At 41.4% G+C, this 72,089-nt stretch overlaps 4 protein-coding genes and 1 long non-coding RNA gene across 5 annotated transcripts in view; all 5 read right to left on the bottom strand.

Moving 5' to 3' along the window:
- Nucleotides 1–6,280, bottom strand: part of LOC115178674 (uncharacterized) — a 6,330-nt gene extending 50 nt beyond the window's left edge. Inside the window, exons 1-2 of the long non-coding RNA XR_003872659.1 lie at nucleotides 6,241–6,280; nucleotides 1–1,447 (exon numbers count right to left, since the gene is read on the bottom strand). The exon at nucleotides 1–1,447 is cut by the window's left edge and continues 50 nt beyond it. This is a non-coding gene — a long non-coding RNA (uncharacterized LOC115178674). The remainder of the gene's footprint in view (nucleotides 1,448–6,240) is intronic.
- Nucleotides 6,281–14,408: 8,128 nt separating this feature from the next.
- On the bottom strand, nucleotides 14,409–27,172 carry LOC115178605 (gastrula zinc finger protein XlCGF26.1-like). The gene is made up of 3 exons (XM_029739859.1): nucleotides 27,163–27,172; nucleotides 23,180–23,296; nucleotides 14,409–15,735 (listed from the first exon to the last, which is right to left on the bottom strand). The coding sequence occupies exons 1-3, from the start codon at nucleotides 27,170–27,172 to the stop codon at nucleotides 14,483–14,485; spliced, it is 1,380 nt and encodes a 459-aa protein (XP_029595719.1). The 3' UTR covers nucleotides 14,409–14,482.
- LOC115178152 (gastrula zinc finger protein XlCGF17.1-like) lies at nucleotides 25,327–36,400 on the bottom strand. The gene is made up of 2 exons (XM_029739192.1): nucleotides 35,809–36,400; nucleotides 25,327–28,372 (listed from the first exon to the last, which is right to left on the bottom strand). Exons 1-2 carry the CDS (start codon nucleotides 36,185–36,187, stop codon nucleotides 27,651–27,653), a joined length of 1,101 nt encoding a protein of 366 aa, XP_029595052.1. The 5' UTR covers nucleotides 36,188–36,400; the 3' UTR covers nucleotides 25,327–27,650.
- Nucleotides 36,401–51,768: 15,368 nt separating this feature from the next.
- On the bottom strand, nucleotides 51,769–52,878 carry LOC115178153 (zinc finger protein 239-like; the record flags this gene model as incomplete). Its single annotated transcript, XM_029739194.1, has 1 exon — nucleotides 51,769–52,878. A coding segment is annotated over one exon (858 nt), but the record flags the coding sequence as incomplete, so codon positions are not given.
- Nucleotides 52,879–64,252: 11,374 nt separating this feature from the next.
- On the bottom strand, nucleotides 64,253–65,679 carry LOC115178603 (zinc finger protein 2 homolog; the record flags this gene model as incomplete). The annotated part of the gene is made up of 3 exons (XM_029739858.1): nucleotides 65,674–65,679; nucleotides 64,866–65,191; nucleotides 64,253–64,697 (listed from the first exon to the last, which is right to left on the bottom strand). Coding segments are annotated over exons 1-3 (777 nt in total), but the record flags the coding sequence as incomplete, so codon positions are not given.
- Nucleotides 65,680–72,089: the final 6,410 nt, after the last annotated feature.

Raw genomic sequence — 72,089 nt, 5'->3', positions numbered from 1 at the left:
CCCGCCCTCCGGCCCCACTTGTGCAAAGTTACGTAAAACAATTATTAAAACAATTATCTTATACCTTCTCAAATCACACCCCTCTCTAAACAAAAACACTTTAATAATTTTTCATGCACAGATGGACACTTCACACATATAGTGGGTATACTTTCCAAGTTACAGTATTTCCTTTATAACATTTTTAATGACATCACAAAATAACAATTACATTAGTTTTCTTTAGATCGCCTCTGACCATTCCCCACGTTCTATGTCATAAATATTGTTCCCATATTCACTTTTTAACATGTTAGAGAATCGGCGGGAAAAGCCTGTTGAAACAAAGGACATTCCTTTGGTGAATCTGGGAGAGGGAGACCTGAATCTTCTCCCCTTGATTTACAACAGGATGTGAGTTGTTGATCCCCAATAGCTCTTTCCTATCCCCTTTCTGCGGGTCAAAGGGGGTCTGATTGAAGTTATTAATTGCAAACCTGATCTGACCTATTTGGATTCTCGTGGACAGTCATGACACTCTTCAGAAAGTTGCAGGAAATATGATTTACTGAAGCATTCTGTTCATCTCATGATGAACGTGGGCAAATTAATACATTCTCAATACATTTAGTTGATTCCCTACTAAGCTCAAAACATTTTAGAATATTGTTGAATTCCGTTTTATTTTCTGGATTCTGTGATTTCATCCGTTTTCTCTGTATCGCAGATTTTATAGGCCCCTATCTGTGTGTCCACTCATGTGAATCCAGACTCCCTAACCAGGTAAAAGTCTTTCCACATTGGGAGCAGTGGAAAGGCTTTTCTCCAGAGTGTATTCTTTTATGTATTTTCAGGTTAACTAACATGGTAAAACACTCTCCACTGTAGGGAGATAAGGCTTTGTTCTCAACTATCTTCATACCATCTATTTGAGAGAACCCTTCACCACACTAAGAACATTGGAAAAGCTTTTCTCCTGTGTGTATTCTCTTATGCTCTTTTAGGTACCGTAACTTAACATAACTCTTTCCACATTGGGAGCATTGGAAAGGTTTTTCTCCTGTGTGTGTTCTCTCGTGAGCTTTAAGGTCCCCTGATCGTGAAAATCTCTTTTCACATTGGGAGCAGTGATAAGGCTTTTCTCCCGTGTGTGTCCACTCATGCTCTTTTAAGTTCCCTAACCGGGTAAAACTCTTTCCACAGTGGGAACAGTGATAAGGCTTTTCTCCAGAGTGTAGTTTCTCATGACTCTTCAGGTTAACTAACCAGCTAAAACTCTTTCCACACTGAGAACATTGGAAAGGCTTTTCTCCTGTGTGTGTCCTCTCGTGCCGTTTTAGGTACCCTAACCAGCTAAAACTCTTTCCACAGTGGGAGCAGTGATGTCGTTTGGCTGGTTTGGGCGTCTCTGGTTCTGGTTTCGCTGAAGAACTCTTCCCGCAGACGGAGTGAGAATCTGGTCTCTCTCCTGCCAAAGACAGAGTATTTAGTTAAATACTAAAACAGAAACCTGAATGAAACCTCCACATGATAAAATGGTCTTCTTATGAGGTTTAATCCAGACTAGATCCCTCAATAAAAGAGCAGATGGTATACATCCAAAAGTCAAGTGCAGTTGAGTTTTGTTAGCCCCCTGCGTAAATACATGTCAGAATCACCTTTGGTAGTGATTACAGTTGTGAGTCTCTAAGAGCTTTCCACACCTGGATTGTACAACATTTGCCCATTATTATTTTCGAAATTCTTCAAGCTCTGTCAAATTGGTTGTTGATCATTGCTAGACAACCACTTTCAGGTCTTGCTATAGATTTTCAAGCAGATTTAAGTCAAAACTGTAACTTGGCCACTTGGGAATATTCACTGTCTTTCTTGGTAAGAAACTCCATTGTAGATTTGGCCTTGTGTTGTAGGTTATTGTCCTGCTGAAAGGTGAATTCATCTCCCAGTGTCTGGTGGAAACCAGGTTTTCCTCGAAGATATTTATCCTGAAAAATTCCCCAGTCCTTAAGGATGACAAGCATACCCACAACATTATACAGCCACTACTATGCTTGAAAATATGGACAGTTGTACTCAGTAATGTGTTGTATTGGATTTGAACTAAACATAACACTTTGTATTCAGGATAAAAAAGTGAATTGCTTTGCCAAATGTTTTGCATTTTTACTTTAGTGCATTGTTGCAAACAGGATGATTGTTTTGGAATATTTTTCTTTTCACTCTGTCAATTAGTTTAGTATTGTAGAGTAACTACAATGTTGTTGATCCATCCTCAGTTCTTCTATCAGAGTCATTAAACTCTGGAACTGTTTGAAAGTCACCATTGGCCTCATGGTGAAATCCCTGAGCGGTTTCCTTCCTCTCTGGCAACTGAGTTAGGAAGGACGCCTGTGTCTTTGTAGTGGCTGGGTGTATTGATACGCCATCCAAAGTGTAATTAATAACTTCACCATGCTCAAAAGGGTATTCAATGTCATTTCTTTTGTAATTGTTTTAGGGGCTGTAGGGCTGTCCGACTAAAAGAAAATATCTTGGTCGACCGAAAGTCCTCTGTTCTTTCGCCCAATCGTAAAACTTGTATATCTAAAAACATCTGTTTTTGCTTTGTCATTAAGGGGTTATTGTGTTTAGATTGATTAACCTCTCTGTGGTATGTGGGACGCTACCGTCCCACCTGCGGGACACACTATTCAACAGCCAGTGAAATTGCAGGGCGCCAAATTCAAAACAACAAAAATCTCATAATTCAAATTTCTCAAACAGACAACTATTATATCCCATTTTAAAGATACACTTCTTGTTAATCCAACCACATTGTCCGATTTCAAAAAGGCTTTACGGCGAAAGCATAGCATTACAGGCATCCTCTATTTGAAGGATTTAATCATTTGCAATTATGTCTACTTATGATAAGGTAAAATGTTTATGTTTCTGTCTCCATATATGGTAAATATCCAACGCAAAAAACATCTACATTTAAATGGTATTAATATTAATTTGCATATATTTCCATTAATTCCCATATATTCACGTTAATTCCCACGGAAAGTTTCCACCTCTGAATATTCCCAAAAATGTGCAACTCTAGTAGCAACACAACATAACAACAACACAACACAACATGGTAGCAGCACAAAACATGGTACAAACATTATTGGACACAGACAACAGCACAAAGGGCAAGAAGGTAGAGACAACAATACATCACTGACTTACTGGTGTTCTTCCATGCCGTCCATGGGAGGGGTGCGTCACTTGAGTAGGTTGAGCCACTGACGTGGTCTTCCTGTCTGGGTTGGCGCCCCCCCCTTGGGTTGTGCCGTGGCGGACATCTTTGTGGGCTATACTCGGCCTTGTCTTCGGACGGTAAGTTGGTGGTTGTAGATATCCCTCTAGTGGTGTGGGGGCTGTGCTTTGGCAAAGTGGGTGGGGTTATATCCTGCCTGTTTGGCCCTGTCCGGGGGTATCATCGGATGGGGCCACAGTGTCTTCTGATCCCTCCTGTCTCAGCCTCCAGTATTTATGCTGCAGTAGTTTATGTGTCGGGGGGCTAGGGTCAGTCTGTTACATCTGGAGTATTCTCTTGTCTTATCCGGTGTCCTGTGTGAATGTAAATATGCTCTCTCTAATTCTCTCTTTCTTTCTTTCTTTCTTTCTCTCGGAGGACCTGAGCCCTAGGACTACCTGGCATGATGACTCCTTGCTGTCCCCAGTCCACCTGGCCATGCTGCTGCTCCAGTTTCAACTGTTCTGCCTGCGGCTACGGAACCCTGACCTGTTCACCGGACGTGCTTGTTGCACCCTCGACAATTACTATGATTATTATTATTTGACCATGCTGGTCATTTACGAACATTTTAACATCTTGACCATGTTCTGTTATAATATCCACCCGGCACAGCCAGAAGAGGACTGGCCACCCCTCATAGCCTGGTTCCTCTCTAGGTTTCTTCCTAGGTTTTTGGCCTTTCTCAGGAGTTTTTCCTAGGGAGTTTTTCCCAGCCACCGTGCTTCTTTCACATGCATTGCTTGCTGTTTGGGGTTTTAGGCTGGGTTTCTGTACAGCACTTTGAGATTTCAGCTGATGTACGAAGGGCTATATAAATACATTTGATTTGATTTGATTTGATTTGATTTGATCTCGCAAAGCAGCCACAACTGTCAGTAAGAGTGTCCATGTAGCTTAACGGTGAGTTTCAAAAGCATGATACTGTTTTGATGATACGGTTTTGATGTGATTTTCGATTGCATTTTCATTCAGTGGTTAGAGGGACAATAGAGCCCTGAGTACCAGGCCATTAGGACCTGATGGAGGGTCAATAGAGCCCAGAGTACCAGGCCATTAGGACCTGATGGAGGGACAATAGAGCCCTGAGTACCAGACCATTAGGACCTGATGGAAGGACAATAGAGCCCTGAGTACTAGGCCATTAGGACCTGATGGAGGGACAATAGAGCCCTGAGTACCAGGCCATTAGTACCTGATGGAGGGACAATAGAGCCCTGAGTACCAGGCCATTAGGACCTGATGGAGGGACAATAGAGCCCTGAGTACCCAGCCATTAGGACCTGATGGAGGGAAAATAGAGCCCTGATTACCTGACCATTAGCGACCTGATGGAGGGATAATAGAGCCCTGAGTAACAGACCATTAGCGACCTGATGGAGGGATAATAGAGCCCTGAGTACCAGACCATTTGCGACCTGATGGAGGGGCAATAAAGCCCTGAGTACCAGGCCATTAGGACCTGATGGAAGGACAATAGAGCCCTGAGTTCCAGACTATTAGCGACCTGATGGAGGGACAATAGAGCCCTGAGTACCAGGCCATTAGGACCTGATGGAGGGACAATAGAGCCCTGATTACCTGACCATTAGCGACCTGATGGAGGGATAATAGAGCCCTGAGTACCAGGCCATTAGGACCTGATGGAGGGACAATAGAGCCCTGAGTGCCAGTCCATTAGGACCTGATGGAGGGACAATACAGCACTGAGTACCAGACCATTAGCGACCTGATGGAGGGACAATAGAGCCCTGAGTGCCAGTCCATTAGGACCTGATGGAGGGACAATACAGCACTGAGTACCAGACCATTAGCGACCTGATGGAGGGACAAGAGACCTGATGGTAGTTAGCAAGTTGAATACTACCAATGCATGTCCAGAGTGCATAAGAGGTGTTTACCAGTGACTCAGCAGTCATGTGGAATTTGACTATGGTCATGACTCATAACTGCCGGTGTGGTGGCAATACGGTCACCACAACAACAGCCCTGCTCACAAGACTGATTTGTCCAAATTCTTATGACACCTTCAAAATGGGCGGGACTAGATACATAAAAGGACTTTCATTTCTAAACAGTTAAACAGATATGAAAATCCCCCCCCCCCCAAAAAAAACATTCTGTACTGTCACCTCATAAAACATTTCAGCTCAAATCCAAAATGCTGGAGTATAGAGCCAAATTAAACGGTTTAGCTTCACTGTCATAATAGATAGGGTATTGTCACTGAAGGATGGGTTTGAAGAAATGGAACGACTCAAATTCATAGACAGAGCGATGAAGCCAAGAACTGACCATCCATGATATAAACATTATAGTTTTAACCATCTTTTTGACAATTACATCGTTTACACACAATGGAGTAAAACAAGCTTATATTTTTGGTTCCTGGTGGAGGTAGGACAGTTGAACTAAACTCATTCGAGATTTATAAGTTATTTTCTCCAATAAATGATGGCTAAGGCTCTATATCATTAATTCAAAAGTCCCAAAATGTATGTACAAATCGCAGATTGCCCCTTTAACAATTCTTACAGCACTGAACAACATATTTTTTAAAAAGGGATACTTTGCCCTTTATCTCCCCCCAGAGTCAGAGGAATTTAAGGATAACTTTTTAATCTCTGTGTGCAGTTTGAAAAAAAAGTTGCTAACTAGAATTAGCTCAATGACTGGAGGTCTATAGAAAGTCATGCTAACAGATACCCATAGACTTCCAGTTATTGCGCTAATGCTAATTATCATTGGCTAACAAAAACTACATCTAACGTCCTTCATACTGGACACAGAGACATAAAAACAGTATCCATGAGCTCATCGGACTCTGGGGTTAGTAAACAAAGGGCCTCGTTGCCAAAATCCCAAAGTATCCATTTGAGTCTAGAAATTCAGTGGAATGGCCCCTTTGGCTTTAAAACCACACATAAGTTCAACAACTGCAGAGTTTGTGCCCCTGTTATAAAGATAATACTCACTGGTGTTAATCAGATCTTCAGGCTCCTCCTCCTCTCCTAAAACGTCTTCCTCCTTCTCTTTCAATGTGATAGCCTCCTCTTCCTCCTTTTTCATTCTGAAAGCATCTACCTCCTCTTCTTCCACTGTGACAGCCTCTATCTCCTCTTCCACTCCAAAAGGTTATTTCACTGTAACATCCTCCTCTTCTTTCAATGTGATAGCCTCCTCTTCCTCCCTTTTCATTCTGAAAGCTTCTTCCTCTCCTTTCACTGTAATAGGCTTCTCTTCTTCTTCTTCTTCTTTTACGACAATGTTCAGCCCCTCAGAGTCTTTCTCCATCCAGCAGACCTCCTGTTCTTTAGAAGCGGGGGAGGATATTTGTGAGCTCATGGTCGGGATGTTAGCATTAGCCTAGTGCTAGGTTAGGTTCAGTATTATCAATCTTAACAAATGTGTATATTGAACGAGCAAATTACGTTAAAGTTAACTAGTAGATACAAGATTGTGTTTAAAAACACTGAGATCAATATACATAAAAATGGTCTAAAGAGCTTAATTGTTTCAGTTTTATGTTGGTTATTTTGGAGTCTGAAGCAGTCTTGTTGTTGAAGCTTTTTGTGGCGTGCAAGAAGCCCATCTAAACGACGCATATCGCCATCTGCTGACTGGAGTGGGTAACGCAGTATAGAAAAATATTCACTATATTGTTTATTAAAGATGCACTTATGCTCTTCCATTAACTGGTTGCTAAAATTAAAATATGTTGCCTTATCAGTTTGTAACAAAACAAACAAGTACACTTGTAGATAATAATTGTACCATCTTAACCACTGTGAAATATATTTTCCATAACCAAACATGTTGTATTTTCATGTTGTATTTTTCTCTTGAGGGAGCTGTGTGCCTCAATACAGGACGTCGCCACTAGAGGTATCAGTGAACGCTATTACCATCAAATAGGCTTGGGTTTTGCTAGGACATAATCTGAGAGCTCTGGCTCAGAGGGTCACATTTTCAATCCCAGTGGTAGGCACTTGTTTTTATTTTTTTGCAACTTCAAAATGTTACATTTCATCCCAAACGCATCAAAATGTGACATTTCGAGAAAAGTGGGAAAAGGTCTAATTCTACAGTGAGACTGAGAGCTTGTTGCAGACAGAGCTCCAGATGCCTAATCTAACCCCTCCCCGTGTTATTTCGGATAAAGGTGTTGTAATTACAACCAACAGCTGTGGTTTCTATGGTTTCTGACACATCCAGGTCTATGTCCAAATCCCAAATGGAACCCCATTTCCTGTCTGAACTGAAATCTTTACAACTAGAGAAACAGTTTTACAACGGGTGTTTCAGTCAGATAAAGAGCAAAATGGATTGAAGAAATTGGGGGAAAAGAAACCCTTTGAAAAGAGAAACTACAAAAAGAAAATCTATAAACGGCACTCAAAATGAACGATGTATTATGCAAAGATCCCATAGAAATATCAACGTTTGTCAACTCCTTTTATGGAAAACGTTTAAAACTCACAATTTTAGGAAGACGGTTGCAAAAAAGCTACATTTGCCACATTCAGAACTACATTCAGAACTACAGTCCCTGTAATTGAGGGTGAATTCTACTCTGTTTTGTAAATCACTAAAGAGGTTCTCGCATTAGACTTAGGGTGTGTTCAGACCAGGGTGTGTTCAGAATTTGACGTAGTCTGGACGCAATCAGGCCACCGAAAATGCATAAGCAATGTAAAGAGACGGGGTGAATGAGTGGGGAAAGTACATTCTACACTGAAGAAAAATGTAAACGTAACATGTAAGGTGCTGGTCCCATATTTCATGAGCTGAAATAAAAGATACCAGAAATGTTCCATATGCACAAAAACCTTATTTTTCTCACATTTTGTGCACAAATTTGTTTACATCCGTTATTATCTGACCCTGCTGGTCATCTATGAACATCTTGGCCATGTTCTGTTATAATCTCCACCCAGCACAGCCAGAAGAGAACTGGCCACCCCTCATAGCCTGGTTCCTCTCTAGGTTTCTTCTTAGGTTCCGGCCTTTCTAGAGAGTTTTTCCTAGCCACCGTGCTTCTACATCTGCATTGCTTGCTGTTTGGGGTTTTAGGCTGGGTTTCTGTACAGCACTTTGTGACATCAGCTGATGTAAGAAGGGCTTTATAAATAAATTATATTGAAATTTGAATTCCACTCAGGTTTGTAAATCACTAAAGAGGCTTTGAATTCAATGAAACAAAGGAAATCACCTGGCCCTGACGGCCTGTAAGTTGAATTTTATAGGCAGTTCTGGGAGTGACTAGAAGAGCCTATTTGTTTCCGTCTAATCACGGACTAATTCAGACCTGGGACACCAGGTGAGTGCAATTAACTACCAGGTAGAAACATAAAAGCAGGATGTGTTTCGGCCCTCCAAGGACTAATATTGGGCATCCCTGGTCTACCATTAATTTTGTCCGTGTGTGGTTTAATTATTTAAAAAATAAATAAAAACATTTTCAGAAACATATTTTAGGAGGAGGGAGGGATGTAAACAAAAGACAGAAATATTATAATTGCTGCCAGCTACTGGAAGAATCCTAGATGTTCTGTGATTTACGACGCATTACATTATGATGTCATTTATGACCATCAGCTCCTGGAATCTATATAATCCAATCATACTAGCACTGGTTATAGGGGGAAGAGAGATTGAATATATCCCTGTGTTATTGCTTAACACAATATACATTTGGTTTTTATTACCAGTGTGTTATCCAATTACCACAAGTGTAATAATAATCAATACAGATATTTAATCAAAATGATATATTAGCTATTGCTTCCTTAATATTATTGCCTGTAGGTAGTGGTTAACCTCCGTGAGCTGTAATGTTCAGCTCTAACACGCAGGACAAGACTGACCACAGCTCTCTTTGCTGTAACATTACATAACCTGCAAAATTGGCAGTGTTTCCTACTTACAAAGCATGTAGAGGTCTGTAATTTTTATCATAGGTACACTTCAACTGTGAGAGACGGAATCTAAAACAAAAATACAGAAAATCACATTGTATGATTTTTAAGTAATTAATTAGCATTTTATTGCATGACATAAGTATTTGATACATCAGAAAAGCAGAACTTAATATTTGGTACAGAAACCTTTGTTTGCAATTACAGAGATCATACGTTTCCTGTAGTTCTTGACCAGGTTTGCACACACTGCAGCAGGGATTTTGGCCCACTCCTCCATACCTTCTCCAGATCCTTCAGGTTTCGGGGCTGTCGCTGGGCAATATGGACTTTCAGCTCCCTCCAAAGATTTTCTATTGGGTTCAGGTCTGGAGACTGGCTAGGCCACTCCAGGACCTTGAGATGCTTCTTACGGAGCCACTCCTTAGTTGCCCTGGCTGTGTGTTTCGGGTCGTTGTCATGCTGGAAGACTCAGCCACGACCCATCTTCAATGCTCTTACTGAGGGAAGGAGGTTGTTGGCCAAGATCTCGCGATACATGGCCCCATCCATCCTCCCCTCAATACGGAGCAGTCGTCCTGTCCCCTTTGCAGAAAAGCATCCCCAAAGAATGTTTCCACCTCCATGCTTCACGGTTGGGATGGTGTTCTTGGGGTTGTACTCATCCTTCTTCTTCCTCCAAACACGGCGAGTGGAGTTTAGACCAAAAAGCTCTATTTTTGTCTCATCAGACCACATGACCTTCTCCCATTCCTCCTCTGGATCATCCAGATGGTCATTGGCAAACTTCAGACGGGCCTGCACATGCGCTGGCTTGTGCAGGGGGACCTTGCGTGCGCTGCAGGATTTTAATCCATGACGGCGTAGTGTGTTACTAATGGTTTTCTTTGAGACTGTGCTCCCAGCTCTCTTCAGATCATTGACCAGGTCCTGCCGTGTAGTTCTGGGCTGATCCCTCACATTCCTCATGATCATTGATGCCCCACGAGGTGAGATCTTGCATGGAGCCCCAGACCGAGGGTGATTGACCGTCATCTTGAAATTCTTCCCTTTTCTAATAATTGCGCCAACAGTTGTTGCCTTCTCACCAAGCTGCTTGCCTATTGTCCTGTATCCCATCCCAGCCCTGTGCAGGTCTAAAATGTTATCCCTGATGTCCTTACACAGCTCTCTGGTCTTGGCCATTGTGGAGAGGTTGGAGTCTGTTTGATTGAGTGTGTGGACAGGTGTCTTTTATACAGGTAACGAGTTCAAACAGGTGTAGTTAATACAGGTAATGAGTGGAGAACAGGAGGGCTTCTTAAAGAAAAACTAACAGGTCTGTGAGAGCCGGAATTCTTACTGGTTGGTAGGTGATCAAATACTTATGTCATGCAATAAAATGCTAATTAATTACTTAAAAATCATACAATGTGATTTTCTGGATTTTTGTTTTAGATTCCGTCTCTCACAGTTGAAGTGTACCTATAATAAAAATGACAGACCTCTACATGCTTTGTAAGTAGGAAAACCTGCAAAATCGCCAGTGTAGCAAATACTTGTTCTCCTCACTGTATATAATTTAAAGCATTCATTCACACAAAGTACCAGTCCAAAGTTTGGACACACCCACTCACTCATTCACACCTACTCATTCAAGGGTTTTCTTTATTAAAAAAAACAACTATTTTCTACATTGTAGAATAATAGTGAAGACATCAAAACTATGTAATAACACATATGGAATCATGTAGTAATCAAAAAAAGTGTTAAACAAATCAAAATATATTTTATATTTGAGATTCTTCAAAGTAGCCACCCTTTGTCTTGATGACAACTTTGCACACTCTTGGCATTCTCTCAACCAGCTTCAGGAGGTAGTCACCTGGACTGCATTTCAATTAACAGGTGTGCCTTGATAAAAGTTAATTTGTTGAATAGCTTTCCTTCTTAAATCAAATCAAATTGTATTGGTCACATACACATGGTTAGCAGATGTTAATGCGAGTGGAGCAAAATTCTTGTAAATGCATAAAAAAACAAAATACTGCATAGTTTCCTAAGGACTCGAAGCGAGGCGACCATCCCTGTCGGCGCCAGTAAGTGGTTTCCAATCAGTTGTGTTGCGACAAGGTAGTACACAAGGGGTGGTATACAGAAGATAGCCCTATTTGGTAAAAGACCAAATCAAATCAAAGTTTATTTGTCACGTGCGCCGAATACAACAGGTGTAGACCTTACAGTGAAATGTTTACTTACAGGCTCTAACCAATAGTGCAAAAAATGTATTATGTGAACAATACAGTGGGGGAAAAAGTATTTGACCCCCTGCTGATTTTGTACGTTTGCCCACTTACAAGGAAATGATCAGTCTATAATTTTAATGGTAGGTTTATTTGAACAGTGAGAGACAGAATAACAACAAAAAAATCCAGAAAAACGCATGTCAAAAATGTTATAAAATGATTTGCATTTTAATGATGGAAATAAGTATTTGACCCCTCTGCAAAACATGACTTAGTACTTGGTGGCAAAACCCTTGTTGGCAATCACAGAGGTCAGACGTTTCTTGTAGTTGGCCACTAGGTTTGCACACATCTCAAGAGGGATTTTGTCCCACTCCTCTTTGCAGATCTTCTCCACGTCATTAAGGTTTCGAGGCTGACTTTTGGCAACTCGAACCTTCAGCTCCCTCCACAGATTTTCTATGGGATTAAGGTCTGGAGACCGGCAAGGCCACTCCAGGACCTTAATGTGCTTCTTCTTGAGCCACTCCTTTGTTGCCTCGGCCATGTGTTTTGGGTCATTGTCATGCTGGAATACCCATCCACGACCCATTTTCAATGCCCTGGCTGAGGGAAGGATGTTCTCACCCAAGATTTGACGGTACATGGCCCCGTCCATCGTCCCTTTGATGCGGTGAAGTTGTCCTGTCCCCTTAGCAGAAAAACACCCCCAAGCATAATGTTTCCACCTCCATGTTTGACGGTGGAGATGGTGTTCTTGGGGGTCATAGGCAGCATTCCTCCTCTTCCAAACACGGCGAGTTGAGTTGATGTCAAAGAGCTCCATTTTGGTCTCATCTGACCACAACACTTTCACCAGTTGTCCTCTGAGTCATTCAGATGTTCATTGGCAAACTTCAGACGGGCATGTATATGTATTCTTGAGCAGGGGGACCTTGCGGGCTCTGCAGGATTTCAGTCCTTCACGGCGAAGTGTGTTACAAATTGTTTTCTTGGTGACTATGGTCCCAGCTGCCTTGAGATCATTGAAAAGATCCTCCCGTGTAGTTCTGGGCTGATTCCTCACCGTTCTCATGATCATTGCAACTCCACGAGGTGAGATCTTGCATGGAGCCCCCGGCCGAGGGATATTGATAGTTCTTTTGTGTTTCTTCCATTTGCGAATAATCGCACCAAATGTTGTCACCTTCTCTCCAAGCTGCTTGGCGATGGTCTTGTAGCCCATTCCAGCCTTGTGTAGGTCTACAATCCTGTCCCTGACATCCTTGGAGAGCTCTTTGGTCTTGGCCATGGTGGAGAGTTTGGAATCTGATTGATTGATTGATTGCTTCTGTGGACAGGTGTCTTTTTTACAGGTAACAAGCTGCGGTTAGGAGCACTCCCTTTAAGAGTGTGCTCTAATCTCACCTCGTTACCTGTATTAAAGACACCTGGGAGCCAGAAATCTTTCTGATTGAGAGTGGGTCAAATACTTATTTCCCTCATTAAAATGCAAATCAATTTATAACATTTCTGACATGTGTTTTTCTGGAAATTTCTGTTGTTATTCTGTCTCTCACTGTTCAAATAAACTTACCATTAAAATTATAGACTGATAATTTCTTTGTCAGTGGGCAAACGTACAAAATCAGCAGGGGATCAAATACTTTTTTCCCCCACTGTAGGTAAGTAAAGAAATAAAACAACAGTAAAAAGACAGTGAAAAATAACTGTAGCGAGGATATATACAGTAGTGAGGCTATAAAAGTAGCGAGGCTACATACAGACACCGGTTAGTCAGGCTGATTGAGGTAGTATGTACATGTAGATATGGTTAAAGTGACTATGCATATATGATGAACAGAGTAGCAGTAGCGTAAAGGAGGGGTTGGCGGGTGGTGGGACACAATGCAGATAGCCCGGTTAGCGAATGTGCAGAAGCACTGGTTGGTTGGGCCAATTATTATGGTCCATATTATAGCAAGAACAGCTCAAATAAGCAAAGAGAAATGACAGTCCATCATTACTTTAAAACACGAAGGTCAGTCAATACGGAAACTTTCAAGAACTTCTAAAGTTTCTTCATGTGCAGTCACAAAAAAAACAGGCTCTCATGAGGACCACCACAGGAAAGGAAGACCCAGAGTTACCTCTGCTGCAGAGGATAAGTTGATTAGAGTTAACTGCACCTCAGATTGCAGCCCAAATAAATGCTTCACAGGGTTCAAGTTACAGACACATCTCAAAATCAACTGTTCATAGGAGACTGTGTGAAGCCACTACTAAAGGACACCAATAAGAATAAGAGATTTGCTTGGGTCAAGAAACAAGAGCAATGGACATTAGGCCGGTGGAAATCTGTCCTTTGGTCTGATGATCCACATGTGGGATTTTTGGTTCCAAGCGCCATGTCTTTGTGAGACGCAGAGTAGGTGAACGGATGATCTCCGTATGTGTCGTTCCCACCGTGAAGCATGGAGGTGGTGGTGTGATGGTGCTTTGCTGGTGACATTGTCTATGATTTATTTAGAATTTAAGGCACACTTAACCAGCAAGGCTACCACAGCATTCTGCAGCGATACGCCATCCCATCTGATTTGCGCCTAGTGGGACTATCATTTGTTTTTCAACAGGAGAATAATCCAAAACACACCTCCAGGCTGTGTAAAGGCTATTTTACCAAGAAGGAGAGTGATGGAGTGCCTCATCAGATGACCTGACCTCCACAATCACCCGACCTCAACCCAATTGAGATGGTTTGGGATGAGTTGGACCGCAGAGTGAAGAAAAAGCAACCAACAAGTACTCAGCAAATATGGGAACTCCTTCAAGACTGTTGGAAAAGCATTCCAGGTGAAGCTGGTTGAGAGAATGGCAAGAGTGTGTATAGTTTTGATGTCTTCACTATTATTCTACAATATAGAAAAGAGTCCAAATAAAGAAAAACCCTGGCAAGAGTAGGTGTGTCCAAACCTTTGACTGGAGCTGTATATTGCTACAGACATGTTTAAAACTGGTCTCATGTGAATCACCCACATATACAATTTTATTTAATGTGGCATAAACCAAAAAGACAAATTCTCAGTCGAAAAAAATCAGGCAGAACATAGCTCCTCAATTCTCCCATGTCTTGTCAGGTCCCCTGACTGTGAAAATGTCTTTCTACAATGAGAGCAGTGGTATGTCTTCTCCTCCTGTGTACGTATTCTTTCATCCTTATTCAGATGCCTTAACCAGTTAAATCTCTTTCCACACTGGGAGCAGTGGTAGGGCTTATCCCCTACAGTGTGTGTCCTGTTATGCCTATTCAGGGCCCCTAACTTTGTAAAACTCTTTCCACACTGGGAGCAGAGGTGAGGCTTCTCTCCTGTGTGTGTTCTCTCATGCTCTTTTAAGTTCCCTAACCGAGTAAAATTCTTGCCACACTGGGAACATTGGAAAGGCTTTTCTCCTGTGTGTGTCCTCTCATGCCTTTTCAGGTCCCCTAACTGGGTAAAACTATTTCCACACTGGGAGCAGAGATGAGGCTTCTCTCCTGTGTGTGTTTTCTCATGTTTTTTCAGATACCGTATGTGGGTAAAACTCTTTCCACACTGGGAGCAGTGGAAAGGCTTCTCTCTTGTGTGTATTCTCTCATGATCTTTTAGGTTCCCTAACGTGGTAAAACTCTTTCCACACTGGGAGCATTGGAAAGGCTTCTCTCCTGTGTGTATTCTCTCGTGATCTTTAAGGCTCCCTATCTGGGTAAAACACTTTCCACACTGAGAGCATTGGAAAGGCTTCTCTCCTGTGTGTATTCTCTCATGCGTTTTCAGGCTCCCTAACCTGGTAAAAGTCATTCCACAGTGGGAGCAGTGGTAAGGCTTATCTCCAGAGTGTATTCTCTGATGGATTTTCAGGCTCCCTAACTGGGTAAAACTCTTTCCACATTGGGAGCAGTGGTAAGCTTTCTCTCCAGAGTGTATTTTCAGGCTCCCTAATGGAGTAAAAACCTTTCCACTCTGAGAGCAGTGGCAGGGATTCTCTCCAGGGTGTATTTTCTTATGTATTTTCAGGCTCCCTAACCTGGTAAAACCCTTTCCACAGTGAGAGCAGTGGTATGGCTTCCTTCCTTTTTTGTGTATACCTTGATGCCTTTTCAAGGTCCTTAACCGGGTAAAACTCTTTCCACACTGGGAACATTGGAAAGGCTTTTCTCCTGTGTGTGTCCTCTCATGCTCTTTTAGGTTCCGTAACTTAGTAAAAAAAATTCCACAGTGGGAGCAGTGGCGTCGTCTCGCTGGTTTGGACGTCTCTGTGCCTGGCTCCTCTGAGGGACTCTTCTCGCTGTCAGAATCTGGTCTCTCTCCTGCCAAAGACAAACAGGGTATTTAGTTAAATAAAGACCTGAATAAAACCTCCACATACATTTTACTTTGACATGTTAGTCATTTATAAGATCATTTTATTCAGAGTGCATCCATCAACATTTAAGCTGACATTCCCTGAAATCAACAACTAGAATTATAAATGTTATCGTTTATTACTGTTTTTTTAATATATTTTTCCAGACGGTTCAGATGCCTCTCTGTGGAATAAACGTCGTAACCCTAACCCATTCCAATGGACGGCAGTGTCCTAACCAAAACTCACTTCGATGGCGGCAGGGTCCTAACCCACTCCAATGGATGGCAGTGTCCTAACCCTAACCCACTACGATGGACGGCAGGGTCCGAACTCTCTCCAATGGACGGCAGTGTCCTAAACCTAACTCACTTGGATGGCGGCAGTGTCCTAACCCACTCCAATGGACGGCAGTGTCCTAACCCTAACTCACTTCGATGGCTGCGGGGTCCTAACTCACTACAATGGGCAGCAGTGTCCTAACCCTAACTCACTTCGATGGCGGCAGTGTCCTAACCCACTCCGATGGACGGCAATGTCCTAACACCTAACCCACTCCAATGGACGGCAGTGTCCTAACACCTAACCCACTCCAATGGACGGCAGTGTCCTAACCCTAACTCACTCCGATGGACGGCAGTGTCCTAACCCACTCCAATGGATGGCAGTGTCCTAACCCACTCCGATGGACGGCAGTGTCCTAACCCTAACCCACTCCGATGGACGGCAGTGTCCTAACCCTAACTCACATCGATGGCGGCAGTGTCCTAACCCTAACCCACTCCAATGGACGGCAGTGTCCTAACACCTAACCCACTCCAATGGACGGCAGTGTCCTAACACCTAACCCACTCCAATGGACGGCAGTGTCCTAACCCTAACTCACTCCGATGGACGGCAGTGTCCTAACCAAAACTCACTTAGATGGCGGCAGGTTCCTAACCCACTCCAATGGATGGCAGTGTCCTAACCCTAACCCACTACGATGGACGGCAGGGTCCTAACTCACTCCAATGGACGGCAGCGTCCTAACCCTAACTCACTTGGATGGCGGCAGTGTCCTAACCCACTCCAATGGACGGCAATGTCCTAACCCTAACTCACTTCGATGGCTGCAGGGTCCTAACTCATTCCAATGGGCAGCAATGTCCTAACCCTAACTCACTTCGATGGCGGCAGTATCCTAACCCACTCCAATGGACAGCAGTGTCCTAATACCTAACCCACTCCAATGGACGGCAGTGTCCTAACACCTAACCCACTCCAATGGACAGCAGTGTCCTAACCCTAACTCACTCCGATAGACGGCAGTGTCCTAACCCACTCCAATGGACAGCAGTGTCCTAACACCTAACCCACTCCAATGGACGGCAGTGTCCTAACACCTAACCCACTCCGATGGACGGCAGTGTCCAAACCCTAACTCACTCTGATGGACGGCAGTGTCCTAACCCACTCCAATGGATGGCAGTGTCCTAACCCTAACCCACTCCGATGGACGGCAGTGTCCTAACCATAACTCACATCGATGGCGGCAGTGTCCTAACCCTAGCCCACTCCAATGGACGGCAGTGTCCTAACACCTAACCCACTCCAATGGACGGCAGTGTCATAACCCTAACTCACTTCGATGGTGGCAGTGTCCTAACCAACTCCGATAGATGGCAGTGTCCTAACCCTAACCCACTCCAATGGATGGCAGTGTCCTAACCAAAACTCACTTCGATGGCGGCAAGGTCCTAACCCACTCCAATGGATGGCAGTGTCCTAACCCTAACCCACTACGATGGACGGCAGGGTCCTAACTCACTCCAAAGGACGGCAGTGTCCTAACCCTAACTCACTTGGATGGCGGCAGTGTCCTAACCCACTCCAATGGACGGCAGTGTCCAAACCCTAACTCACTTCGATGGCTGCAGGGTCCTAACTCACTCCAATGGGCAGCAGTGTCCTAACCCTAACTCACTTCGATGGCGGCAGTGTCCTAACCCACTCCGATGGACGGCAATGTCCTAACACCTAACCCACTCCAATGGACGGCAGTGTCCTAACACCTAACCCACTCCAATGGACGGCAGTGTCCTAACCCTAACTCACTCCGATGGACGGCAGTGTCCTAACCCACTCCAATGGATGGCAGTGTCCTAACCCACTCCGATGGACATCAGTGTCCTAACCCTAACCCACTCCGATGGACGGCAGTGTCCTAACCCTAACCCACTCCGATGGACGGCAGTGTCCTAACACCTAACCCACTCCAATGGACGGCAGTGTCCTAACACCTAACCCACTCCAATGGACGGCAGTGTCCTAACACCTAACCCACTCCAATGGACGGCAGTGTCCTAACACCTAACCCACTCCGATGGACGGCAGTGTCCTAACCCTAACTCACTCCGATGGACGGCAGTGTCCTAACCCTAACCCACTCCGATGGACGGCAGTGTCCTAACCATAACTCACATCGATGGCGGCAGTGTCCTAACCCTAGCCCACTCCAATGGACGGCAGTGTACTAACACCTAACCCGCTCCAATGGACGGCAGTGTCCTAACACCTTACTCACTCCAATGGACGGCAGTGTCCTAACCCTAACTCACTTAAATGGTGGCAGTGTCCTAACCCACTCCGATGGATGGCAGTGTCCTAACCCTAACCCACTCCAATGGATGGCAGTGTCCTAACACCTAACCCATTCCGATGGACTGCAATGTCCTAACACCTAACTCACTCCGATGGACGGCAGTGTCCTAACCCTAACTCACTTCGATGGTGGCAGTGTCCTAACCCACTCCGATGGATGGCAGTGTCCTAACCCACTCCGATGGACGGCAATGTCCTAACACCTAACCCACTCCGATGGACGGCAATGTCCTAACACCTAACCCACTCCGATGGTTGGCAGTGTCCTAACTCACTCCGATGGATGGCAGTATCCTAACCCACTCCGATGGACAGCAGTGTCCTAACACCTAACCCACTCCGATGGACGGCAGTGTCCTAACCCTAACTCACTTCGAAGGCGGCAGTATCCTAACTAGAGGTCGACCGATTATGATTTTTCAACGCCGATGCCGAATAATCGGCCGATTTTTTAAAATGTATTTATTTATTTGTAATAATGACAATTACAACAATACTGAATGAACACTTATTTTAACTTAATATAATACATAAATTAAAACAATTTAGCCTCAAATAAATAATGCAAAAACAATGTGTTGGAGAAGAAAGTAAAAGTGCAATATGTGCCAATATGTGTAAAAAAGCTAACGTTTAAGTTCCTTGCTCAGAACATTAGAACATATGAAAGCTGGTGGTTCCTTTTAACATGAGTCTTCAATATTCCCAGGTAAGAAGTTTTAGGTTGTATTTATTATAGGAATTATAGGACTATTTCTCTCTATACCATTTGTATTTCATATACATTTGACTATTGGATGTTCTAATAGGCACTTTAGTATTGCCAGTGTAACAGTATAGCTTCCGTCCCTCTCCTCGCTCCTACCTGGGCTCGAACCAGGAACACATCGACAACAGCCACCCTCGAAGCAGCGTTACCCATGCAGAGCAAGGGGAACAACTACTCCAAGTCTCAGAGCGAGTGACGTTTGAAACGCTATTAGCGCGCACCCCGCTAACTAGCTAGCCATTTCACATCGGTTACACCAGCCTAATCTTGAGAGTTGATAGGCTTGAAGTCATAAACAGCGCGAAGAGCTGCTGGCAAAACGCACAAAAGTGCTGTTTGAATGAATGCTTACGAGCCTGCTGGTGCCTACCACCGCTCAGTCAGACTGCTCTATCAAATCATAGACTTAATTATAATAAACACACAGAAATACGAGCCTTAGGTCATTAATATGGTCGAATCCGGAAACAATCATATCGAAAACAAACCCTTTTTTTTTTCAGTGAAATACGGAACCGTTCCGTATTTTATCTAACGGGTGGCATCCCTAAGTCTAAATATTCCTGTTACATTGCACAACCTTCAATGTTATGTCATAATTACGTAAAATTCTGGCAAATTAGTTCGCAACGAGCCAGGTGGCCCAAACTGTTGCATATACCCTGACTCTGCGTGCAATGAACGCGAGAGAAGAGACACAATTTCACCTGGTTAATATTGCCTGCTAACCTGGATTTCTTTTAGCTAAATATGCAGGTTTAAAAATATATACTTGTGTATTGATTTTAAGAAAGACGTTGATGTTTATGGTTAGGTACACGTTGGAGCAATGACAGTCCTTTTTCGCGAATGCGCATCGATTATATGCAACGCAAGACAGGCTAGATAAACTAGTAATATCATCAACCATGTGTAGTTAACTAGTGATTATGATTGATTGATTCATTGTTTTTTATAAGATAAGTTTAATGCTAGCTAGCAACTTACCTTGGCTTCTTACTGCATTTGCGTAACAGGCAGGCTCCTCGTGGAGTGCAATGTAAAGCAGGTGGTTAGAGCGTTGGACTAGTTAACCGTAAGGTTGCAAGATTGAATACCCAAGCAGACAAGGTATAAATCTGTCGTTCTGCCCCTGAACAAGGCAGTTAACCCACCGTTCCTAGGCCGTCATTGAAAATAAGAATGTGTTCTTAACTGACTTGCCTAGTTAAATAAAAGGTGTAAAAAAATATATATATATATATAATTTTTGTATTTATTTATTTATTTTTAATCGACAAATCGGTGTCCAAAAATATCGATTACCGATTGTTATGAAAACTTGAAATCAACCCTAATAAATCGGCCATTCCAATTAATTGGTCGACCTCTAGTAGAAACTGCAGTCATTTTCAGTATTCTTAGCAATGATTTAGGAATCCTTGTGAGTAAGTATTAGCTAGGTTGCCACTTGTTGTTCGCCTATTGAAATTGAACTTTAGTTCTGATAAGAGAATTATCTAATAAATGTAAATGAATCAATAAACCATGATGAATTATTAGTCATACAGCAGGTTTAATGAATAATCAATGTAATGATCAATGTAGGGATCGATTAGTCTGATTAGTTCCGGAAAGTCCAGGAACCACTGGAGAGGGAAAGAAATGTGTGTATGCAATTAGTATAGAGAGATAGAGAGACAGATGGTCAAGGGAGTAGAAGCTTCAAAGAGTCCTAACCTTGAGGGAAAAGAACAGGCTGAGCTCTGGATAGTGATAAACAAGTGTGTGAAGTCTATGGGGGATGCATGTCACCAACAGTTTGTGTGTAAATGCATGTGCGTAAGAAAGCAAGAACTATATAATGACTGTTTTGTTATCCTGACCTCAGAACGTTCTCATGAATAAAGCTACAGTAACCTTTTGCAGAAAGCTGAGTCCTTGCCTAATTATTTTAACCCATTGTCTTACAAACCTTGGGCATTAGTCAAGGCGAAATGATTATTGATTATTATCATCAAAGATAAAAATTCCTATAACAAGTTCATGAAAATAAATAATGTTAGCTAGTCAGCTACTTAACCCTGTTGCCCAAAGCTAACGTTATAAGCAGCCAGCTAGCTTCATCTGACTAGTGACGCTCGACCGGACTTGGTTATGTATTGTAAAGCTAGCCACAATAAGGATTAGTCACAATAGTGAAATTGCGGTGTGCCTTCAAAGTAAAAGTGTCATTGACAGTGAAGCAAATGAATACAAATAGTAGAATTATCCCACACTTTTATTTTGAAGGCAAAGTTCACTATACACTAATCCTTATTGTGGCTAGCTTCACATAGATGGGTCCGACCACCATTAATCAAATAAAAACTGTCTTATAAATGTAGGGTTATTTTAGATGACACCTAGCTATATAGTTAGCTAGCTACAAAGCTAGCTAGCTTTTCTTTTATAACCAGCATTGTAGGTGCGCAAGACAATTTGACCAGCATTGATGAATCGTTGTGGCATGAAATACAAGTGATCGTGTAATCAATGTCTAATAACTATGTAAAAAATGTATTTTTTACATTTAGGCACCCTTTCCAATTTTGACGGTCCATGACCTTGGCTGTCTGACTGACGGCAGAGTCGGAGCAGGTCTCTATGCTGATGATACGTCTGACTTTGAATGTGAGTTTGCATGACCTCAGCTCAACCTATTAGAAAACCGGGCCAGCCCATTTTGGTAGGGGGGCCAGCCATTACCCACTGATCTTAACAGGCCCCAGGGTGCGCCGGCCACGTCACCATTACCCACTGATCTTAACAGGCCCCAGGGTGCGCCGGCCACGTCACCATTACCCACTGATCTTAACAGGCCCCAGGGAGCGCCGGCCACGTCACCATTACCCACTGATCTTAACAGTCCCCAGGGAGCGCCGGCCACGTCACCATTACCCACTGATCTTAACAGGCCCCAGGGAGCGCCGGCCACGTCACCATTACCCACTGATCTTAACAGGCCCCAGGGTGCGCCGGCCACGTCACCATTACCCACTGATCTTAACAGGCCCCAGGGAGCGCCGGCCACGTCACCATTACCCACTGATCTTAACAGGCCCCAGGGTGCGCCGGCCACGTCACCATTACCCACTGATCTTAACAGGCCCCAGGGAGCGCCGGCCACGTCACCATTACCCACTGATCTTAACAGTCCCCAGGGAGCGCCGGCCACGTCACCATTACCCACTGATCTTAACAGTCCCCAGGGAGCGCCGGCCACGTCACCATTACCCACTGATCTTAACAGTCCCCAGGGAGCGCCGGCCACGTCACCATTACCCACTGATCTTAACAGGCCCCAGGGAGCGCCGGCCACGTCACCATTACCCACTGATCTTAACAGGCCCCAGGGTGCGCCGGCCACGTCACCATTTTAATTTTAATATACAAAATATATTTTTGTATGTGTCAATTTTGACCAGCCCACCCAACAAAAAAGGGTCCATCCCATCTGGCATATTCCAGAATTGCCAGATGACCAATCTGCTTCTGCATAGACACCTTGAAGCAATTTAGGATTGTTCACACAATAGGGACACCCATTGCAAACCCTTTGGTTTTCTCATGGAGCACTTATACAAATGTATCTAAATATTCGATTTTTAAAAACAAATTAAAAAGCTCTTTCACCACGTGATTTAGAAACATACTTACAACTGTCCATTATTCCTAACATAGAGGGATGTTGCACACTCTAGATTTGTAAAAAAAAAATAGAAACTTTTTAAGAAAATGTTTTTAAAAAGCACTTCCAATTTCAGTAGGTCCTTGGCCATGTAACCTAGACACCCCAACCCAACGTTGCATTGTTCACAGGGTCGGGACACACATTGCGCACCCTATGGTTTTCCCATAAAGTACACATTTTTCTATAAATACTTGAAACTTTCTATAGCTCTTCAACCATGTGACCTTGCAATCTTCAATGATTGAAGAGTTTGTGCCCCTGTTTTAAGACAGTAACATGACTTACTAGTATTAATCAGATCTCCCGTATCTTCCTCTTCTTGTCCCTCCTCGTCCTCTTGTCCCTCCTTCTCCTCCTCCTCTTGTCCCTCCTCTTTCAACGTGACAGTAATCTCTCCCTCTTCTTTCACAGTAACATCCTCCACTTTCAAAGTAACATATTTCTCTTCTTTCACTGTAACCGCCTCAGCCTCTACTTCCTGTTTTACTGTGACAGCCTCCTCTTCCTTCTCCTCTTTCACGACAGCTTCTTTCTCTGTCCAGCAGACCTCCTCATCTTTAGTAGGGGGGGAGTAGTTTAGTGAGCTCATGGTCGTGGATGTTAACTAGCTGGATAGCATTAGCAACTAACCTAAGGTTAATGCTAACTTAGCTAGCCACCTACCCGACAAACAACGTAATATTACATTAAATGGGCAACAAATAGATACGACAGAAGGATGTTTAAAACACAGTGAATAATATATACCAAAACAGACTACAGAGATGTAATGTTTTTGCATATGTCGGCTATGAAGGTAGCTGACTACTTGTTATTGTTGAAGAAGCGTCCTCCTGTCCACTAGATTATACGTCACACTCTGGCAGCATCACCTGAAAGACGCACATCGCCATCTGCTGACTGGAGTGGGTAACGCCGTTGAGGAAAATATTTTCAGACAAAACGTTTATTTTTTATTTAATTGAAGTGTGATATTATATGGAAACGTACAAAAACAAACATGTGATGATTGACTAGTGCAGATTTTTAAAGAGTGGGAATTGAAATACTATTGGTAGAGCATGGCTCAGTTGGTAGAGCAATTTCTTTCGTACTGGTCCCCCGTGGGAATCGAACAGTAATGCCAAGATTGTGGGTTCGATTCCCACGGAGGACCAGTACGAATGAAAATGTATGTACTCACTACTGTAAGTCTCTCTAGATAAAAGCGTCTGCTAATAGACAAAAAAAAGATGTGTATATATATATATATATATATATATATATATAAACAAGCATTTAAGACAATTTCATATTCATTCACTTAAACAGATGAACAGCTAGATCTATACTCCTCCTACATAGTGGAACAATTTATACATGTATATAATGACCCTCCACTAGTGGCTAACACTATTAAACAATATGAATACTTTTTGTATTCCGGAAAATATGTTGCATTAATCAAATCCTTTTAACAATCAGCACCTGTGTTTTCTCTGACATGGTGGAATAATACTGATGGGAACATGCACGAGGTAGTGAATGTTTTTCATGACAACATCTTATCAATGTTGTCAGAACACATGGAAATCAAATTGTCGGATGCCGCGTTAACGTGCCAGACATGTTCAACCAGTTAGCAAGTCAGACATTTCCAAATTTTCGAGTTCCGACTAGCATTTGAACGCTTTTTAGCCTTTTTTTTAGGGGCTATAAATCTGAAGCAACCATTTAAACTTAGTCTCGCCATCAAATATGGTAATTAGAGGAAGTCCAGTGGCATGAAGTAGGAGAAGATGGAGCTAATTTTCTCTCCGATTAAACATTCAATCTCAATATAGTTTTCTCTTCCCAAAAATAGAATATATTACCAACAGAGTGCACTAAGTTTTGTAGAGTTCATCCTTTATAAAATGTTTCTATGAATGTAGTTGTTTCGGAACGCAAGGGCGAATTGAGATATTGCACACGTCACAGAGTAGACGTTCCATAACGGAAAAATGCTAAAACTCGCCAATATTATGTTGCCAACATGTGTTCGGCTCTGCCGCAACTGCTTATTTGTTTTGCCCACTATGATTCATTTTTCTCCTATTGAAAACGACGGCAATGATAAATATTGGATTAGTTATCAGCGGGCGCGTTAAAGCAGATCACTTTTGTCAAGAAGTTGACCAACGTTGGTCACCGTCTTCAAAAGTTTGTTGCATTATGGGTATAACAACAACAAAAAATTCGAACATAAATAAATGAAATAGCCTACTTGCGACAATATAACTAATGTTTTTATTGTATTTATCTGGATGTAATGTTATGCCCCATGTTAAAGCCTACAGTGTTTCTTGTCTGTAACATTGTTGTCACCAAACAAATTCTACCATTGTTGATTGTCTGTTAATTTTAAGTGTGACTGAAATGTAATACAGTACATATTGTAGGCTACACATGGGTTATTGCCAATTTTAAAGTCATGAGGTTTATTCAGTGAAATTGTATTCTACAGCTCAATGTTAAATGAAATGTAATTTTAGTCAGTAATTTCACTTGAATGCACTGGGTCATATTGTTTACTCAGTAACTAATGTGAACTGATGTACATGTAGTGTAATCCTGTTCTGTACACTGGGTCATATTGTTTACCCAGTAACTAATGTGAACTGATGTACATGTAGTGTAATCCTGTTCTATACACTGGGTCATATTGTTAACCCAGTAACTAATGTGAACTGATGTACATGTAGTCTAATCCTGTTCTATACACTGGGTCATATTGTTAACCCAGTAACTAATGTGAACTGATGTACATGTAGTGTAATCCTGTTCTATACACTGGGTCATATTGTTTACCCAGTAACTAATGTGAACTGATGTACATGTAGTGTAATCCTGTTCTGTACACTGGGTCATATTGTTTACTCAGTAACTAATGTGAACTGATGTACATGTAGTGTAATCCTGTTCTATACACTGGGTCATATTGTTAACCCAGTAACTAATGTGAACTGATGTACATGTAGTCTAATCCTGTTCTATACACTGGGTCATATTGTTAACCCAGTAACTAATGTGAACTGATGTACATGTAGTCTAATCCTGTTCTATACACTGGGTCATATTGTTTACCCAGTAACTAATGTGAACTGATGTACATGTAGTCTAATCCTGTTCTGTACACTGGGTCATATTGTTAACTCAGTAACTAATGTGAACTGATGTACATGTAGTGTAATCCTGTTCTATACACTGGGTCATATTGTTTACCCAGTAACTAATGTGAACTGATGTACATGTAGTCTAATCCTGTTCTGTACACTGGGTCATATTGTTAACCCAGTAACTAATGTGAACTGATGTACATGTAGTGTAATCCTGTTCTGTACACTGGGTCATATTGTTTACCCAGTAACTAATGTGAACTGATGTACATGTAGTCTAATCCTGTTCTGTACACTGGGTCATATTGTTTACCCAGTAACTAATGTGAACTGATGTACATGTAGTGTAATCCTGTTCAATTAAAGAAATACACTGCTATCATATCCATCAATTAAAGAAATACACTCCTATGATATCCATCAATTAAAGAAACACACTGCTATGATATCCATCAATTAAAGAAACACACTGCTATGATATCCATCAATTAAAGAAACACACTGCTACGATACCTCTTCAACCTGAAAGGGGTGGGGCTAGCCCTTTAAATGCCCCCATCTGCAGTCATCAATCCTCTCTCAACCAAACCAGCATGGAACCCTAGAGACGTGTTATTGACTGTGAGTATGGACCAGCATGGAACCCTAGAGATGTGTTATTGACTGTGAGTATGACATGAATGTGGTGTGTGGTGGCCAAGGTATCTCTTTAGTATTGTTATAGTAGATGTATATTGTTTGTAGTTACCTCTGGTTAAGAGTGCTAAGTGATATTCAAAGCCTGTTTATTGCTAGAAACATTACCAAGTGTATTGTATATAGTTTTAGAACTTTGTTGAAGTGTATTTCATTTAGTGCCCATGTGGATATTCCTTGTTTGACCCTGTTTCGGTTTCCATTCAATATCCTAGTGAAACCATCCTTACATCTACAATCATCTATCCACCCTAGTGAAACCATCCTTATCTCTACAATCCTCTATCCACCCTAGTGAAACCATCCTTAAATATACAATAATTTCTCCATCCTTACATCTACAGTACAATCCTCTATTCACCCATAGAAGACCAAAGAGCAAAACCTGTTTTAATAGAAGGTCAAAAGGCTACCCAGAGATACCCATTGTGTTACCTCCTACCATTCTACCCAGACATACCCAGACTTTGAGCTATTTTTTAATGTCTCAAGATGATTTTTTTTTAAGTAGGCCTATTTTTATAGGAAGATTTCATATAAACTATTTGATTTCAGGTGGCATAAAGAAAAACCCAAATGATCAGTCAAAAACAGAACACAGCCTCTATCACCTTGTGTGATTTCATCTTCTCTAACTGGTTAAAACTTGTTCCACAGTGGGACCAGTGGTAGTGCTTCTCTTCTCTGTGACCCCTCATGTAAACCTGGTAAAAGTATTTTCATATTAGGAGCAGTGGAAAGGCTATTCTCCAGAGTGTATTCTTTTATGTATTTTCAGGTTAACTAACATGGTAAAACACTCTCCACTGTAGGGACATAAGGCTTTGTTCTCAACTATCTTCATACCATCTATTTGAGAGAACCCTTCACCACACTAAGAACATTGGATAAGCTTTCCCCTGTGTGTATTCTCTTATGCTCTTTTATGTACCGTGACTTAATATAACTCTTTCTACACTGGGAACATTGGAAAGGCTTTTCTCCTGTGTGTGTGTTGTCTCATGAGTTTTTAGGTCCCCTGATCGTGAAAATCTCTTTCCACAGTGGGAACAGTGATAAGGCTTTTCTCCTGTGTGTGTCCACTCGTGCTTTTTTAGATGCCCTAACTGAGTAAAACTCTTTCCACAATGGGAACATTGGAATGGCTTTTCTCCAGTGTGTATTCTCTCATGCCTTTTCAAGTTAGCTACCACGGTAAAACTCTTTCCACACTGGGAACATTGGAAAGGCTTTTCTCCTGTGTGTGTTCTCTCGTGAGCTTTGAGGTCCACTGATCGTGAAAATCTATTTTCACATTGGAAGCAGTGGTAAGGCTTTTCTCCTGTGTGTGTCCACTCATGCTGTTTTAGGTTCCCTAACTGAGTAAAACTCTTTCCACAGTGGGAACAGTGATAAGGCTTTTCTCCAGAGTGTATTTTCTCATGCCTTTTCAGGTTAACTAACACGGTAAAATTCTTTCCACACTGAGAACATTGGAAAGGCTTTTCTCCTGTGTGTGTCCTCTCATGCCGTTTTAGGTACCCTAACCAGCTAAAACTCTTTCCACAGTGGGAGCAGTGATGTTGTCTTGCTGGTTTGGGCGTCTCCAAGTCTGGTTCCCCTGAAGGACTCTTCCCGCGGTCAGAGTGAGAGTCTGGTCTTTCTCCTGCCAAGAACAGACAGAGTATCTAGTTAAACAGAGACCTGAATGAAACCTCCACATGATAAAACGGTCTTCCTATGAGGTTTAATCCAGACTAGATCCCTCAATAAAAGAAAGCTTGTTGTGACAAAGTGGATGTAGGGTAAATCCAATACATTTTTGAAAGCATCCCTTTTGATATATTTATTTTTTTAAATGACATTTCCATACATGTTTGCCAATGGAAGTAGTGCTCAGAAAGTGACTTTTTGGACTTCAATGCCAAAACATACAGGAGATAAATGTGCTCAAAGTTGACCCATTTTACATACCCCACCATACCATGAGACATTCATGTCTTCATCACTGGAAAAGATAAACAGTTTGAGTTTGATATAATTTAAAACCTTCCATACAGTGTTGTCAAACTATTTGATTATTTCTTGATTTGTTTTATAAAAATGATGTACTAGGTTGCTTTGCTGCCTCTGGTACTGGGGGCCTTGAACGTGTGCAAGACATCATGAAATCTGCAGATTATCAGAGTGGCCAAAAACTGGGTCTCCACTGAAGGTTGTGGCTCTTCCAGCAGGACAACGACCCCAAACACACATGAAAATGCACCCAGGAATGGTTAAGAAGAGACGCGGGACTGTTCTGGAGTCACCAGGCGTCCAGATCAGAAACATTAAAAGCCTATGGTGAGAGCTGAAAACAGCAGTTGGTGGAGGACACAAATGTTACATCTAATATATATATATTTTTTTTATAACTGAGCAAATTTAAGGTGTGTGAGTGCAAACTTGAATGTTGTGAAAATTCTGTGCAATTTCCGGCGCACGTTGACTGAAGGCTGTACCCGCTTTAAGTTACAGTTAACAAATCAAATCAAATCAAATCAAATCAAATTTATTTATATAGCCCTTCGTACATCAGCTGAAATCTCAAAGTGCTGTACAGAAACCCAGCCTAAAACCCCAAACAGCAAGCAATGCATGTGAAAGAAGCACGGTGGCTGGGAAAAACTCCCTAGGAAAAACTCCTGAGAAAGGCCAAAAACCTAGGAAGAAACCTAGAGAGGAACCAGGCTATGAGGGGTGGCCAGTCCTCTTCTGGCTGTGCCGGGTGGATATTATAACAGAACATAGTCAAGATGTTAAAATGTTCGTAAATGACCAGCATGGTCAAATAATAATAATCATAGTAATTGTCGAGGGTGCAACAAGCACGTCCGGTGAACAGGTCAGGGTTCCGTAGCCGCAGGCAGAACAGTTGAAACTGGAGCAGCAGCATGGCCAGGTGGACTGGGGACAGCAAGGAGTCATCATGCCAGTGGTCAAGTACGCTACTGTGGCTATTTGATCATAATGTAGGCCTACCAGAGTGGCCTACCATGGAAAAAATGCATCCCATAACATTTTAACATGGAAATAGCTGTTCTATTGTTCAGGCTACAGTAGCAGCCAAAGTGTGGTGTTCAATGTAGGTCTACATTCCATGAGACTTTTGGAGAGAAAAAAACATCAGGGCTTTACATTAACCTGTTTATCCACTTGTCCTTCAGACAAGGAGGTGAATGAAAATGTTGTGTTGTTTGATGCAAGAAACCAATTTACAAAATAAAATGCATAATTATTCCCATATCTTTATTACAGAGAATCAGACACATTATGCTACCCTCTGCCTATTGGCTACTTAGCTACTCACTGCCCCTAAGACAAAAAAAGCTCTTTACCTGACTCTCTTTTCAAAGATGGCTAGAAATGTACACATTTTGTGCTCTTGAAGGAAACAATCCCTCCCCTATTGCTGACTACAAATGATCTATAACTGGGCTAATAACTCACTAATTAGCAAACGATATGAACAAATGCACAAATGTGCCCACGTGGCTACATGCAGCTCTCGCTTTGATCTCAAAACAAGCGCATCTACTCACGACTGCTCATGCTGTAAACACAGTCCAGTTCAAAATGAACAGCGCAGATCCATATATGGCAATTGTTTATTTGCATATAGGCCTACTGCAGCTCTGACTGGTTATGGCGCACCGGTCTGTGTAGAGTATGGGCCTGAGTCGTGCCTGTCAATACAATAGCGTTCTGCCTACAACAAAATCTCTCGCGTAGTTAGTTTTGCATACTAATTCTTGCATAATTAGTTTTGTTTCGTTACATTGCATTGAAAGTTGTTCATATACACCCCCAGGAAGAATATGACACTTTTTGTTTTACAATTTCTGACAAGCGAGCACTTAGATATGGTCATTTTCACGTTTTTATAAATTCTTATACTGTTTGGGAATTACCTATACTGAGGCATTTGTGAACATTCTATAGCAAAACAGAGTGGGAAAGTGGTCGTGTGTTTGGAGAATGAATAGACTCTGTAGTAAATACAATCTTATAAAAACATCTGTCTCGTCCAGGACCAGAGTCTACACGGTGCGCTATAGCCAATCAGAGCTACAGTAGCTCTTTATACAAACGAGCCATTTGCTACACGGGCCCTGACATCATTCACTTTGAACTGGACTGTGTGTTTACAGGCAGGACCCAGAGTCTACACGGTGCGCTATAGCCAATCAGAGCTACAGTAGATCTGTGTGTTTACAACTGTTGATCTTTAGAACACATTTGGCAAAAAGCCACAAAATGCACCTGGATGGATTTCTGTAACTATGGAAACACCACGGGAGTCCTCTTTACATTTGGGAACTTTACAGTCCTTTTGATCAAACAGCCATGAAAAGGTAGGCTATATTTCCCTATATGCACAACAACAAGAAGAACAACTAATGCTAGCCAGACCAAGGATGAGCTAAAATCTAACAAAGGAACATTAGATAAAACCCTCTCAAATGTCAAAATTGCACTGATAAACGATGGGTATGCAATAGTAACCAGCCTGTTTGTCCTTCTGCAGCTTCTCTGCCAATGTATGCTTGTCCCAACCAAGCACCCAAGCTAACTGGCTAAAGTTGGCTAGCTACTTCCAGATACAAATGAGAGAAGACCTCACTCGGAACATTTTCCTCATCCTAGCAGAGCTGGTTAAGCTGTTTACATGTTATCTAGCCGGTTCGTGACTAACTTACTTTTTTTGCCAACGTTTACTGACACCGGCCATATTCAACGGGTGTTGGCGTGTTCGTAAAATCATCAGTTATTCTGCGCTCTGGCACACTCAGACGAGAGTGCTCTGAAATCGGAGTAGCTAGCCAGGGTGAATGTCTGAAGAGATATGCTAACTGGATAACAGTCGTTCAAGTTCAGCATAGCTAGCTAGCATAGTGTTGGGTTATATTTCATTAAACTAGATGTGTTGCATAGCATATGAATACATTAATGTTAAACATAACAGGTTTGTATTGCATTAACATAGAATAGATGTGACTAACTGGAGGGTTGCTGGGCAGCTAGGGTGTAGGCTGAGTAGACTCGTGACACACACAATGCCTGGTTGTGAAGCCGCTCAAGGACATGTGTTCGTGAGGAACTGATATAGGGGAGAATAACTGTAGCATAATAAAAAGACTGTCCTTGGGGTTACTGACTTTTGGGTGAAAAACACGAAGATAAGCTGGAAGACAACTACGCCTGGCAACAGTGATGTGCCAAGAGGCTGGGACCAGCCTGTGCGCCTGCGATAGGCTGAGCAAGTCTAAACCACGCTCAGCCTCTACTCTGACAGGCCCGCTCTGAGCAGGAACTATCTGTCAGAGCATTAAAAAATAACTTTGTGTTTGAACAGTTAGTTCTCTGTTTGCCCTGCGAGGTGTTACAGTGAACCCGTATATACGAAAATTGCATTTACCATTTATTCTGCTTGACTAATTCTATTAATAAACAGCTGAAAATATATTTAGTAGCCTAGTGTTAAATTCTGTTCTGATACCAGATTCGATTGACGCAACCTAACAATAGCAATTCGCATTTCTTGCTAGCTAACCAAATGACACCGATATCTCTAGCTGTGTAGCCACCAAAAAAACGATGAGGGGAAAAGTCAGTCACTCACCCACTCCTCCAATGACATGACATCCTCCCAGCACCTAGCTAGCTAAGGTTAGGCTCCATGTTTTTAGCATGCTAAATAAAGAGCTACATACATAGATACGCTAGCCTATTAGCCACTGACTTGTGATCATTTGCCTTGCTAATCTGATTGTATTGACATTCCCAGCCTTCATTACATTCATCTGTTTTTGTCCAAAATATTGAGTCATTGAAACTGAAACAGTGCATCCCGAATGGAGGCAGCAAACAATGTACCAGGCCAGCTGTAATTTACAACCTGATAGCAATATGTTTTGGACTACCAAGAAATGTATTGGTGAATTATATTAATCATGCATTGAACTGCATCCATCTATTCTACCAACAATGCCTTAGTGTACATCATGGAACGTTGAATCAAGTAGAACCTATTTTAAAAACCTCATATAGAGTTGGTTTTGTAGCATAAACTGGGAATTTGACTGATATTATGATTGACTGTTTCCTTCATATCTGCAAAATAGTTAAAAACACTACCAGTTCCATTTCAAAGTGGCAGAAAAAAAATATCCACAACTAAATATAAGTGTTGATATTAGTTGGCAGGGGCCTTTACTTCAACATTGTGTTTTGATGTATTTCTGATACCTTCTAAAGGGGTCTCAGAGGTTCTCTAAGGTTCCCCTTTTCATCTGTTTGACAATAAATCAAAGCCTTTACTTATTCCTAATTTATAGGGATGGAAAATGGTTCAAATGTACATATGCCTTAATTTAAAAAAATATATATATACAATCTCTTAGCTTTCATTTGATACCCAATTTCACATGAACTTCTCGTTGGTGCTCATTGGTCCTTTTACATGGAAATGACCATATCGGTTTTACCATTTAGAAATGAAATCTAGTCTCCCCATTTAAAAGGTGTCAAAAGTACTTGGACAAATTGACTTAGGCCTGTATGTGTATTAAAGTAGTCAAACGTGTAGAATTTGGTCCCATATTCATAGCACGCAATGACCTCATCAAGTTTGTGACTCAAACTTCTCGGATGCAATTTGCAATTTGCTTTGGTTGTGTTTTAGATTATGTTGTGCCTAATATAAATGAATGTTAAATAATGTATTATGTCATTTTGGAGTCACTTTTATTGTAAACAAGAATAGTACATGTTTCTGAACACTTCTATATTCATGTTGATGCTGCTATGGTTACAGATAATCATGAATGAATCATGAATAATGATTAGTGAGAAAGTTAGAGGCATGAATATCATACCACAAAAAAATTCTAACCTACCCTGTTATTGGTAATGGTGAGAGGTTAGCATGTCTCAGGGGGTCTGAGGTTTATGCCTCTGTAATGGTGAGAGGTTAGCATGTCTCAGGGGGTCTGAGGTTTATGCCTCTGTAATGGTGAGAGGTTAGCATGTCTCAGGGGGTCTGAGGTTTATGCCTCTGTAATGGTGAGAGGTTAGCATGTCTTAGGGGGTCTGAGGTTTATGCCTCTGTAATGGTGAGAGGTTAGCATGTCTCAGGGGGTCTGAGGTTTATGCCTCTGTAATGGTGAGAGGTTAGCATGTCTCAGGGGGTCTGAGGTTTATGCCTCTGTAATGGTGAGAGGTTAGCATGTCTTAGGGGGTCTGAGGTTTATGCCTCTGTAATGGTGAGAGGTTAGCATGTCTTAGGGGGTCTGAGGTTTATGCCTCTGTAATGGTGAGAGGTTAGCATGTCTTAGGGGGTCTGAGGTTTATGCCTCTGTAATGGTGAGAGGTTAGCATGTCTCAGGGGGTCTGAGGTTTATGCCTCTGTAATGGTGAGAGGTTAGCATGTCTCAGGGGGTCTGAGGTTTATGCCTCTGTAATGGTGAGAGGTTAGCATGTCTTAGGGGGTCTGAGGTTTATGCCTCTGTAATGGTGAGAGGTTAGCATGTCTCAGGGGGTCTGAGGTTTATGCCTCTGTAATGGTGAGAGGTTAGCATGTCTCAGGGGGTCTGAGGTTTATGCCTCTGTAATGGTGAGAGGTTAGCATGTCTCAGGGGGTCTGAGGTTTATGCCTCTGTAATGGTGAGAGGTTAGCATGTCTCAGGGGGTCTGAGGTTTATGCCTCTGTAATGGTGAGAGGTTAGCATGTCTCAGGGGGTCTGAGGTTTATGCCTCTGTAATGGTGAAAGGTTAGCATGTCTTAGGGGGTCTGAGGTTTATGCCTCTGTAATGGTGAGAGGTTAGCATGTCTTAGGGGGTCTGAGGTTTATGTCTCTAACTTTCTTAGTCATCAATATTCACAATTCATTTATGATAATCCGTAATCCTGGTAGCATGTAGAAACATATTATATTCTTGTTTACCCTCCAACAAAAGGTTGGAGGGTATTCTGTACTGTCGCCTCATGAAACATTTGAGCTCAAATCTAAAACGGTGGAGTATAGAGGCTAAATTAAAAGTTTTAGCGTCACCTTGCAGTAGTGAAAAGTATGTAAGTAAAAATACTTTAAAGTACTACTTAAGTCATTTTTTGGGGTTATCTGTACTTTACTATTTATAATTTTTTTACAACTTTTACTCCACTACATTCCTAAAGAAAATAATGTACTTTTTACTCCTGACACCCAAAAGTACTTGTTACATTTCGAATGCTTAACAGGACAGGAAACTGATTCAATTCACGCACTTATCATACTGCCTCTGATCTGGCAGACTAACTAAAACACAAATGATTTGTTTGTAAATTATGTCTGAGTGTTGGAGTGTGCCCCTGGTTATCAAAAAATGTATTAATTAAATTGACAATTGTGCGGTCAGGTATGCTTAATATAAGGAATGTGAAATTATTTAAACTTTTACTTTTTATACTTCAGTATATTTTAGCAATGACATTTACTTTTGATAGTTAAAATATTTGGTTTTAAATATACCTAAGACTTACTCAAGTAGTGTTTTACTGGGTTACTTTCACTTGAGTAATTTTCTATTAAGGTATCTTTACTTTTACTCAAGTATGACAATTGGGTACTTTTTCCCACCACTGTCACTGATGGATGAGTTTGGAGAAAGGTAACCACTCTCAAATTCATAGACAGAGCTATGGATGCAAGGACTGACCATGCCTGAGATCAAAATGACAATTTCAACCACGTTTTGAGGCTATACAGTGTTTGTTTACAATTACATTGTTTACACACAATGGAGTACACCAGGTTTGGGTTCTGGTGAGGTAGGACAGTTGAACTAAGCTCATTGGGTATTTCTAAGTTATATTCTCTAAGAATCAATGGCTAGGCCTCTGTATCATTCATTTAAAAGTCCAAACATGTAGGTACCAATCGCAGATTTCCCATTTAACAATTCCTACGGTACTGAACAACATATTTAATTGTAAAACTATGGTGGAATGCCCCTTTGGCTTTAAAACCATACATTAATTCAACAACTGAGTTGTGTGTCCGTGTTTAAGACAATACTCACTAGTGTCAATCAGATCTCCAGTCTCCACTTCCTCTCCTTCAACCTCCTCCTTTTTCACTCCCAAAACATTTTCCTCCTCTTTTATTGAGATAGCCTCCTTTTCCTCTTTCACTCCAAAAGGTTCTTTCTCTTCTTTCACTGTAACATCCTCCTCTTCTTTCAACGTGAAAGCCTCCTCGTCCTCCTGTTTTTTTCTGAAAGCTTCTTCCTCTTCTTTCACTGTAATATTCTCCTCTTCCTCTTTTACGACAATGTTCAGACCCAGAGCTTCTTTCTCCGTCCAGCAGATCTCCTCTTCTTTAACAGGGGAGAAGTATCTTTGTGAGTTAATGGTTGAGTGTCTTTGTGAGTTCATGGTTGGGCTACCTAAAATTAGCATTAGCCTAGTGCTAGGCTCAGTATAATCAACCTTAACACATGTGTAAACTTAACAAGCAAATTACACCGAGATCAATAGACACAAAAATGGTCTAAAGAGCTTCAATGTTTTGGTTTTACGTTGGCTAGCTACGGAGTGGCGACTGAATGAATCAGTAGCCGTGTTGTTGTTGAAGAAGCGTCCCGTGTCACGTGGGCCACTAGATTCTTCTTCTTCGATGAGGTTTAACGGCAGTTGGCGTGCAATGTTGCATTACCGCCACCTACTAGACTGGAGTAGAACTCAATTATACTTGCGTTCCATCCCTGCAGTACAGTTGATAACCATTGCTATAAATTGGAAGATGGCATCGGAGGAGATGGCTGCTGTTTTATTGTCTCTTAACCAACCGTTCTATTTTGTTTGTTTTTTCACGTTGTTCGTAACTTGTTTTGTACATAATGTTGCTGCTTCCGTCTCTTATGACCGAAAAGAGCTTCTGGACATCAGAACGGCGATTACTCACCTCAAATTGGACGAATCATTTTACTTTAATGAGTCGGATGGGAAGGATATACTCCAAACACCCAAACAGACCCTCATCACAGTCATTCGTTTGAGAAGGAAACTGAGATTTCGCGGAAAGAGATCAGGGTGCCTTGTGAGGATCAGGCCACGAGTGGCTAACCTGCCTTTGCCCTCCGTAATGCTAGTTAACGTTCAATCGCTGGAAAATAAATGGGACAAACGGAAAACACTTATATCCTTCCAACGGGACATTAAAAACTGTAATATCCTATGTTTCACCGACTCGTGGCTGAACGACGACATCAATAACATACAGCTGGCGGGTTATACACTCTATTGGCAGGATAGAACTGCAGCCTCTGGTAAGACACAGGGCGGGGGCCTGTGTACAGTCATGGCCAAAAGTTTTGAGAATGACACAAATATACATTTTCACAAAGTCTGCTGCCTCAGTTTGTATGATGGCAATTTGCATATTCTCCAGAATGTTATGAAGAGTGATCAGATGAATTGCAATTAATTGCAAAGTCCCTCTTTGCCATGCAAATGAACGGAATCCCCCAAAAATATTTCCACTGCATTTCAGCCCTGCCACAAAAAGACCAGCTGACATCATGTCAGAGATTCTCTCTAACCCACAGGTGTGAGTGTTGACGAGGACAAGGCTGGAGATCACTCTGTCATGCTGATTGAGTTTGAATAACAGACTGGAAGCTTCAAACGGAGGGTGATGCTTGGAATCATTGTTCTTCCTCTGTCAATCATGGTTAACTGCAAGGAAACACGTGCCGTTATCATTGCTTTGCAGAAAAGGGCTTCACAGGCAAGGATATTTCTGCCAGTAAGATTGAACCTAAACCCTTTATCGGATCATCAACAACTTCAAGGAGAGCGGTTCAATTGTTGTGAAGAAGGCTTCAGGGTGCCCAAGAAAGTCCAGCAAGAGCCAGGACCATCTTCTAAAGTTGATTCAGCTGCGGGATCGGGGCCCCACCAGTACAGAGCTTGCTCAGGAATGGCAGCAGGCAGGTGTGAGCGCATCTGCACGCACAGTGAGGCGAAGACTTTTGGAGGATGGCCAGGTGTCAAGAAGGGCAGCAAAGAAGCCACTTCTCTCCAGGAAAAACATCAGGGACAGACTGATATTCTGCAAAAGGTACAGGGATTGGACTGCTGAGGACTGGGGTAAAGTCATTTTCTCTGATGAATCCCCTTTCCGATTGTTTGGGGCATCCGGAAAAAAAGCTTGTCCGGAGAAGACAAGGTGAGTGCTACCAGCCAAGGGAGTGGGCTCACTCACAATTTTGCCTAAGAACACAGCCATGAATAAAGAATGGTACCAACACATCCTCCGAGAGCAACTTCTCCCAACCATCCAGGAACAGTTTGGTGATGAACAATGCCTTTTCCAGCATGATGGAGCACCTTGCCATAAGGCAAAAGTGATAGCTAAGTGGCTCGGGGAACAAAACATCGATATTTTGGGTCCATGGCCAGAAAACTCCCCAGACCTTAATCCCATTGAGAACTTGTGGTCAATCCTCAAGAGGCGGGTGGACAAACAAAAACCCACAAATTCTGTCAAACTCCAAGCATTGATTATGCAAGAATGGGCTGACATCAGTCAGGATGTGGCCCAGAAGTTAATTGACAGCATGCCAGCATGCCAGAGGTCTTGAAAAAGAAGGGTCAACATTGCAAATATTGACTCTGCATCAACTTCATGTAATTGTTAATAAAAGCATTTGACACATATGAAATGCTTGTAATTATACTTCTGACAAAAATATCTTAAGACACTGAAGCAGCAAACTTTGTGGAAATTAATATTTGTGTCATTCTCAAAACTTTTGGCCATGACTGTATATTTCTAAACAACAGCTGGTGCACGATATCTAAGGAAGTCTTGCGGTTTTGCTCGCCTGAGGTAGAGTATCTCATGATACGCTGTAGACCACACTATCTACCTAGAGAGTTCTCATCTGTATTATTCGTAATTGTCTACATACCACCACAGACCGATGCTGGCACTAAAACCTTGCTCAATGAGCTGTATACCGCCATGAGCAAACAGAAAAATTCTCATCCAGCGCCAGCTCCTAGTGGCTGGGGACTTTAATGCAGGGAAACTTAAATCAATTTTACCTCATTTCTATCAGCATGTTAAATGTGCAACCAGAGGGGAAAAAAGTCTGGACCACCTTTACTCCACACAGAGATGCGTTCAAAGGGCTCCCTCGCCCTCCATTTGGCAAATCTGACCATAATTCTATCCTCCTGATTCCTGCTTACAAGCAAAAAATAAAGCAGAAAGCACCAGGGACTTTGTCTATAAAAAAGTGGTCAGATGAAGCAGATGCTAAACTACAGGACTGTTTTGCTATCACAGACTGGAATATGTTCCGGGATTCTTCCGATGGCATTGAGGAGTACACCACATCAGTCACTGACCAACTGGTAAGTGTCTTCACTGACATTTACAACCTCTCCCTGTCGGAGTCTGTAATACCAACATGTTTCAATCCGACCACCATAGTCCTTGTGCCCAAGAACACTAAAGTAACCTGCCTAAATGACTACCAACCCGTAGCACTCATGTCTCTAATCATGAAATGCTTTGAAAGGCTGGTCATGGCTCACATCGACAACATTATCCCAGAAACCCTAGACCCACTCTAATTTGCATACTGCACCAACAGATCCACAGATGATGCACTCTCTACTGCCCTCCACACTGCCCTTTCACACCTGGACAAAAGAAACACCTATGTGAGAATGCTATTCATTGACTACAGCTCAACGTGATCAAGACAAAGGAGCTGATTATGATCTACAGTAAAAGGAGGACAGAGCACGGCCCCATTCTCATTGACGGGGCTGTAGTGGAGCAAGTTGAAAGCTTCAAATTCTTTGGCGTCCACATCACCAACAAACTAACATGGTTCAAGCACACCAAGACAGTCATGAAGAGGACACGACAAAACCTATTCCTCCTTGATGAGACTAAAAAGATTTGGCAATGGGTCCTCAGATCCTCAGATGGTTTTACAGCTGCACCAACGAGAGCATCCTGACTGGTTGCATCCCTGCCTGGTATGGCAACTGCTCAGCCTCCGACCGCATGGCATTACAGAGGGTAGTGCGTATGGCCCAGTACATCACCAGGGCCAAGCTTCCTGCCATCCAGGACCTCTATACCAGGCGGTGTCAGAGGAAGGCCCTAAAAATTGTCAGACTCCAGCCACCCTAGTCATAGACTGTTCTCTCTGCTACCGCACAGAAAGCAGAGCCAAGTCTAGGTCCAAGAGGCTTCTAAACAGCTTCATCCCTCAAGCAATAAGACTCCTGAACACCCAATCAAATGACCACCCAGACTATTGGCATTGCCCCACCCCCCAGCCCCTTCTTCTACGCTGCTGCTACTCTCTGTTACTATCTATTTATAGTCACTTTAATAACTCTACCTACATGTACATCTTACCCCAATTACCTCGACACCGGTGCCCCCGCACATTGACTCTGTACATTGATTCACCCCCTGTAAGGACCAACGCTGGAGATGAGAAGCAGGTATGGGGAGTCAACATTTAATCAGGAACAAACATGTAACAAGACAGGCAAAGCGTCAGCACACGGGTAAACAACGACATACGACATACAGTGCTGAAGCAGGGAACAGAGCGGGGAACCAGACATATATATAGGGAAGGTAATGACAGAGGGGATAGAGTCCAAGTGAGTCCAATAATCGCTGATGCGCGTGACGGGGGGAAGGCAGGTGTGCGTAATGATGGTGGCAGGAGTGTGCAATGCTGGGGAGCCTGGCACCCTCAATCGCTGGGTGGGGAGAGCGGGAGCAGGCATGACACCCCCTGTATATAGCCCCGCTATTGCTATTTACTGCTGCTCTTTAATGATTTGTTATTATTATCTCTTACTTTTTTGGTATTTTCTTAAAACTGCATTGTTGGTTAAGGGCTTGTAAGCAAGCATTTCACTGTAAGGCACATCACTGTGCCTTCTTCAGGGTGATGCCGAAACATTGGTGGTTTACCCAATAAATTATATTTATTTAATTTTTATAGCCCTCAGTTTACTCACCATTAGTCAGAACCTCTACCAACGTTTTGGGGGAAAAAAAGCCCAGCTCATGGTTTTTATTAGACTCTTCATCAACACTTCATTCATTTCTGCTATAAAGTCCATCAAAGTAATCCTCCCCTTACGTCCCAAATCTCGGCTCCTTCCATCTGCAGACAGAGGGGCAGCTATAACTCTGAGGAAGACAAAGACCTTCCGTACTGAGCACCTGGACATCCTGTTGAAAGAGCGAGACTTCTCTGAGTGGGGGGATGTGTACCGCTCAGCTTTGACCACTAGGAGAGCCGTTGAATGGATGTTGAGCTGGACGTCACCATTGAAAAGGGAGAGAGGGGTTTGTACTGCTATCATTGACCACTAGGGGAGCCCTAGAGGGGATGTTCAAAGGGACATCCCGTTGAAAGGGGAGAGAGGGGTTTGTACTGTTATCATTGACCACTAGGGGAGCCCTAGAGGGGATGTTGAAAGGGACATCTCGTTGAAAGGGGAGAGAGGGGTTTGTACTGTTATCATTGACCACTAGGGGAGCCCTAGAGGGGATGTTGAAAGGGACATCTTGTTGAAAGAGCGAAACATCTTGAGGAGAGAGGGATGTCTAGTTTTCTGGATGCAAGGACATCTCTGTCAAGGAAAGCCACTGTACAGAACAAGGAACAAGGAAAGTCACTGTACAGAACAAGGAACAAGGAAAGCCACTGTACAGAACAAGGAACAAGGAAAGCCACTGTACAGAACAAGGAACAAGGAAAGCCACTGTACAGAACAAGGAACAAGGAAAGCCACTGTACAGAACAAGGAACAAGGAAAGTCACTTTACAGAACAAGGAACAAGGAAAGTCACTGTACAGAACAAGGAACAAGGAAAGCCACTGTACAGAACAAGGAACAAGGAAAGTCACTTTACAGAACAAGGAACAAGGAAAGTCACTGTACAGAACAAGGAACAAGGAAAGCCACTGTACAGAACAAGGAACAAGGAACGTCACTGTACAGAACAAGGAACAAGGAACAAGGAAAGCCACTGTACAGAACAAGGAACAAGGAAAGCCACTGTACAGAACAAGGAACAAGGAAAGCCACTGTACAGAACAAGGAACAAGGAAAGTGTAACCAGCTAGACGGATTCTGTAGTGATTTGCATTTTCCATGTACATTTCATAATAATTGTTTTTTTTCTAACATGCTTACAGTATATGTTGTTTTGGACTGTTTAAGACATTAAACTCAGCTGTTATTGTTGCAAACAATTATTACTGAAGTAGCAGTCAGGCTAGCTAGCATGCTAGCTTACCATCATAATGGGTTTTGTTAGCTAACCAATTTAGCTAGCTAATGTCGTCGACCAGATTAGCATCTGAAATTTTATTATTTTCAGTGTAATGCAGTTGATTGGTGACAATAGTTTGAACATACAGTTGAAGTCGGAAGTTTGCATACATCTTAGCCAAATACATTTAAACTACGTTTTTCACAATTCCAGACATTTAATCCTAGTAAAAATTCCCTGTCCCTGTCAGAATAATAGCAGAGAGAATGATTTATTTCAGCTTTTATTTCTTTCATCACATTCCCAGTGGGTCAGAAGTTTACATACGCTCAATTAGTATTTGGTAGCATCGCCTTTAAATTGTTAACTTGGGTCAAACATTTCGGGCAGCCTTCCACAAGCTTCCCACAATAAGTTGGGTGAATTTTGAACCATTCCTCCTGACAGAGCTGGTGTAACTGAGTCAGGTTTGTAGGCCTCCTTGCTCGCACACGCTTTTTCAGTTCTGCCCAAATATGTTCTATAGGATTGAGGTCAGGGCTTTGTGATGGCCACTCCAGTACCTTGACTTGGTTGTCCTTAGGCCATTTTGCCACGACTTTGGATGTATGCTTGGGGTCATTGTCCATTTGGAAGACCCATTTGCGACCAAGCTATAACTTCCTGACTGATGTCTTGAGATGTTGCTTCAATATATCCACATAATCTTCCATTCTCATGATGCCATCTATTTTGTGAAGTGCACCAGTCCCTCCTGCAGCAAAGCACCCCCACAACATGATGCTGCCACCTCTGTGCTACACGGTTGGGATGGTGTTCTTCGGCTTGCAAGCCTCCCCCTTTTTCCTCCAAACATCATGATGGTCATTATGGCCAAACTGTTCTATTTTTGTTTTATCAGACCAGAGGACATTTCTCCAAAAATTACGATCTTTGTCCCCATGTGCAGTTGCATACCGTTGTCTGGCTTTTTTATGGCGGTTTTGGAGCAGTGGCTTCTTCCTTGCTGAGCGGCCTTTCAGGTTATGTCGATATAGGACTTGTTTTACTGTGGATATAGATACTTTTGTACCTGTTTCCTCCAGCATCTTCACAAGGTCCTTTGCTGTTGTTCTGGGATTGATTTGCACAATTCACACCAAAGTACGTTCATCTCTAGGAGACAAAACGCGTTTCCTTCCTGAGCGGTATGACGGCTGCATGGTCCCATGGTGTTTATACTTCCGTACTATTGTTTGTACAGATGAGCGTGGTACCTTCAGTCGTTTGGAAATTGCTCCCAAGGATGATCCAGACTTGTGGAGGTCTACAATTTTTTTCTGAGGTCTTGGCTGATTTCTTTTGATTTTCCCATGATGTCAAGCAAAGAGGCACTGAGTTTGAAGGTAAGCCTTGAAATACATCCACAGCTACACCTCCAATTGACTCAAATTATGTCAATTAGCCTAACAGAAGCTTCTAAAGCCATGACATAATTTTCTGGAATTTTCCAAGCTGTTTAAAGGCACAGTCAACTTAGTGTATGTAAACTTCTGACCCACTGGAATTGTGATACAGTGAATTATAAGTGAAATAATCTGTCTGTAAACTATTGTTGGAAAAAATACTTGTGTCATGCACGAAGTAAATGTCCTAACCGACTTGCCAAAAGTATAGTTTGTTAACAAGAAATTTGTGCAGTGGTTGAAAAACCTAAGTGTATGTAAACCAACCTAAGTGTATGTAAACTTCCGACTTCAACTGTACACTGAATATACAAAACATTAAGAACACCTTCCTAATATTGAGTAGCACCCCCTTTTACAGCCTCAATTCATCTGGGCATGGACTCTACAAGGTGTCAAATGTATTCCACAGGGATGCTGGCACATGTTGACTCCAATGCTTCCTACAATTGTGTCAAGTTGGCTGGATGTCCTTTGGATGGTTCTTGACACACTCAAACCGGTGAGCCTGGCACCTACTACCATATCCCATTCATGTCACAATTATCTTTGTCTTCTGACGATAATGCGAAATCGTCGTCTGAAAAGGTAGACCAAAACGCAGCAGGTTTGTGCAGGCTCATCTTGATGTTTATTTACTTTCAAAAATGAACGTACAAAAATAACAAAACACGAACGATCAACAAAAACAGTCTGGTAAGGCACAAGGCTAAACACAGAACAATCTCCCACAAAATACAAGACAAACACACCCAACTAATATGGGACTTCCAATCAAAGGCAACACCAAACAGCTGCCTTCAATTGGAAGTCCAACCCCAATTAACTCAACATAGAACCACACACACTAGACTAAACATAGAAATACATGAAAACCAAACAGTGCCCAAAAACCCCGGAATACTTATTCAAACACCCTTTTAACAAACACACCACCCTGAACCACATAAAACAAATACCCTCTGTCACGTCCTGACCAAACTACAATAACAATTAACCCTTATACTGGCCAGGACGTGACAATTCAAAGGCACTTAAATCTTTTGTCTTGCCCATTCACCCTCTGAATGGCACACATACACACTGCCTCAACTGCCTCAAGGCTTAAAAATACTTCTTTAACCCGTCTCCTCCCCTTCATATACACTGTGTGAAGTGGATTTAACAAGTGACATCAATAGCTTTCAACTGGATTCACCAGTCAGTCTATGTCATGGAAAGAGCAGGTGTTCCTAATGTTTTGTACATTCAGCATTGTAACATGATTATAACCAAAAATAAATGCAGAATAGCATGTACATTACCGTTCAAAAGTTTGGGGTCACTTAGAAATGTCCTTGTTTTCCATGAAAACATGCATGAAATGTGTTGCAAAATGAATAGGAAATATAGTCAAGACGTTGACAAGGTTATAAATAAAGATTTTTATTTGAAATAATAATTGTGTCCTTCAAACTTTGCGTTCGTCAAAGAATCCTCCATTTGCAGCAATTACAGCCTTGCAGACCTTTGGCATTCTAGTTGTCAATTTGTTGAGGTAATCTGAAGAGATTTCACCCCATGCTTCCTGAAGCACCTCCCACAAGTGTGATTGGCTTGATGGGCACTTCTTACGTACTATACGGTCAAGCTGCTCCCACAACAGCTCAATAGGGTTGTGATCCGGTGACTGTGCTGGCCACTCCATTATAGACCAGAATACCAGCTGACTGCTTCTTCCCTAAATAGTTATTGTGTAGTTTGGAGCTGTGCTTTGGGTCATTGTCCTGGTGTAGGAGGAAATTGGGTCCAATTAAGTGTTGCAAAATGGAGTGATAGCCTGTCCCTGTCAGAATAATAGTAGATAGCCTTCCTTCTTCAAAATCCCTTTTACCCTGTACAAATCTCCCACCACCAAAGCACCCCCAGACAATCACATTGCCTCCACCATGCTTGACAGATGGCGTCAAGCACTCCAGCATCTTTTCACTTTTTCTGCGTCTCACGAATGTTCGAAATGAATGTTTGAGTTTCAAATACTAAATGTTCACATGAATGTGAGTACATGTAAATGGTTTACATGATTCACTTTCCTACTAACCTTCTAAAATCTTACCAATCCATTCATTATTCTACTAACTATGACTGAGAGAAATGGACGATTCATACAGATACATTGGAACAAAGGACACCATCACAAATAGTGGGGCTCCCGAGTGTTCTAAGGCACTGCATCTCAGTGCAAGAGGCGTCACTACAGTCCCTGGTTCCATTCCAGGCTGTATCACATCCGGCCGTGATTGAGAGTCCCATAAGGCGGCGCACAATTTGGCCCAGTGTTGTCCGGGTTTGGCCGGGGTAGGCTGTCATTGTAAATAAGAATTTGTTCTTAACTGACTTGCCTAGTTAAATAAAGGTTTAAAAAATAAATAAATAAATAGTGTTTCACCATTTCTTGAGTACGGAGACAATTATCAAAGGTGTCTCAGGATTTCTCTGAATGTCCTTGAGTTGCCCAGCCAGAGCCCAGACTTGAACCCAATCAAACATCTCTGGAGACCTGAAAATAGCTGTACAACGACGCTCCCCATCCAACCTGACAGAGCTTGAGAGGATCTGCAGAGAAAAATGGGAGAAACTTCCCAAATACAGGTGTGCAAAGCTTGTAGCATCATACCAAAGAAGACTCAAGGCTGTAATCGCTGCTAAAAGGTGCTTCAACAAAGTACTGAGTAAATGGTCTGAATACTTGAATACTTAAATGGTCCGAATAATGTAATTGTGATTTTGACTTTTATTTTTTTATTTTGCAAAATATCTCAAATCTGTTTTTGCTTTGTCATTATGGGGTATTGACAATTTTAGAATAAGGCTGTAACGTTACAAAATGTGGAAAAAGTCAAGGGGTCTAAATACTTTCTGAAGGCACTGTATAAGCATATATGCACAGTCTCTAACATCTCTCATAGCATATATGCTCGGTCTCTAACTGTGCATCTCTGCTCAATCATTTAATGCTAATACATCAATTGCAAGATATTAGCTCCTTGTTCCTCGGCCTCTGAAGAAATTGCATAATGGTAAACCTAGACACTTGCATATTAAAATATTCTGAGTGGTGACGCAAGGCTCACAACCTTGGCTATATCCACTGGATTCTATTATGGGCCCTATAGCACTCACATGATAATGGAGTCAGATTGATCAATGTAGTTTATTATTATTATTCAACATCATTATTACACATCTACAGTGCCCTCCACTAATATTGGCACTCTTGGTAAATATGAGCAAAATCGGGCTGTGAAAACAATGTATTTGCTGTTTATACTCTTGGTGTTTCACTCAAAAATATTCACACAAATTGAGCCTTTAATTGAAGTAAAATGGTTGAAAAAAAAAAAAGTTTTCTCCGAAACGTGTGCCACAATTATTGGCACCCCGAGAAATTCTTATTAGTAAAATCTAACAGATGTATATTAAAATTCATATTTTACGTTTTTTAAATTCACCTGAGTAATTAGGAACACTTACGTGGTAAGCCATGACTTCCTGTTTCACTGGGGTATAAATATGAGCTGACACAGGCCAAGTTCCCATAGCGCAACGGTTGAAAATGGCCATTTCCACAATCAGGGCAATAATTAAGAAGTTTAAAGCAACTGAATATGTTAACAATCGGCTTGAAAGAAGACGTGTCTATATTGACCCCACACACAGTGAGGAGGATGGTTAGAGTGGCCAAAACAATCTCTAAGGATAACAGCTGGACAATTGCAGACGTTAGTTGGGTCTTGGCGTCAGAAAGTCTCCAAAACTACGATCAGACGCCACCTACGTAACCACAAGTTGTTTGGGATGGTTGACATGAAAAAATCCTTTGCTGTCATCAAACAACAAACTCAAGCGCCTACAGTTTGCCAAACGTTACTGGAACTTTCAATTGGACCGGGTTCTATGTTCAGATGAGACCAAAATATAGCTTTTTGGAGACAAACACCAGAGGTGGGTTTGGCGTAGACAGAAAGATATCCATGCAGAAAAGTACCTCATCCCCACTGTGAACTATGGTGGTGGATCTTTGATGTTGTGGGGCTGTTTTTCTTCCAAAGGCCCTGGACAACTTGTTAGGAAACATATTATCATGGACTCCATCAAGTACCAGCAGATATTAAACCAAAACCTGACTGCCTCTGCTAGGAAGCTTAAACTGGGCCGTGGTTGGATCTTCCAGCAGGACAATGATCCAAAGAACACCTCAAAATCAACCCAAAAATGGTTCACTGACCACAGAATCAAGGTTTTGCCATGGCCATCCCAGTCCCCTGACATAAACCCCATAGAAAACCTGTGGGATGAGCTGAAGAGGAGAGTCAACAAGTGTAGACCTCAGCATCTGGAGAGATTCTGTATGGGGGAATGGTCTCAGATCCCTTGCCATGTGTTCTCCAACCTCATTACGCATTATAGGAGAAGACTCAGTCAGAGATGTTATCTTGGCAAAGGGAAGTTGCACAAAGTATTGAAGGAAGGGGTGCCAATAATTGTGCCACACATACACTGCTCAAAAAAATGAAGGTAACACTTAAACAACACATCCTAGATCTGAATGAAAGAAATAATCCTATTAAATACTTTTTTCTTTACATAGTTGAATGTGCTGACAACAAAATCACACAAAAATAATCAATGGAAATCCAATTTATCAACCCATGGATGTCTGGATTTGGAGTCACACTCAAAATTAAAGTGGAAAACCACACTACAGGCTGATCCAACTTTGATGTAATGTCCTTAAAACAAGTGAAAATGAGGCTCAGTAGTGTGTGTGGCCTCCACGTGCCTGTATGACCTCCCTACAACGCCTGGGCATGCTCCTGATGAGGTGGCGGATGGTCTCCTGAGGGATCTCCTCCCAGACCTGGACTAAAGCATCCGCCAACTCCTGGACAGTCTGTGGTGCAACGTGGCGTTGGTGGATGGAGCGAGACATGATGTCCCAGATGTGCTCAATTGGATTCAGGTCTGGGGAACGGGCGGGCCAGTCCATAGCATCAATGCCTTCCTCTTGCAGGAACTGCTGACACACTCCAGCCACATGAGGTCTAGCATTGTCTTGCATTAGGAGGAACCCAAGGCCAACCGCACAAGCATATGGTCTCACAAGGGGTCTGAGGATCTCATCTCGGTGCCTAATGGCAGTCAGGCTACCTCTGGCGAGCACATGGAGGGCTGTGCGGCCCCCCAAAGAAATGCCACCCCACACCATGACTGACCCACCGCCAAACCGGTCATGCTGGAGGATGTTGCAGGCAGCAGAACGTTCTCCACGGCGTCTCCAGACTCTGTCACATCTGTCACGTGCTCAGTGTGAACCTGCTTTCATCTGTGAAGAGCACAGGGCGCCAGTGGCGAATTTGCCAATCTTGGTGTTCTCTGGCAAATGCCAAACGTCCTGCACGGTGTTGGGCTGTAAGCACAACCCCCTCCTGTGGACGTCGGGCCCTCATACCACCCTCATGGAGTCTGTTTCTGACCGTTTGAGCAGACACATGCACATTTGTGGCCTGCTGGAGGTCATTTTGCAGGGCTCTGGCAGTGCTCCTCCTGCTCCTCCTTGCACAAAGGAGGAGGTAGCGGTCCTGCTGCTGGGTTGTTGCCCTCCTACGGCCTCCTCCACGTCTCCTGATGTACTGGCCTGTCTCCTGGTAGCGCCTCCATGCTCTGGACACTACGCTGACAGACACAGCAAACCTTCTTGCCACAGCTCACATTGATGTGCCATCCTGGATGAGCTGCACTACCTGAGCCACTTGTGTGGGTTGTAGACTCTGTCTCATGCTACCACTAGAGGGAAAGCACCGCCAGCATTCAAAAGTGACCAAAACATCAGCCAGGAAGCATAGGAACTGAGAAGTGGTCTGTGGTCACCACCTGCTGAACCACTCCTTTATTGGGGGTTTCTTGCTTATTGCCTATAATTTACACCTGTTGTCTATTCCATTTGCACAACAGCATGTGAAATTTATTGTCAATCAGTGTTGCTTCCTAAGTGGACAGTTTGATTTCACAGAAGTGTGATTGACTTGGAGTTACATTGTGTTGTTTAAGTGTTCCCTTTATTTTTTGAGCAGTGTATATTTGATAAGAATGTATTTCTTCTAATTATGTGACTTTAATTAAAGGTTAGATTTTTGTGAATATTTTGAATTAAAGACCAAGAGGATAAACGTTTTGCTCATATTTAGTGTCAATATTAGTGGAGGGCACTGAGTGTAATGTAGACCCCTCATCCAGTCAATGGGGATTTCCACCAACCTACATAATGGATGGATCATGTCCACCAAGCTACATAATGGTTGGATCATTTCCACCAACCTACATAATGGTTGGATCATTTCCACCAACCTACATAATGGATGGATCATGTCCACCAAGCTACATAATGGTTGGATCATTTCCACCAACTTACATAATGGTTGGATCATTTCCACCAACCTACATAATGGTTGGATCATTTCCACCAACTTACATAATGGTTGGATCATTTCCAAACTAAATGGTGACTCAGCCAGTTGATGAGTATTTCTATATTACACTACAATTTCAAAATGTTCAACAAAAATGTACTGGATTGGTTGAAAAGTGATAAGGAACTTACATACTATGCACTATTTAGACATAGTGGAAGATACACTGAATATATACTGAGATGGACCAAGATTTGTGTTGCTTTTGCACATATTTCATCATTGGTTTTGATAGAGTCTGTTGATTGGTCGGTGGTTGGGTTCATTTGTTTTACAATATGTTCAAATCAAATCAAGCTTTATTTATACATTTTACATTTTAGTCATTTAGCAGACGCTCTTATCCAGAGCGACTTACAGTAGACAGCACATTTCAGACATGGATGCAACGCAATGCGCTTCACAGGAAAAAAAGTAAGAAAAACGAATAAAAACGACACTAAATATTTACACCACAACAAACATAAGAGGATAAACACTCAAGAATAGCAATAAAAACTGAAATACTAATGAGCATTCTAAGGAAATGACATTGATTAAAATAGTAAGAATAGGACGTAATATCCAACCAAAAATATAAGCTTGTTTTATTCCATTCTTTGTAAACAATATAATTGTACCAAAAAATGGTCAGTTGGTTGGATAAATAATAATTATGATTAATGTTACATGAAATGTAAATATGAAAAAAAAACGTAGATTGGATGTCAGGGCAGTCTTCTTTTCAACGACATTTTGCTATGTGGGAGGAGCCCAATGTCAAAACACAGTTATAACGTGTCCAAATCAATAACCAACATGAAGAGGCAGTTTGTGATATATTGAAAACCTAAACATAAAATGTACTATCAACACAAACACAATAGTAATCATATTACTTGTATTTTTTTAAACAACCACCTTATAAAACTGCACAACCACCAAAAACACTGTTGTAACAATAAATCACTGATGGGGGGAAATCAGGTTGTACGTGCTGTTGAAACTAACACAACTAAACAAACACATGGAAACGGGAGATATATTTTACCTCACTGATTAGAGGACAACCTGCAGAAGACAGTCAGCTACATTTTGGAGTGATGCATTTAAATGTAGGGGTCCCCAAAACGAAGAGAAACGCAACACGTTTTTGTCATCACTCATACGAATATCACGTTGAAATCAATTGCGCGAGAGGAGGGAGATGAGGTTGCACGTCCCGTTAAAACTAACAGCTCAAACACCACATGGAATCTGGGAATAATGTGTACATCACTGGTTAGAGGACAATTGGTAGAGAACAGCTAGCTACATTTTGAAGAGTTGCATTTTGATTCAAGTGGGTCGCCAACGTGGTAAGTGTAACACAACACTTGTTGTGTCACATCAATAGGACTCTTTCAATTCAGAGCCTGGATTTTCCCCCTGAGGCTAATATCCATATCATGCTGGAATCAATAGAACAGGGGGCAAACGTGTGGCTCAGTTGGTAGAGCATGGTGTTTGCAACGCCAGGGTTGTGATTCCCACGGGGGACCAGTACGGGAAAAAAAAATTATGAAATGTATGCATTCACTACTGTAAGTCGCTCTGGATAGGAGCGTCTGCTAAATTACTAAAATGTTTTAAAAAATGTAAACGTTTAGGGTTCTACATTGTGACATCATTAAAATACTCCTACTACAATGTTAAAACATTCTACATTGTGACATCATTAAAATACTCCTACTACAATGTTAAAACATTCTACATTGTGACATCATTAAAATACTCCTACTACAATGTTAAAACATTCTACATTGTGACATTATCGTATTGATGTCATGAAACAACTCCATGTATTTTCTCTGATGTTTAGTCAGAGATCTTTTACCAGCGTTTCTCTTCCCACATCGATCACAGCTATGAGGTGTCTCTCCTATGTGTGTTCTCTGGTGTGATATCAGGATGTTTGGCTGAGTAAAACTCTTCCCACATCGATTACAGCTACAAGGGTTCTCTCGTGTGTCCGCTGGTGTATAGTCAGTCTGCTAGATGTAACACATCGCTTCCCACATTGATCACAGCTATAAAAGATTTCTCTCCTGTGTGTGTTCTCTGATGTACCTTCAGCAAGCTTGAGTGATTAAAACTCTTCCTACATTGATTACAGCTATAAAGTTTCTCCCCAGTGTGAATTGTCTGGTGTAATTGTAATGTATATAATTTTGAAAAGGTCTTCCCACAGTCAGAGCAACTAAAAGATTTCTCCCCTGTGTGTGTTGTCTGGTGTGTTTTCAGGCCGCTTCGAACATTAAAACCTTTCCCACATTGATCACAGCTATAAGGTTTCTCTCCTGTGTGTGTTCTCTGGTGTATAGTCAGACGGCTAGATGTAACAAATCTCTTCTCACATTGATCACAGCTATAAGGCTTCTCTCCAGTGTGTGTTCTCTGATGTACCTTCAGACAGCTTGAGTGAGTAAATCTCTTCCCACATTGATCACAGCTATAAGGCTTCTCTCCTGTATGGATTCTCTCATGTCTTTTTAGGTCTGCTGAAGAGGTGAATCTCTTCCCACAATCAGAGCAATGAGCTGTATCGCCTGTGTGAATTCTCTGGTGTACTTTTAGTGAATCTAATCTTGAGTAACTCTTCCCACAGTCAGAGCAGTAATGAGATTTCTTCCCTGTGGGTTTCCGCTGGTGTTTCTTGTGGTGTTCTGATGTAGAAAGACTCTTGTCTGCCTCGTCAGCTTCATGATGTTGTTGAGGCTCCCCAGAGGATCCACGATTGTCCCGTCTCTCTCCTGTGTGAACAACAAAGTCAGACAGATGGTTAAAGGCCCATAACAGCAGAAACCCACTGTTTATTTTAGCTGAAAGGTGATCCCCATGATGTTGTACAACAATTTACATCTGTAATGAATATTTAAATGCTTTTATAAACTTATTTGACAATTGTCTTAATATGACAGTCAGTGATCAACAACAGTCATATTTTGTCTTATTTTTTTCACTTGAGTAGTAACATTGATGACTCTAGGCTAGAATATAGTCCCCTTTCTGTGCTGAAATTGCCGCACGAGGGCGAAGCACATGCAATATGTTGCAGAAACTCCTCCCAACAGTGGTGTTGTAAAAATCAGTCTTCTCACGGGAAAAAAAAACGTTTGTTGCGTCCAAACAGTTTGGGCTCCAACACTAATATGATCACCTACATTGTTTTGCTTTAGGAGGCCCAGAAACCTGACAAGACTGGTCTGAAGGTAGTTCGGTACCAGTCTAATAAATGAATGGAAGTCTACAGCATATAGAAATTGTTTGGTGCCTAAAAAAGAAAGTGGTTTAATATGTGTTAAATAAAATAGTTTCGTTTTTAGGTTATTCATTGTTAAGCCTACATGTTTAAACTTTCAGTCTGGTAGATACCATTAGTGTTATGATACAGCACACTGGCTGGCTCGTGTGTTGGTCTGTGTGTGGATCTGGGAAGAGGGGTGTGTCTGTGGCAATCCACTGACGTTAGGCGTACAGAACGTTGGCAGTGCTTTCTGGGACTTGTAGTGCAGCACATCACGAGCGGTATGGAAGCAGGCCAAACTGAATTGACAACCCAAATAACTGCGCGGGTCATATAGAAATGTGTCACGGACCGGATTGGGCCGGTGGTCCTTGTGTTTGACACGTGATCTTGATAGTCTGTTTCCCCAGTCATCTGCAATAATAATTCACAGACAGTGATGATGTCATCTGTAATAATTATTCAGACAGTGATGATGTCATCTGTAATAATAATTCACAGACAGTGATGATGTCATGTGTAATAATAATTCACAGACAGTGATGATGTCATCTGTAATAATTATTCAGACAGTGATGTCGTCATCTGTAATAATAATTCACAGACAGTGATGATGTCATCTGTAATAATAATTCACAGACAGTGATGACGTCATCTCACAGGGACTTACAGTTTGTTGCCATCTTGCTGCAAGTCTCTTTCAGGACATGAACCTCTCCCTGGGAGAACTGTAAACTGTTCTTAAGGTCTTGGACCTCTCTGGTCAGATCGTCCCTTCTGTTGTTAGTTCAATCCACCAGTATTTGGACAAGGCTCTTGAAGCTATTTTCCTGTTGCTGTAACGATTGCTTGTGGACATATTTATATTGATGTAAAAGATCACGTACCTGTCACAGTTAAACACTGTTCTCTCCATTACTCCAACCTTTAACTTTGGGCGGCATGATGGAGGCAACGTAGGCTAACGCTGGTACTCCATGCAATTCCAGCCAGCACAGCTCGTAAAGCCAATCGCAAAAAAACAGTAGAAATTGAAATATCTACAAGCACATGATTAACTGAGAGCAAACGCGTCATGCGATTCAAATTTAACAGGCTAGTAAACCAAAATGTTTTAAAGGAAAAACTTTCTGGAAAAGTTTCAAAAGTTTCCAAACATCTAACGCCCGTCCAACAGACTGTCGACCAATCGAGTTCACGTTGTCATGCTGCGTCACGTGCTTGCTAAGCTAATAGTCACGAAACCCCTTCTAAAAACCAGTCAAGAAACCTGTCTATTTTCCTCGAAAGTACATAATGTCCCGATTTCAAAGCTATACTATATTACAGAGAAGGTAATTATCTCACATCCATTAAAATATCTTGTGCTTCTTGTTCACGTAGTCTAATTCGTGAAAATTGTTTTTAGAACGGTGCTGCATTGGAAAGCGGACGTTTTATGGGCTCCTGACCAATTTGGTATTTTGTGAGGTTTTTTATGCTGATCATAACTTGTTTTGTACATAATGCTTCCGCCATTGTTTCCTATGACCGAAAAGAGCTTCTGGATATCAGAACACTTTTCACTGACCTTGACTTGGACGAGGACTTTTACTTCAATAAGTCAGAGGAGAAAGACATATTGATTGTCCGGGATCAGGCCCAAATCCCCGATACTCGAAGAAGGTTCTATAGAGGCCGGCGCAGGGGGCACCCTGATGAGCCTAGAGTGAATAAATCTCCTCTACCCTCAGTTCTATTGGCGAATGTGCAATCACTGGAGAATAAACTGGACGAGGTCTGTTTGAGACTCTCCTATCAACGGAACATTAAGAACTGCAATATACTAATATAATATAGCTGCTTCTCAGAGTCATGGCTGAACAAGGACAATATACATCTAGCTGGTTTTTCTATGCATCGACAGGATTGAACGGCAGAGTCTGGTAAGATCAGGGGGGACTAGAGGGGAAAACTAGATCAGAACAGCAGAGTCTGGTAAGATCAGGGGGGACTAGAGGGAAAAACTAGATCAGAACAGCAGAGTCTGGTAAGATCAGGGGGGACTAGAGAGAAAAACTAGATCAGAACCGCAGAGTCTGGTAAGATCAGGGGGGACTAGAAGGAAAAACTAGATCAGAACAGCAGAGTCTGGTAAGATCAGGGGGGACTAGAGGTCAAAACTAGATCAGAACAGCAGAGTCTGGTAAGATCAGGGGGGACTAGAGGGAAAAACTAGATCAGAACAGCAGAATCTGGTAAGATCAGGGGGGACTAACGGGAAAAACTAGATCAGAATAGCAGAGTCTGGTAAGATCAGGGGGGACTAGAGGGAAAAACTAGATCAGAACAGCAGAATCTGGTAAGATCAGGGGGGACTAGAGGGAAAACTAGATCACTTTTAGTCCACACACAGAGACACATACAAAGCTCTCCCTCATCCTCCATCTGGTAAATATGAACATAACTCTATCCTACTGATTCCTGCTACAAGCAAACCCTGAAACAGGAAGTACCAGCTCAATAAGGAAGTGGTCCAATGAAGCGGATGCTCAGCTACAGGACTGTTTCACTAAAACAGACTGGAATATGTTCAGGGATTCATCCGGTGGCATTGAGGAGTTTACCACATCAGTCAACGGCTTCATTAATAAGTGCATCGACGCCACAGTGACTGTACGTACATACGTATATATTTGCGACAGTTCGACTAAAACAATCTGACCGAACAAACGACTAAATAGGGTCAGCCATAATAGCTATTGATTCTTGAAGAATATAACTTAGAAATGACTCAAATGTTTCAGCTGTTTTGAACCCCATCAGAAACCAAAACATAAACTTGTATAACCCCATCAGAAACCAAAACATAAACTTGTATAACCCCATCAGAAACCAAAACATAAGCTTGTATAACCCCATCAGAAACCAAAACATAAACTTGTATAACCCCATCAGAAACCAAAACATAAGCTTGTATAACCCCATCAGAAACCAAAACATAAACTTGTGTCAACAAACACTGTAGAGCATCAAAATCTGGTGAAAACTAGCATTTTGACCTTATGGATGGCCAGTCCTTGTATTCATAGTGTAGTGAATTCAGGGGGAAGCCCTGAGCTGAACTCAAACCTGGGTCCAGTGACTGTCCAGCCAACACCTTATAACTGTTACGCCAAGATGTCTGAACTTCTTGACGAGGTCGCTAGGTTTTGGGTTAAGGTTGCTACAATAGCTTTCTCTATGAATTTGAGAGTGGTTACATTTCTCCAGCACCCATCCCTCAGCTGTTTACTAAATCAAGTCTCTGGGCAGCCATTCTGTTGCTGTTTAATTACAAGATTGTCCCTTTAAAAAAGCCAAATCAATCAACCAACCAACCAACCAACCTGCAGTTCAAACAACAACAAAGCTGTAATTCCACCACTGTTTAGGTAATAAGATGATGGATGGGGCTGGAGAAATGTAACTAGTCTCAAATTCATAGACAGACCTGTGGATGCAAGGACTGACCATCCATGATATCAACATTATAGTTTTAACCATGTTGAGGCTACAGTGTTGGTTTACATTGTTTCTAAACATTGGAGTAAAAGAAGCTTATTTGGGGATCTGATGGGGTACAACAGTTGAACTAAGCTCATGAGGCATGTGTTATATTCTTCAAGAATCAATGGCTATAAATAAATAGTCTGACTATGGATGTAGCAACTGCAGATTTCCCCTTTAACACACATCAGTTCAACAACTGCAGATTTCCCCTTTAACACCACACATCAGTTCAACAACTGCAGAGTTTGTGCCTCTGTATTTAAGACAGTACTTACTAGTGTTAATCAGGGAACGGTTTCCCAAAACCATCTTACTGCTAAGTTCATCATTAGAACCATTGGACGCATTAAGATGCCTTTGGGAAACCGGGCCCAGATATCCAGTTTCCTCCTCTTCTTCCTCCTCCTTTTTCGATGTGACAGTCATCTCCCCCTCCTCCTCTTTCACTCCAAAAACGTTCTCTTCCTCCTCTTCTTTTACAGTAACATCCTCTTCCTCTTTCACTCTAAACGCGTCTTCCTCTTCTTTCACTGTAACGTCTTTCTCTTCTTCTTTCACGGTAAAAGCCTCACCCTCTACTTGTTTTTGTATTGTGACATCCTCCTCTTCCTCCTCCTCTTTAACGAGAGTTTCTTTCTCCGTCCAGCAGGCCTCCTCTTCTTTATCAGGAGGAGAGTAGCTTAGTGAGCTCATGGTCGGAGATGTTAGCTAGCTAGGCTAATGCTAACTTAACCAGCCAGCTAGCTGACTAATAACAACGTAAACATTTAAATAAATGGGATAACAAACAAGACGAAAGAAGTGGGTTTAAAACACAGGGGCTGATATACACGAAAGCGTCTAAAGAGCTTTATTGGATCGGCTATTTTGTCTAGCAAGCTACCGAGGTTTCTTACTAACTGTTGCTGCTGTTGAAAGAAGCGTTCCGTCCACTACATTATACGTCACACTAACAGCATTGCCTTAAATTCCCAGACCGCCATCTGCTGGCTGGAGTGGGTAACGCAGTTGAGTAAAATGTATATTTTATTTTCAGACAACAAGTTAACGGTTCGGGGGCATTCGTTTTTACCCACCAATGTAACAACACAGTGTGGTTAAAGACTTAGTAAGGGAGTTGTAGTCACGATCTGGATACCTATAAGTACAAACAGCTATGTTTTTGCGTTATTACCTATTTATTAACTTGTTTCCGGCTATCTTCTAAACTACTGATAATGCAATATTTCGCAACGTCATATTGATCTACTCTGTTCTACCAAGTTCGTATGCTTCATACTCTATCTTTATATCTTGACAGTAAAATAAGCAAGGAGATAGACCAGAAACTTTTCAACTTTCTGTGGAGAAACCGTACCCATTACATTAGGGCAACTGTTGTAATAGACACTTATGAGAATGGTGGGCTGAATTTAATGGACTTTACTACCTTAAATAATACTTTTAAGATCAGTTGGATAAAACAATTCCTAAGACCCACTTCTATGGAATTTTATTCCTCATCATGTCTCTACTTTTGGTGGCTTTAACTTCATGTTGGTTTGTAATTATAATATTGATAAAGTTCCAGTGGCCTTAACTTCATGTTGGTTTGTAGTTATAATATTGATAAAGTTCCAGTGGCCTTAACTTCATGTTGGTTTGTAATTATAATATTGATAAAGTTCCAGTGGCCTTAACTTCATGTTGGTTTGTAATTATAATATTGATAAAGTTCCAGTGGCCTTAACTTCATGTTGGTTTGTAGTTATAATATTGATAAAGTTCCAGTGGCTTTAACTTCATGTTGGTTTGTAGTTATAATATTGATAAAGTTCCAGTGGCCTTAACTTCATGTTGGTTTGTAATTATAATATTAATAAAGTTCCAGTGGCCTTAACTTCATGTTGGTTTGTAATTATAATATTGATAAAGTTCCAGTGGCTTTAACTTCATGTTGGTTTGTAGTTATAATATTGATAAAGTTCCAGTGGCTTTAACTTCATGTTGGTTTGTAATTATAATATTGACAAAGTTCCAGTGGCCTTAACTTCATGTTGGTTTGTAGTTATAATATTAATAAAGTTCCAGTGGCCTTAACTTCATGTTGGTTTGTAATTATAATATTAATAAAGTTCCAGTGGCCTTAACTTCATGTTGGTTTGTAATTATAATATTAATAAAGTTCCAGTGGCCTTAACTTCATGTTGGTTTGTAATTATAATATTGACAAAGTTCCAGTGGCTTTAACTTCATGTTGGTTTGTAGTTGTAATATTGATAAAGTTCCAGTGGCTTTAACTTCATGTTGGTTTGTAATTATAATATTGACAAAGTTCCAGTGAAACTTTCTGCTTTTCATCGGCAGGTTTTCTTGTCATGGTCCTTCATTTATAAGCATCATTTTTCTCCACACAGATTATATATGGAATAATCGGGACATATTGTATGAAAATACTTCTTTGTTTTCATAATATTGGTTCCGAAATAATATCCTATTGGTGAGCCAACTGGTAAATAATATCCTATTGGTGAGCCAACTGGTAAATAATATCCTATTGGTGAGCCAACTGGTAAATAATATCCTATTGTGAGCCAACTGGTAAATAATATCCTATTGGTGAGCCAACTAGTAAATAATATCCTATTGGTGAGCCAACTGGTAAATAATATCCTATTGGTGAGCCAACTGGTAAATAATATCCTATTGGTGAGCCAACTGGTAAATAATATCCTATTGGTGAGCCAACTGGTAAATAATATCCTATTGGTGAGCCAACTGGTAAATAATATCCTATTGGTGAGCCAACTGGTAAATAATATCCTATTGGTGAGCCAACTGGTAAATAATATCCTATTGGTGAGCCAACTGGTAAATAATATCCTATTGGTGAGCCAACTGGTAAATAATATCCTATTGGTGAGCCAACTGGTAAATAATATCCTATTGGTGAGCCAACTGGTAAATGCAGAGGGTCTTTTACTCAGTTATAAGGAATTCTTATCGCTTTACAAGGTCCCTGTAACACCTAAAAATGTTGCCATTGTTTTAGCTGCCATTCCCTCAGGTGTTGTTTTAGTATTCAGGAACGTGTCAAGACCTGACCCTTAGAGCCTACCTTCCATTGACCGTGTTGACTCATCAGTAGGATAGATTTGTTTCTCTTTTGGTCCATTCAACAACAGAGCGATACAAACCTGGTTTCAGCAGGATGCTGTATCCATACCTTATGTCATTCCTTGTTGGAACGGATTTATTGATAACATCTGTTGGAAAAAAGTTTGGATGTTGCCACACACATACCTTCTTGTTAACAAAATTAAGGGAGTTTCCTTTAAAATTATTCATAAATATTATCCTGAAAACCACTATATGAAGAAGTAGGAAAACAAACTCAAATTGTACCTTTTGTAATGACCACCCAGAAACAGCGTTGCATCTTTTTTGGCATTGTATTCATGTAAGGAATCTGTGGCAAGACATCAGTAAACTTTTAATTGAACACATTTATGAAGATCTTACACTATTGTGGAGAGATGTACTGCTTGGATTCTTTATTTAGCTAGCTAACCTGCAGTTGCTAGCTAATTTGTCATAGGATATAAACAAGGTCCTCTACTCCGAAATGAATCCACACATAAAACGATCAAACCAAATCCTTTCTATTCATCTCACCTCCTTCCAGGCTTCTTTTTCTTTTTTTTTGACTTTTTATGGCAATTTGGAAACTAACTTTCATAATGAAATGCATTACCACGACCGATCTCAGCTCATCTTTCAATCACCCACATGAGTATATGTTCCTAAAAACCAATGAGGAGATGGGAGCGGCAGGACTTGCAGCGGGTTCTGCATCACAAATAGAATCAACTTCTATTTTAGCGCCTGGCAACGCAGACGCTCGTTGGCGCACGCGAGCAGTGTGGGTGCAATGATTGAATAACATGCATGTGTACATTTATTTTGCAACGCTCGCACATGCGATGTGTCAGGTTTGGGCATGGTGTTAGGGTTAGCAGTGTGGAAAAGGTTGGGGTTATTTAAGGTAAGGTTTAGGCATTAGGGGTATCAGTGTGATTAAAGTAAGGGTTAGGCATTAGGGTTAGCAGTGTGGTTAAAGTTAGGTTTCAAATCAGATTGTATTACTGTGGTACTAACCTTTGCCTCTTAAGGGGAAAGTAATCTAAAAGTAACAAAGTAATCAGATTGTGTAACTCAGTTTGGGGAATCCAACAGTTACGTTACTGATGGCACTTTCAGACAGGAACTAGTAACTAACAGATTACATTTAGAAAGTAACCTACCCAACCCTGGATACAGTATATAGGTCTCTCCATGGGTGGGAGATGGACATTTAAGATGATCAACACTCTCTTTGTATTACTGACTTGTTGACTGATTAACCCATTCATCCTTCCTCTCCTCTGAAGACCCAGTGAGGGTGGAGCTCAGTCTGAGAGCCGTTGAGGGACTGGTTAGGAAGAACACTTCTACAGCCAGAGAGGTGAGAGGTCACACATGGTTTAGATGGTAAATATTTATGTCCCCTTAGCGGTTCATCACGTCAGCAAAAGGGAATATGTTCCATCTATGTTTATCTACATTAGTGCAAATTGTCGACTGATATTGGTGTAATTTCTCACCCCTTTTGGCTGTATGAAAGTTAATTTCCCCTCAGGCACACATTTGTTCTTTATTAGTATGAATGTAATTTGTCTAGACTGAACAAAAATATAAATGCAACAATTTCAAAGATTTTACTGAGTTAAAGTTCATATAAGGAATCAGTCAATTTAAATAAATAAATTGGACCCTAATCTATGGACTTCACATGACTGGGAATACAGATATGCATCTGTTGATCATGCTGTTTAATCAGCTTCTTGATATGCCACACCTGTCAGGTGGATGGATTATCTTGACAAAGGATAAAATGCTCACTAACATGGATGTAAACAAATTTGTGCACAAAATGTGAGGGAAATAAGGTTTTTGTGCTTATGGAACATTTCTGGGATCTTTTATTTCAGCTCATGAAATATGGGACCAACACTTTACATGTTACGTTTATAATTTTGTTCAGTGTAGAATGTACTTTCCCCACTCATTCACCCCGTCTCTTTACATTTCTTATGCATATTTGGTGGCCTGATTGCGTCCAGACTGTCAAATTCCGAACACAATGCCCATCCCGGCAAATCTAAATCTAATGCGAGCACATTGTGACTTTTGTGAATCCAGACCAGCTTGATCGGATGACGGAAGTCACATTTAGGTGCCAGGTGTAACTGAGGCCGTAGATGCTCCATATCCATTACTTTGAGTGTTTTATATAATATGACTAAATGTGTTTCTGTGCTGCAGGGGCAGTCAAGAAATGGAACAGCAAGGCCACAGAACATGACATAAGCAGAGCTGTGGGAGACCACCTCAAGCCCCTGGTAGAGCCGGGGGTGGTGTTTACCACCCCACCACGCCTTCAGCAGGCTGGAAAAGTGGGATTGATCTGTTTGATCCATTTGTTTGTTCCAGTTTTCAGTAGTTGAATCCTTTGACATATTTCTTTATTTAAAAAAAAAAAGAATTTTCAACAAAAAAATGTACTGGATTGGTTGAAAAGAGATACTAAACTTACATACAATGTACTATTTTGACAGTGGAAGATATACTGAATTTAATCTGTTTTTCATACTAGAATGGACCAAGATACGTGTTGCTTTTGCACATATTTGTTAATTGGTTTAGCAAGAGTCTGTTGATTGGTCGGTCATTGGGTTCGTTTGTTTTACAATATGTTCAAATCAAATCAAGCTTTATTTATACAGCACATTTCAGACATGGACGAATAAAAGCAATAATAATAAAAACAGAAATATTTACTACAAAACAATCATAAGGGTAAAAAAACTAAAGAATAACAATAAAAACTGAAAGACTAATGAGCATTCTAAGGAAAAGCTTGTTTTATTCCATTCTTTGTAAACAATATAATTTGAACCCAAAAATTGTCAGTTGGTTGCATAAATAATTAAGATTACTAAATGTTACATGAAATGCAAATATGATGAAATATCAAAACAGAATGTTAATATGTATTGGCAATAATTCACTTAATTAATGGTGAGGAATGGAATTATTAAACATTTATATTTTTTCAGGCTGAATGTTTGAAATATAAATAATATTTATATTATATGAATAAAATATAGTAGGTGATTTGAGTCATACTTCTTCAGTGGAAAGAAGTCAACTACAACCTGAATGTTGTAAAGAAATACTGGAGTGATGATGGATTGTTCATAGACCCATTTCTTTTTAATACTGCGTCCATGTGTATAGGCTGCAAGTACGTTGAATTAAGTTGTTTTCAAGTCGTTGAAACAAGGACCTGAAAAATACATATTTTCAACTTTCAACCAAAACCGAACGATGTTTGGACCTCGGGCATAGTCTTCTTGTCTTTTCAATGTCATTTTGCTATGTGGGAGGAGCCCAATGTCAAAACAGTTTTAACGTGTCCTAATCAATAACCAATATGCAGAAACAGTTTGTGATATATTGACAACCTAAACATGAAATGTACTATCTACACAAACACAATAGTAATCATATTACTTTAAAAAAAAATGTAAACGAGCACCTACTAAACTGCACATGCACCAAAAACTGGCAATAAACCACTGATAATGATTAGGGGGGAAATCAGGTTGTACGTGCTGTTGAAACTAACACAACAACAAAAAACACAAGGAGATGGGAGATATATTTTACCTCACTGGTTAGATGACAACCTGTAGAAGACAGTCAGCTACATTTTGGAGTGATGCATTTAAATGTAGGGGTCACTAAAACGAAGAGAAACGCAACACTTATTTGTCATCACTCATATCGATATGAAATCAATTGCGCGAAAGGGGGAGATGAGATTGCACGTACGGTTAGAACAGTTAAAAAAACACATGGAGTCTGGGAATAACGTGTACATCACTGGTTAGAGGACAATTAGTAGAAAACAGCCAGCTAAAGTTTGAAGTGATGCATTTTGATTTAAGTGGGTTGCCAACGTAAGTGTAACGCAACACTTTATTTGTCAATCACTTTTTGTTAATGACATAAATAGTACTTTTTGTTAATTCAGAGCCTGGATTTTCCCCCAGATGAGGCTAATATCACGCTGAAATCAATAGAAAAGGGGGAAAACGTTTAGGGTTCTACATTGTGACATTATTAATTAAAATACTCCTCCTACAATGTTAAACATTCTACATTGTGACATTATTTCATTGATAAACTCCTTCATGTATGAATTTTCTGATGTTTAATCAGAGATCTTTTATCAGAGTATCTCTTGTCACATTGATCACAGCTATGACACTTCTCTCCTGTGTGTGTTCTCTGGTGTGATTTTAAACATCCTGATGAAACAAAACTCTTTCCACAGTCAGAGCAGTGATAAGGTTTCTCTCCTGTGTGTGTTCTTGTGTGTATAGTACAACAGCTAGATGTAACAAAACTCTTCCCACATTGATCACAGCTATAAGGCTTCTCTCCTGTGTGTGTTCTCTGGTGTCTTTTCAGGCTACCAGATGTAACAAAACTCTTCCCACAATGATTACAGCTATAAGGCTTCTCTCCTGTGTGTGTTGTCTGGTGTACTTTTAAATGTCCTGTCGAAACAAAACTCTTTCCGCAGTCAGAGCAGTGGTAAGGTTTCTCTCCTGTGTGTGTTCTCTGGTGTATATTACGACTATTAGATGTAACAAATCTCTTCCCACATTGATCACAGCTATAAGGTTTCTCTCCTGTATGGATTCTCTGATGTACTATCAGGCCGCCTGAGTGACTAAAGCTCTTCCCACATTGATCACACCTATAAGGTTTGTCTCCTGTGTGTGTTCTCTGGTGTAATTTTAAATGTCCTGACAAACCAAAACACTTCCCACAGTCAGCACAGCTATAAGGTTTCTCTCCTGTATGGATTCTCTGATGTATTTTAAGGGTTGCTAGAGATGTGCATCTCTTCCCACAATGAGAGCAGCTGTGAGATTTCTCTCCAGTGTGTATTCTCAAGTGTGATATCAGTGTGTTTGAGTGAGCAAAGCTCTTCCCACATTGATGACAGCTATAAGGCTTCTCTCCTGTGTGTGTTCTCTGGTGTGATTGTAAATATCCTGAGACAGCAAAACTCTTTCCACAGTCAGAGCAATGGTAAGGCTTCTCTCCTGTGTGTTTTCTCTGGTGTATAGTCAGCTGGCTAGATGTAGTGAAACTCTTCCCACATTGATAACAGCTATTCGTTTTTTCTCCAGTGTGAATTCTCTGGTGTACCTTTAGTGAATCTAATCTTGAGTAACTCTTCCCACAGTCAGAGCAGTGGTGAGGTTTCTTCCCCCTGGGTCTCTGCTGGTGTTTGAGACATTCTGATGTGGAGAGACTCTTCTCTGCCTCGTCAGCTTCATGATGTTGTTGAGGCTCCCCAGAGGATCCACAATAGTCACGTCTCTCTCCTGTGTGAACAACAAAGTCAGACAGATGGTTAAGTAGAAATCTACAGTAGAAATCTACAGTTGATTTTGAGCTAAAAGGTGATGCCCATGATGTTGTATAACAACTTACATCTGTAATGAATGTTTAAATGGTTTTATAAACATATTTGAAAATAGTATTAATAAAACAGTCAAGTGAGCAACAACATCCATGTTCTGTCTTGTTTTTTTATATATTAGTAGTAAAGTGGATGGTTCTACGCTATAAATAAGTTATTAAAGTTGCTGAAACCCCAAGCAGTGTGCCAGACAACTCTTGGTCACCAATATAGACCCCTTTCTTGTGATTACAAAAATTGCAGCATTAAAGATCTGTGTCGCTATTCACTAATTCACTCTCATTGGGGGAAAACTCAGGGGAGTTCTCATAGGCTGACAGCAAAAATAGCCTCCATTTCCAGGTTGCTTATGAGTCCATTTCACACTACTTTTGAATTACAATTGTAAGGCGCATTTGAAAGTATAATGTTTGTGTCGTCGTCGCAAATCAATTGTTTTATACTTAAAAAGCACTTGCTCTTTGGCTAGCTTTGCTACCAGCCTATGTCAATGAGCGTTAGCATTCAAGCTAACAACCACTGCATCCAAAATTAGGTATTTTGCCACCATCACAACTTCGAAAACGGCACTCGCACATCTGAGCTGATCTTTTTGTTGCAGGTGCCTGGTATCAATGGAATAACATGGGAGAAAAGAGGAAACATTAGAAAGATACTGAGCAGCTCATGTTATAGACAGAAGCATGCTACATGGCAGACCAATCCAAACTCATCTCTCGGCATGTCCAGCCCATCAATTATCTCAGCCAATCGTGGCTAGAGGGAAGGTTCCTGACTTTTTCCGTGGCTAAACCAACTAAATTGTAACAATTTTATTGGGATTTACAGATGGCATACAAGTTTGTTATTAAGGCAGATGAAAGTTTACATGTTCCAGAAGGCATTTCTGGGAAAAAAAAATGGTTTCGTTCAAATGCCTCTCCTGTGAAGTGGTGATGTGCGACACACACACAGTTTTCTGTAACAGATCACATATTATCTTAGGGACTGTTCAAGCAATAATCAAAACAACAATTGTGAAATCATGAGAACCCTAAAAAGCACTTTTATTTAGAAGTAATAACCTGGTAAATCTAGACTGTTGAAGGGTCCCAGATGGTGAACAGTTTATTTAGTAATAACCTGGTAAATCTAGACTGTTGAATGGTCCCAGATGGTGAACAGTTTATTTAGTAATAACCTGGTAAATCTAGACTGTTGAATGGTCCCAGATGGTGAACAGTTTATTTAGTAATAACCTGGTAAATCTAGACTGTTGAATGGTCCCAGATGGTGAACAGTTTATTTAGTAATAACCTGGTAAATCTAGACTGTTGAATGGTCCCAGATGGTGAACAGTTTATTTAGTAATAACCTGGTAAATCTAGACTGTTGAATGGTCCCAGATGGTGAACAGTTTATTTAGTAATAACCTGGTAAATCTAGACTGTTGAATGGTCCCAGATGGTGAACAGTTTATTTAGTAATAACCTGGTAAATCTAGACTGTTGAATGGTCCCAGATGGTGAACAGTTTATTTAGTAATAACCTGGTAAATCTAGACTGCTGAATGGTCCCAGCTGGTGAACAGTTTATTTAGTAATAACCTGGTAAATCTAGACTGTTGAATGGTCCCAGATGGTGAACAGTTTATTTAGTAATAACCTGGTAAATCTAGACTGTTGAATGGTCCCAGATGGTGAACAGTTTATTTAGTAATAACCTGGTAAATCTAGACTGTTGAATGGTCCCAGATGGTGAATATCAGTTGTTTTTCCCCCACGGTGGCCGTTGTACTTGTTTATGACGTGACTCAGAGTCATCAGGTTGCCATGGGCTACATGGGGTGTTTTGGTTTCACTCTGGGTTGAGTAGACAAACAGAGAGGGGACAAAGACGCTCCTATTTCAGTGGCTGATAATACAGGGGGCGATCCAGGATTAGTCCATTTTAGTTTTAAACTAATACTATACTGTATATGAGTCTTTCTATTAATAAAGAGGACAATGTGGGACATTGGGATCACATTTCTAAATGACTGGAAACTAAAACACATTTCATGCAGTTCCACATGTGAACTTACAGGGACAGAAGACTTTATACACCGAGTGTACAAAACATTAGGAACACCTGCTCTTTCCATGACAGTCTGACCAGGTGAATCCAGGTGAAAGATATGATCCTTATTGATGTCACTTGTTAAATCCACTTCAATCAGTGTAGATGAAGGGGAGGAGACAGGTTAACCCCCTCGAGTTGATGTGGTCACCCCCACTGTAATCTAATTAGCATAATACAAACCAATGCCATAAAAATGTGTCTGTTTAAGATGCGGTGAAAGGTGGTAGGGATACATCATTGTTTGTCAGACCATGAGACATTCCGAAAATCGGTCTTCTCACAAAAACATCTGAACAGTTTTTGGCAACACAATAATATGATCCCTCTGTGGAAAGGTAAGTCCCTCACAAACACGTACATGTGTACACACAGAGGCCTGACAAGACTGGTCTGAATGTCGTCCGGTACCAGTTTAATAAATGAATGTTAGTCTACAGTATATCATTTGGTGGCAAAAAAAAGGGGTATAACATGTGTTAGTTAAAATCATTTCCTGATCTTTTTTATATCTCTCAGAGACTTCAAAACAAACTTCCTTTTAGATTTGTTTTTTACTATCTGTTATTCCATGTATGGATCTGTTATTCCTTGTATGGATATGTTATTCCATGTATGGATCTGTTATTCCATGTATGGATCTGTTATTCCTTGTATGGATATGTTATTCCATGTATGGATATGTTATTCCATGTATGGATCTGTTATTCCATGTATGGATCTGTTATTCCATGTATTGATCTGTTATTCCATGTATGGATCTGTTATTCCATGTATGGATCTGTTATTCCATGTATGGATCTGTTATTCCATGTATGGATCTGTTATTCCATGTATGGATCTGTTATTCCTTGTATGGATATGTTATTCCATGTATGGATATGTTATTCCATGTATGGATCTGTTATTCCATGTATGGATCTGTTATTCCATGTATGGATCTGTTATTCCATGTACTGATCTGTTATTCCATGTATGGATCTGTTATTCCATGTATGGATCTGTTATTCCATGTATGGATCTGTTATTCCATGTATGGATCTGTTATTCCATGTATGGATCTGTTATTCCATGTATGGATCTGTTATTCAATGCATTTCTATGGGATAATAGCAGTGAGGCAAAATTCAATGTTTCATAAAATATTTTTTTTATATACCGGTATATATTTTGAAACCTAAAAGGGGTCCTAAAATTCTAAATAGCTAAATGATCCACCTTAAAACAATTCCATATGTTAGCTTAGTAGAACCCCCAATGCTGCTGGGTTTTCACGATCAACAGTTTCCCGGGGTGTATCAAGAATGGTCCACCCCCCAAAGGACATCCAGCAAACTTGACACAGCTGTGGGAAGCATTGGATTCAACATGGGCCAAACCCCCTGTGGTACGCTTTCGACACCTTGTAGAGTCCATGTAACGACGAATTGAGGCTGTTCAACTCAATATTAGGAGGGTGTTCCTAATGTTTAACATAGGCCTAGGACCCATAATTTCACCTAACAATAACAATGACCTACTGTAGGACCTATAACTTCACCTAATAATAACAATGATCTACTGAGGACCCAATAATACTTTGTGAATAATCCCACTAGGCTACTCTGTAATGAGTTGTCATTCTAAATGTCCTGAATAAAGGAAAATAGCTCTGTGTGTTGTACAATAGCCTATCCATCAAGGAACAGGTCTCTACACATTATGTGGAAACTATCTCTGTGTCCAAACTGACACACAGAAACACATAAAACCTTATCACATTATCTTGATGCTTTCTGTTAGATCTAATCAGACCATACTGTAAATCAATCAGACTAGAACCTACTGTAAATCAATCAGACTAGACTCTACTGTAAATTAATCAAACTCTGCTGTAAATCAATCAGACTAGACTCTACTGTAAATCAATCAAACTCTGCTGTAAATCAATCAGACTAGAACCTACTGTAAATCTTATGAACATACATTTGTTAGGGATATTGAATCCAATGTGGAGAACAGTATTGTTCCCTGATAGATATTCTAGACATGGCTTCTGAACAACGTTTTCCCCGCACTTTGGCTGTTGCCTCGCATGCAGTTTGTCATTTGCAGGGGTTATCTGTACTTTACTATTTATAATTTTTTTTACAACTTTTACTCCACTACATTCCCAAAGAAAATAATGTACTTTTTACTCCTCACACCCTAAAGTACTTGTTACATTTTGACAGGAAAATGGTCCAATTCACACACCTATCAAGATAACATCCATGGTCATCTCTGCTGCCTCTGATCTGGCAGACTCACTAAACATAAAATGCTTCATTTGTAAATTATGTCTGAGTGTTGGGAGTGTGCCCCTGGCTATCCGTCAATAAAACAAAAATATTAAATTGTGCCGTCGGGATTGCTTGATATAAAGAATTTGAAATTATTTTTACTTTTGATACGTAAGTATGTTTTACCAAATCTAATTACTTTTGATACTTAAGTATTTTAAAACCAAAATACTTTGACTTCAACTCAATAACTATTTTACTGGGTGACTTTCAGTTTTACTTGAGTCATTTTCTATTAAGGTATCTTTACTTTTACTCAATTATGATAATTGAGTACTTCTTCCACCACTGGTCATTTGTCAATTTATATCAAACATTGGATTTTTCAAACTCTGAAATAATTTAGGATTTCTGTGCACATGAAAACTGTTTTTCCCAGCGTAATGTAAGGAGACACTAAATGTTACGTAGTTTGAGTCCATTTCAGAGATATGAATACCAAAAAACTGTCCGAAAGCAAGATCCAGTATTTAAGTTGAAGTTCAATGCCGAGGCCTAATTTAACTCTTAAGCGCTTAATACATCATATGACAAGCGTAACATTATGACTATAACTACTGTTCCCTGAAGGAGGGAAACGAGGCACAACATACTACTAAATCTGCGCCTGGCTGGCTGTCCAGCCTTCCACCGGTGATAAGTGTGAGGCTCAGATTCATTCCTTCAATTTAATACCACTCTTCATTGAGCTCAGAAACGGGTGGTGCGAGGCCAAACAGGTGTTGTTCCTCGTTTCCCTCCTTCAGGGAACAGTAGTTAAAGTCATGACATTACGTTCCGTTTCAGTCGGTCAACATCGGTACAACATACTATGGGGGAATAGAATCCCATCCCAAGCCAACCCCAACGGACACTAAATGAAACGGCCCCACAAGATGTGGCAGTCGGGGTATTGCGCACATGGTGCGCTGCCTAGTGATGTTCCCCTTTCCCGGCTGTAAGCACAGCTAAGTAATAAAACCTCACACAAATGGGTGGTGATGCCCAACTCACCGCAGCACAAATATCTCCTACAGTCAAACCTTTAAATATTGCCCAAGACGCTTCCAGACCCCTGGTGGAGTGGGCGTGTACACCTCTAGTTAACCTTTGCCCCTTGCTGCTATATGCCAGTGGGAGAGACGCTGCAAAAAGCTGGTCACATAACCGGATATCGCGGGTTCGAAAAGCTCGGATCGGATACAGGGCATGTGACCTCTGTTGCGCTTCAGAAGCCCCCCCCCCAAAAAAAAAGAGGCAAAAAGGGAATTTGCTGAAAAGCTAAGGACACAATCAAATGCCGACAGTAAGTCGCTCTGGATAAGAGCGTCTGCTAAATGACTTAAATGTAAATGTAAATTATCTGCAGAGAGAATTCTCATCGGTTATAGCCACGGCCGTGTATATCCCCCTTCAAGCTGATACCCCTTCAAGCTGATACCACGACGGCCCTCAAACTGATACCACAACGGCCCTCAAGCTGATACCACGACGGCCCTCAAACTGATACCACAACGGCCCTCCAGCTGATACCACGACGGCCCTCAAACTGATACCACAACGGCCCTCAACCTGATACCACAACGGCCCTCAAACTGATACCACGACGGCCCTCAACCTGATACCACAACGGCCCTCAAACTGATACCACAACGGCCCTCAACCTGATACCACAACGGCCCTCAACCTGATACCACAACGGCCCTCAACCTGATACCACAACGACCCTCAAACTGATACCACAACGGCCCTCAAACTGATACCACAACGACCCTCAAACTGATACCACAACGGCCCTCAAACTGATACCACGACGGCCCTCAAACTGATACCACGACGGCCCTCAAGCTGATACCACGACGGCCCTCAAGCTGATACCACGACGACCCTCAAGCTGATACCACAACGACCCTCAACCTGATACCACAACGACCCTCAAACTGATACCACAACGACCCTCAAACTGATACCACAACGGCCCTCAAACTGATACCACAACAGCCCTCAAGCTGATACCACAACGGCCCTCAAACTGATACCACGACGGCCCTCAAGCTGATACCACGACAGCCCTCAAGCTGATACCACGACAGCCCTCAAGCTGATACCCAGACGGTCCTCAAAGAACTCCACTGGACTTTATGCAAACTGGAAACCACATATCCTAAGGCTGCATTTATTGTACTCGGGAATTTTAACAAAGCAAATTTGAGAAAAGGAATGCTGAAGTTCTATCAACATATTGACTCTAGTACTCGCGCTGCCAAAACACTCGACCACTGTTACTCCAACTTCC

This window comes from Salmo trutta, chromosome 38, assembly GCF_901001165.1.
Source record: "Salmo trutta chromosome 38, fSalTru1.1, whole genome shotgun sequence".
Lineage (NCBI taxonomy): Eukaryota > Metazoa > Chordata > Actinopteri > Salmoniformes > Salmonidae > Salmo > Salmo trutta.
This window is presented reverse-complemented; position numbering and strand designations above follow the sequence as displayed.

Bases quoted from the DNA above. Each gene is read 5' to 3' on its own strand.
- LOC115178605 (XM_029739859.1), bottom strand. The intron at 15,736-23,179 runs GTAAGTCATGTT...TGTCTTTGGCAG, and splicing joins GGGAGATCTGATTAATACTA to GAGAGAGACCAGATTCTGAC.
- LOC115178152 (XM_029739192.1), bottom strand. From the start codon at position 36,187: ATGCTAATTTTAGGTAGCCCAACCATGAACTCACAAAGACACTCAACC. The intron at 28,373-35,808 runs GTGAGTATTGTC...TGTTCTTGGCAG, and splicing joins TGGAGATCTGATTGACACTA to GAGAAAGACCAGACTCTCAC.